Here is a 72,089-nt window from a genome sequence, read left to right as displayed (position 1 = left end):
GTGCTGGTGGCTGAACGTTCTCATGCAAGGCCCGTGTCTGTAGAGATGCAGAGCAATACTCTGCCCGTACATGGAAGTCCACAGAATTTTGCAGAGTGTTTCTTAAACTAAAAACTTTGAGAGCTATGCCCACCCCGAATTTAGGGCAAGGATGGCAAGGGACATGGAGGCAAAGTGAGGGGGAAATGACACTGACATATCAGCAAACAATGGGGTCAGTTAAGTTCTGCAAGATAGCATACACAACAAGTTGATTACTGTTGGTGTTTTGGACCCTTTCAGCCGTGCCTGACCCAAGGGGAGATGGGTACTGCTGCCAAGAGGAAACACTGGGGACATGGTGGGACTGTCATAAAAGCTTGTGTACTACAGGCTACTGTAAGTTCCAGCACAAATGTTGGGCAAGGTATTCAGTAAGGCATTCGCTTGTCCAGTGCAATGGGCCCAGAGAAAACACACAGGGTGAACAAGCAGGACAGTTGAAGCAACACCAAGGGGGCTATAATGGACAACAGGGTAATCCAGTAGCGGGAAACAAGGAATGACGGGGGCACATGCAAATGCATATACGCCAATTTAGGGCAAGCAGCTTGACCATTGGTTAATGGGATATCATGACAAACAGGATGCAAAGTTGTTGAGCAGCTGTTTCCAAGAAGGGTTTCGTTTGGGGCACCTGGGCAGAATTACAAGATGGGCAGACAATTTGAAATCTGTTGGGACACATAAATAAGTCATTAGGGAAAAGTTGGCAAAGGAAGTACAGGAGGTCAGAATTGCAGGCCTGTTTGGGCAATGCACTATGCCCAATTTGATTGCTTCACTGATCCGGTGGTGCCCAAAAAGAATATGAGCAATTTCGGCTAATACAGCACATGTCATAGCTAGAAGGGAACTTGGTTAATGACTTTATCCCAGGTAAGGTTACGTTGGTTTCATATTCCTCAGTGGTTGTGGCTATGGTATTGGTGGAACAAATCGGAAGGGGTGCTGTCATGGTGAAGGGTGACATTAAGTCAGCCTTTTGGCTGTTGTCAGTTCATCCGGAGGATTTTCAGTTGCTAGGCGTACAGTTTGAAGGTCAATGGTAAGTTGATAAGTCTTTACACATGGGATCTGCTATGTGCATGTTCCTGGGTGATATCAATAGGATACAAACAATCAGTCCAAAAGAATGTGATTGGGATATGCAGATATACTCAGACGCATCTGGGGGGATTGGTTTAGGGCTTTAATGGCAGGGCAGGTGGTGCATAGAAGAATGTCTGGCAGCGTGGGAGCTTGGGTGTAAGGAGCTTTGCTTTTCTAGAATTTGTCCCATTATTTGTGGCAGTGACTCTACGGGGGCAGGAGCTTGTACACAGAAATTTTTTATTCAGATTAGATAATTTATCAATTGGACATGTAGTGAGCAGACGGTTGATGAGAGATGCTGCTGACATTTTTTGTGATGTGTTGGTTGAAGCATGATGTTGCCTTCAGAGCAAAGCATGCTCCAGGGGTGCAGAGTGGCATTGCAGATCACTTTGTCTCGTTCACTATGGGAGCGGTTCAAGAGGATGGCCAGAGAGGTAGACAAAGGCAGGACAATGATACCAGCAAACATGTGGACCATAGGAGATGCTGCAATTGGTGGTAGGGTTGCTTGCCGTATCCACTAGAAAAGCGCTCTCTGGCCTAGAAAGAGTTTTGGTGGGAGAGAAAAGTGGTGGTCAGAGCAGTGGGACATGGAAGAAAGTGTAGTACACTACATCCTCATGCTGATTGGAAAAGGGATTTCTAGATTCATAATAGTGGGAAAGCTAGCAGGCATTGCCTTCATGGGCAAGCTTTTATGAGACGGTATGCCTTCAGCTTGGGAACTGGGAAGGAAAATGTTAAAGGGAATGATCTAGGGAAAGGAGTCACCAGCCTCGGCTGAGAAGGCCTTTATCACTGTGGTTTCTAGGGAAAATGATAGCAGTGCTCCCAGTGATATACAAGGAAAGGGGAGAATGGGATATTTTTTCGTCTTTCAAGTCATGGATGTTTTTCGGGCTGTTCGTGTTTCGGAACTGCTGATTAGAAAAGGTATTCAGGGGTTGGATTAGGTAGATGTGGAAGGCAAGGAGGGTGGGGTGGAATTGCACATTCCCCAATTACAAGACAGATCATAGGGCGCTTGGGAAGAGAGTGAGACTTCAGGTATTCCCCATCAAGGACATGGTTCCGGTACAGTGAGGAGAAAAGTGGTGGGTGTTTAGCAGGGCATCAAGGAGGGAAGTCTTTTGTCACAAGGAAGGGAGCCCAGGTGACTGCTTATTACCTTTTGTAGGTCAATCAAAGAACATTGGAAAGCACTTGGGAAACCTCAGAGGTTTTCGCAACACATTTTGTTAGAATTGGTGCAGCCACAGAGGCAGCTTGGAGGGGCTGGGACAGGGAAAGAATTATGGCATTGGGGTGTTGATTGTCAGACTGATTACCACAATATGTGCGCAGGGTACAAGAATGGGATTTATGAATGGCCGCAATTCAGTATCTCACATTTGTATTCTTTTCCGGTGTGGTAGCTGAGCGAGAAGCAATTCACTTGTCGATATGGATCATGGGACATTCATTTATTGAATGGGCTGAAAGGCATGAACTCCAGAAGGGTCGAGCCTGTAACCTTGGGCTAGATGAAAAGCTTTTTACATTGAAGTGGCATGGAAAAGGTGGTATGAGATGGCCCGAACCTTTACAATCCTTGAATCAGCTATTGAGGGGCACAGGTGTCCTGACATTCTTGTATTACATTCATGTGAAAACAATTTATTGGTGTGTAAAGGCCTTGTCCTGTTTAAAAGAAATGAAGCGGACATGCTGGAGATTAGGAGGCAGTGGCAAAGGACATTTGTCTTCTAGAAGGAATTTATTCTGCGAGCCACCATTGACTAGGCCCGGCGAAACAGGGTTGTGAGGCTTTTTTGGAAGGAGAAAAGGCTTGGCAAGGCAGAACATCCAGAGCTCAGATGTGATGCACTAGATTTTTTCACAGGGGATGGGGTCAATTTATCAAGGTACAGGATACAGCTATATTTGATATTTATTTATTTATTTATTTGCGTGCTTATATAGCGCTATGAATAGACTCCCGAAGGAGTATCTCCGCGCTTTTGACACCTGGGATAAGAGACTTAAGAGAAGCCACATGGAGGATGATTTATAATCGAGGCCTCATATGAACCAGCAGATAATTGTTTAGCATGAGCTGAACAGAAAGGTTTTCAGGCATTTTCTGAACTGAAGGTGATTCCTGCACTGTTTTAAGGAAAGCGGGAGGGAGTTCCATAAACTGGGGCCTACCACAGACAACGCCCTACCTCCTTGATACTGATAAAAAGGCACTAGATAAAGCTTTTGCAGGGAGCAGAGATAGGAGAGGTTGCTTAAGTTAGGGTCAGAAAACGTGAGGCGGGAGTAGGCCTTTTCTAAGTGGCGATGGGCAGTTTCAGTTGCCATGGTTACACATTAAGATGATGGTTGTGAACATAGGGGAAGCAGGAAAATGGGGGGTGGTAGTAAAGTAATAAAGTTAAACCTGTACGATGGAACGTTAAGAGTTAGGGTACTTAGATAGTTAGATGATACTAGATGTGGATAAAAGTGTTTTTATCGATGTAAATGTTGACAGTTCAAACCCAGGGTAGGAGTTACAGTTGCAAGATAAGGATATTAAGGGGACGGGAATTGTAGGGGTTAGGAGTAGGGAGAACTAGGTGAAGTACTGTATATGAGATATAGTTTTGTGAAGCTAAAGACTAGGGTGATTTTATGTGAAGTGCACCTGTCTTCAATAAAGCAGCCTTTTTCACACAGGAAACGAGCATGTTTCCCAAATTGAGGCGGCGCAATTCCATTTCACTTCATTCTTTGTTCTACTGAGAGGAGCAACTAATCGGAAAGCTGCTAAATCACCAAAGCAGTTACCACTGGTAATATTAAACCAGTTGGCCTACCAACTTGTTCATGACACATCATTCACTATTATGGTGCTATGACTTTATCAGTTAGAGCAGTAGTAGTGATACTGTTAACCACTGGTGAGGTAACACCACAAGAAGCTGAGCATGAGAACCTGACTGAGCCCTGCATAGTAATTGCAACCCAGTACAAAAAGAAGAAGTGGTCACAGTGGAAATACAGTAGTCACTAAGATCGACATCAGCGTCAATAAATGAATTTCAACAATTTAAATATATTTACATCCACATTTTGATTTACAAAGCATCAAAACGTTTGCTAAGGTGCTCCAAGAAAGAGAGAAATTAGTACTCAAGGATGTTTTTAGGTGAGGGTTATAGAAAAAGAAAAATGACAATGTGCAATATTTACATCGTAGATTGACAATGACTTGTCCAGCCACATTGTGGGCTATATATACATGAGAAATCACAGTATTACACAGACACAGTAAATGAATTGCTGTCATCTATAAGTGACTGTAACCCTGGTTCAGGTACAAACAGTGAGATCGTCGACGTTTCAACCCCAATAATTGGCAAAGAGAAGTTTGATCCTTAAGGTAGGGTCTTCATCAGAAAGTGAGGAGACATCTTTATTCTACCACACAAGAGTCTGGGTGGATCAACTCGCAGTGATGGGCCTATAAGCTCCTATATCAGGGAGGCGAGCGCTCGCATTTTATTTGCAGATGAATACATGTCAGCATATGATCTTGTGAATGAATTCTTGTTATGCGGGCGAGAGGTTTATTCTCAACTTAATCGGATGCAGCTTGTGCTCCAAGAAAAGGAATTAATCCCAAAAGATCTCCGCACACATTCGAATAATCCGAATCTCTAGATAGTTGATCCACCCAAACTTACAATGAAATGGCAACAACATTTTTACTGACATGCAGTTTTACTGATAAAAGTATATAGTGCACAAACGATAACAGGTGTAGGTATGTCCTAATAAAATCTTCGTTTCCATCACACTTCTGAATTACAATAAATGTGCTTCATTTGTGCTTTTCTAATTGCCGATATATTTTGAAATATTACTATATTTATTCTACAGCTATTTAAATGTTGTGTGCAACACGGTGTGTTAGAATAAAATTACATCCTACAGCCTTTCCTTTCACACTCTCCGTACCAAAGCAAAGATTTTCAGACCGTTAAATTTATAAAATCCTCTAACTTTGCAATCAGAGAAAGAAAAATAAATATCAATCTCAATGTTTAAAGAATAAGCATTTATTTGTCAAAAGTTATAGCCTGCCGTTTGTCCTCTTTCTTTGAACACAGACCACATGTGAATTAATGAAAATAAAATTTGAAGGCATCTTTATTGCTCATTTGCATTTTGAACACCGGCATGATTTATTTTGGGGATGGGCTACAGCACCCCCACACACCTGCTTCCAGAGCCTCTGGACACTTATATCATAAAAAAGTGTTTATTCAATTGTAACTCAAAGACAATACAAAAATGCCTGAGTGGGTGTAGACACCCTTTAAAATATAGAAACCAGAATAAAATGGCCGACAGATTCAGTGAAAGCCTTAGCACTGCAGTAGTCTTGTTCAACTTCAGCTATGTTTACAGTACAATTCAAAGACAAATACAAAAAAGTTAAACTAAAACAAATATATGACATGTCACAAATGTGGTTCAAAATTACCTATGAGCAATAGTCTGAGCTGCCTGCTATAAGAAAGAGGTGTAACAGGTTTAAAACATAGGTTACTTTCAAAGTGTATAGGGGTAATATGACACTGCTTCCAGTAAGTGTAAAGGTGACGGAGAAGGGGAACAATCATGGTGTCACTGTGGATTATCAATGTAATGCTGGGCCATTAACTTTTCACTTAAAAGCACCCTTGGGGTTAGTTAATATTAGTCACGTGACCATAGATATAATGGAATATTCAGGTTCTCCAATCACAGGCATCTCTACCACAAGTTTAGCTAAAAATTGAAGAGATGCAACTTTTAGTAAACCAATATTAATCCTTGAGCTTGTGGTTTTTTTAGACTGCAATGCTAGGGTTATTTGAGGATATTCTCAAGTTTAAAGGATGGTCTATTCAAGCAGAAATATACTGTGAAATTATTGGAAGAGACATTGTGGGATGGTATGTTTTAGGTAGGTTGGGAATTGTGCTAATGCCTGGTTATGTTTGTCCAATATCTCTTCGAGAAATGGCCATTTTGAGCCTTGAATTTAAAACAAAATATTACTAATGAAAAATGCAAGGCAAATTTTGAACCTCATGAGGGTTGTGTTATAGAATCAAACTTAACACATAAAGTTCATGCAATGCCAGTAAGCATTAAGGAAGATTTAAAAAATATTTGGATGCATTGTGTATTGTTGGTATAATAATTGAACCTGCTAAGAGTTCCAAAAGGGTTATTGTGGTGGTGTTGACCTCAAGTCTATGTATTATCTGGGCTCCCTAGCTAAAGATTCATATGATTTGATGATGTTTGTAACTTCATTTGGAGCATGTACATATTTGCACTTACCGTTTGGGCTAGCTACAATGGCCAGGGTCTTTTAAAAGTGTAATGGAAGTCTTGTTTCTCACGGCGTCTAAGAAGTGTAAGCGTTTCAGGGTGATATTCTTATATTGCAAAAGATCAAAAGGTGCACCGCATTCTGTTAGATAAAGTGTTACAAGTATTATTTTGTATAAAGCTATATTTTATCATTCATAAATATTCATAAAAGCAATTACAAAATTAAAAAAATACATATGCATGATGTTAGAAAGACACCAGGGGCCCCATTAGGATGGCGGGCAGATCGTCCCCGCTGGGCCGGCAGTAGTTACCGCCGGCCCCACGTTGGCAATCCCTCGCCATCCATGCAGAAATTACCTCCCACCATATTAAAATGGCTGGGGGGTCAGCGGTGGACGGAAAGGCCGTCTGCCGCTTTTCCGCCCAGTCGACATATCGACCGGGCGTAAAAGGGTTCTATATGGTGGCAGTGTCTAAAAGTGCACCGCCCGCCACAAAGTTAGGAATGCAGGATGCGCCCGCCACTGTGGCGGGTGCATCCTAATGGCAGCCACCGGACCCCCGCCCTTATGGCGGGCAGTCCCCTTGTACGACTGGATGCGCCATCCTAATGTGCCCTTAGGTGTTTAAGCAAATCATATTAAAACAATAATTGATACATTAAAGTGCAGAATCTAAAAGCCTACCTCAATTTAAACATAACTGATTTCCTATGTTGTAGAGCAAGCTTAACAAAAGAACACACAGTAAAACAGACTGCAGCAGAGCTGTTGAAGAGATAGTAAAGCAAGTCTGCAACTCACCTGCCCTGCTCTCCTTAAAACAAGAAATAAAAGATTTTTAGCAAATGACCCTAAAAATGTAGAAAAGAAGGTAAAATGTAATAAGGTTTGTATCGAGTTGCTCATCACGTAGACAAATCAAAACAGCTGCAGAATCCTACTGGCCCAGTAGGAAGCATACATTGCTTCAAATTACCCCCAATCTAAATCAGGTTAATATAATCCAATCCCATGTAGAGAGCAGCCAATCTAAAGACGACTCTGGAGCCATATTGGTTCTCATTATGGCATGCTCAGCGTTAGATAATTTGTTCAGCTCCACAGCCTCCCTTTCCTGTTGTGTTAGGCCCAAAATGTCAATGTAACCTCTTGTCTGTCTTTAAGGCATGGACTCCTGGTCAGTAGTTTCCCTACCTTAGCGCTGATCTGTTTAACATAGAACAGCCATTGAATGTGGAGTCTCAAATCACAAGTCAGACAATCCTTAATAATCTCCCTGATAAAAGTGGCCTACAGATTTAACTATATTCGGCACTATAGCAAGAAAGGGGGGCAAGTTAATATGATGCTTAATAAAGGAGAATGAAATCTCCTCATGAATTTTAAAGGCTGGGGATCTGGAATGCAAACCTAACATGCACCTTCATACTCTATTTTTCTTCAGTTAGAGGGACTGTACACTTTTACAACCCTAGACACCGCAAAAATTAGTTAGGATTGGTAAGCACTTCAATGTGTACAATTCTAGCAGGGGAGCAAGAGCTTTCCTTCATTGGATAAAGCCAAGTTAAAAAGAAATCCCACCACAGTTGGAACTCTTTGGATTCTCCTAGATAGGCACAGATCCCAAGTGCCCCGAGAATCAAAATGAACTCCAAGGTATGAAAATCTTGGGGGTTCTAGATATTGGGTTACCATGGATGGTTAAGCAGTGAGACTTAAGATTGCTTGGACCACAGGCCATGACAAAAGCATTAGGGCGTTATTATGAGATTGATGGTCCAAAGGATTGCCAAACCCCTGGTGGTTCTGCCGCACTGGTGGTCGGACCGCCCTATAACAAGTTGAACAGTTGGACCACCATGGGATCCTGTTCCCCGGTGGTCTTGACCTAATACTGGCGATGCTGCTGTGGCAACAACAAGCATATTGGGAGTTTCCTCACCACCACAGTTTTCATGGCGAGGAGTTCATCATAAAAAGTGTTGCAGTGAGGAAACAAAGGGGGCACTACAGGACCCCCTCATGCCAATGCACCCGGGGATACATACACAGGGGCACATGGTGTGGCCGTGTCTGCATGCACCCCCATATTCGGCAGGGCATTAACTCCACAGTCTATGACGTGCAATGATGTTACCATTGCGATGCCTTGATATGGATCACGTATGGGCCTTAGCACTGCACTGCCATGAGCCAGCCACCGCAGGACCGCCCAACATGGATTCCTGTTTTAATCAGACGGGCAGATGCATTATGGCTTTGGCAGTGTAGCAGCAGGGCGCTGGCATGGCGGGACACTGCCACACCACCAAAGACATAATACGGCCCTTAGTAAGGTTGGTCTCAAGATAGAGTTGGCCTATAAAGTTAGCAAAGGCATCCAACAACACTTGAAACCATTAGACGTTCTAGCCAACAACACTGTATTGAATATGTGCAGAAGAACTAGAACTGCTCTGTTATCAGCTTTGTGCTTATCCTTACTATTCCTATTCAAAACAGTTTCAACTCCATTATTATATAATAAAAAGAACACAGGGGCAGGAAAATGGCACTGTCCTACCCGTTAAACTGTCCACAATGCTTGGTACATTTCCACACATTCCTGTATCTGACAGCAGTTGTGAGATCAAAATTCAAGGCTCATTGAAATGCAATAATGCCTTTTTTCACCCCCAACTGTTCTAATGTTGTCGAGAGATTAGATGTAACAAAGCTGTCAAAAGTGCAGGTACGTGGAACTAAGCTTAGCAGTCATATACTTGCTAATCAAAAGATGTAAGTTTAAACAGTGTTCCATATTGCCTATCCCTGCCCTGAAACCATACTACATACCTGAGATTATATTGTCCTGCATCCACACAGTTATGTTATACAAGACCATTCTTCCAACAATGTTTTCCTGGAAGTCTGGGAGGGAGATTGGACAGTAATAAATAGGTCTCACAAGGTTCCCTTTTTGAACTTGGGAACAATAATTTCATGATGCTATGAGCGAGGGAAACCGGGCTTGCAGGCAGTAGTTATTACGTTTGTTAACAATGGTGCATACAGATTTAAATTTAATTTATAAAGGTCATATATGTATTACAGAGCACAGCCACTTGTATGTCTTTTGTCTGACTTAGTAGTCTGTATGGTTTTAATAAACCCAATTTCAGATACAGTATAGGTAAAAATTTGAAGCAAGCGAAGTGACAATGGCGATTTAACAAACAATTAGAAAGTCAGTAGGAGTCTTGATGTAGTTGACTCGAAGTGCATTTGGAAGAGCAGACCTCTGACACATGTTTTGTCATTTGATACGACTTTTTTAAGGCTCACGAATATTCCTACAACAGTGGCTCAAAGTTTTCTTCTGTGAGACCCTGTGGAGTTTTCTAGGGATCTTACATGCACTTCGATCATTCAAAAACTTCCATTAGAAAAACATTTTTATTCAATTGTAACTCAAAGAAAATATAAATATGCCTCATGATCCTCGTATGGTGCATCCAAAGCGAGATTTTCAGGATAAGTAAAAACCTGTATTCTGGTACAATTAGATTCAAAGTTCAGTAATAGTCAGATTGTCATGTTTTCGACACTAGGAATAGTGTTTCTAAACGCCAAGACGTCTGCTACAGTTTAGGGCATCATCTGGTATGATCTAGATGAATACGTAATCCTGTTCGAATTATAAGTAAATTCAAGACTCGTAATTATTGTTCCAAAGGTCCACTCAGCCATTAATGAAAGACCCAATCATCTTCATTATACTCCGCACGTCGCTTCTTCAAGAAGTGGAGTTTATAAAGGTCCATAAGAACCCCATCCACCAAAGGCGATTTATTACCAGGACTGCTATTCACAGCATCAGTGACTTCCTCCAAAAAGTACTGGATGTTAATCGAAAAAGTGGAAGGTAAATGACAGTACAGTGGATTTTACATTATACAAGTATTAGTAAGCATATGCATGACTGTGAGTATAAACAAGTGCAAAAGAATTAAACGAAGCAAGATGTAGGGCATTTAGATAATATCATCACTGTGCAAAGGATTGGCCCCACAATTGTCTTGTTAGATGACATTAGGAACGCAGACTGTCCATTTGACAAAAAAATGTCTGTTTAGTATTCGAACAGTTTTATGCCCTTGAGATGATTACTAAAAAAGTTAAGCATTTTGTTTGGTGACCCCAGCATGAACATGCATTTGAAGAAGTCCTTCCGTGCTCTTGGTCCGACCACTACTTCATCTCCTTTCACCTTCATCTACACACCGTGTGCCTTCCCCCCGTACTAAGAACAAGATGGCTCGTAATTGGAAAAGGGCCAATCTACCTGACTTCTACGCTTCATTGGCTTCCACTGCACCCTCGCCGCTGTCCTCATTAGAGAATCAGGCTGAGAAACTCGACGAATGGCTACGTCAGGCCAGCGACAAAGCTGCCCCCCTGAAAACAATCAAAGCTATGCGCCCCCATGACGCTCAACGTTGGTTCACGGACCAACTCAAAGCGGATAAACTCGCTCTGCGGCAAACGGAACGCCGCTGGCGACGCCACTACGATCCTCAGCTTAAACTAGTATACATCGAGACCTTAAAATCTTATAAACAATCTATCTTGGCAGCCAAGACGGCCTATTTTTCACAAAAAATTCTGAACTCGAATAACAAAACCAAAGACATCTTTTCAATTGTAAATGAGCTTTCCCTTCCAGACCGAGTCACCCCCCAACCTCAGCTGACACAAATCCTCTGTGATTCACTCAATTCTTATTTCATAGAAAAAATCACAACTATAAAACACAACATCCCTACCCCGGCATCTCCTACTCCTCCTCCTCTGCCCCCTCCAAATACTAGCATCTTGACTGAATTCCCACCTATATCTCTACAAGAGTTTTCCTCACTTCTTCATAAAGTCAGTTCGGGATCCCCCAATGACTGCTGCCCCCCGCAGGTTCTGAAAGGAGCCCTTCTTGCTTGCCCGGGCCCCCCGTTAGCATTACTCAACAACTCTCTTGCTACTGGGGTGGTCCCATCTTCCTTTAAGCAAGCTGCAGTTTTACCAATCCTAAAGAAACCCAATGCAGACCCTACAATACTCAGCAACTTCAGACCCATTTCCCTCCTCCCCTACCTAGGTAAGATCCTGGAAACTTACGTTACCCGCTGCTTGAGCTCTTTCATAGAGCAATCATCATTTTTAGATCCTCAACAAGCAGGATTCAGACCCCTCCATTCCACCGAGGCGGTCATAGTGGCAGTCATGGACACCCTTAGGAAAGGAGCCGATAAAAACATCTCTCAAGCCCTTGTCCTACTGGATCTTTCAGCGGCATTCAACACGGTCGATCACACCATCTTGATCGACCGTGTCCACAATGCCGGCATCCAGGGAGTGGCCCTTGACTGGCTCAGATCTTTCCTTCACCAGCGCTCACAGTCCGTCCACCTCTCCACCTTTTCTGCACCCTACACCTCCCTTCACTGCGGTGTCCCACAGGGTTCGGCACTATCCCCTCTCCTTTTTAATTTATATCTCCAACCACTTTTAGCCACCCTCCGTAACTCCCCGGTCACAATCTTTAATTATGCCGACGATCTTCAGTTAATTTTCCCCATAGACTCCCTCCCATCCTCCCGCACCAACTTCCAGTCCACCATGCTAACCATTGCTGAGTGGATGTACCACAGCCACTTAAAGCTGAACCCCACCAAGACCGAGCTCGTCCTGGTGGGTGGCCCCAATCACCCATGGAATGCCACCTTCTGGCCTACATCTCTGGGGACCGCACCCACTCCTGTGAGCTCAGTCAAAAGCCTGGGGGTGATCATCTCCGAAGATCTATCAATGAGACCTCACATCAACGCGGTCACCTCTGCCTGTTTCTTCCACCTCAGGCGCATCCGCAAGATCAGCAGGTTTCTTAACAAAGAAGCCCTGACCCAGGTTGTCATTGCGCTTATCACCTCCAGGCTTGATTACGCCAACATTTTGTACGCAGGAATCCCTGCATGTCACCTGCACCGACTTCAGTTGGTGCAGAATCAGGCTGCCCGCCTGATTTTCAGCCAGCCCAAACACCAGCACGTCACCCCCCTCCTCCGTAGTCTGCATTGGCTCCCTGTTTCCAAACGCTGCACTTTCATACTGGCATGCACCACCTTTAAGGCCCTCTCGGACGCAGCTCCCAGGTTCATCTCTTCGGCCTTGTCCCGTCACATTCCTGCCAGAACCCTCCGCTCAGCATCTCTAAATCTCCTCGAGGTCCCCAGATTCAAGAGAAAAAAGCACGGTGGCCTGAGTTTCTCTGTCCTGGCTCCCGCCACCTGGAACTCCCTACCCCTCTCTCTCCGTCTCTGCCCAAAGTATGACAGTTTCCGTAAACTTCTAAAAACTCTGCTTTTTCAAGCGGCATATGACTAAATCCCCACCCTGGATCAATGCAATATATATCAATGAGCGCCAAGAAACCGATGGTGAAAGTGCGCGGTATAAATAATTTTAATAGAATAATAGAAGTAAAATGGTTTATTGTAAATGCACCAGCAGTTAAACCTTTCGGCAATACTTGTAAATATATAGTCAAAGTTGATGCTAGGTAAGCTGGTTTTGTGCAGTTTTGTGCCAAATCATTAATACCAAAGAACACTCTGTGCTATTTACATCTTTAACTTTGAAGGAACCAGTGGTAAGGAAGAAAGAGAAGCCCCTGCTTATGTTTGGGCTATTGAGAGATTGAAAATAAATCTATGGGTTAACAAATCATAAATTTTTAATATTCACGATGGATGGATGAAAAGCAGGAAGGGCGTCATCCAGATTATTGTGGCTGGTTTTGAGATTGCAAGAATTTAGATTTCAAATTAGAAACATTTCAGGAAAGGCACATTGTTGTGCAGAATGCAACTCAAGTATGATGATGAATGTATGGTGATGAATGAACAAAAAGGTGTGGTAGCAGCATTAGATACTGTTAGCAATTGTGGAGGGACAGAGTCTGAAAAAGAATGAATTGATGTAAGCAAATCAGATGAGCAATCAGAATAGTAAAAACCCTACCTTGTTTATGGATGGCCATGGAATTTAGAGGTTAATATGACTATATTGAGTCTAGTGAAGGAAATGCTAATGTAATATGATTTGTTTACACCTCCTTGTGCTCTCAGAGAGATATTAATCAGTTGTGGGCATTGACAACATCCTGGAGCAAATGCCACAAAGCAGTTGCTTAACCAACATTATTGGTGGCTATCCACGTATTCAGCTGTTGACGCATATGTGGATCATTGTGAGGAATGTGTGCTTTTGGATAAGCATTGCAAGTGTCTAAGGAACCCCTGGGGACAATGAGTACTCTGGGAAAACATTGGTAGAAGGTTTTCATAGATTCTGCAGGACCTTTTAATATTCTTGCACCTAACATGAGATTTTTAATTGTCTTAATCAATAATGTTTCCAATGGGTGCACTGTTCATTTCTGACCCACACTACCACTGCGATTATTTGAATCATCAAGCATGTTGTTTGTATTGGGGGTATCCCGAAAGTACTTCTTTCAGACAATGACAAACGATTTGTCCCAGGCAAATGGTGGTATTTGTAAATTTGTACTGTATAAAACAGAGAAAGTGCCCTTATATTGCCCCTCAGATAATAGTCATGTAATGCGCACTAACAAATATATTACTGAAGAGATGAAAACTACTTTAGCATGGAAGATAGATGTAACAAGATATTTGCAGGAAAATAAATGGAGGTATACTAATTCTCCACATCCTGTGACTGTGTTTTCCCTTTTTCATATGCACAGAGAGATAGGAAAGGTCAAACGTTATTGACTCATTCATGGTCATTGAATATAAGTAGTTCAAACTACAATCCAAATTTCTATATTATTCAAGATAGGATATCTTTAAAATAACGTCAAACAGATCATATTCTAATGTGCTGAATAGTACCAGAAAACAAATTAACTATGGGAGATTAGGCTTTCATTAGGAATGGTTCAAGATTGGGTAATCATTTGGGAGCCAGGAATGGTTCAGAAAGGGCCATATATCTTCACATGCAAGAGAAAAAGGTTTCACATAGTGGTGCACTTCTCAAGGACAGAGAATACTGTAATAAAAGCCCTGTGGTGGTGCTTAAACATAGCCAGTAGAAGATGCTTATTATGAGAGAAAATACTGTTACAGTTTCATTTTGTTTGACATAATTACATTAGTTATGATTGTGTGAGAGAACAGAGTGGGTCTTTCTGAGCCACACCTGCAAGAGCTGCAAACAGTGATGAGAGCGGGCAATATAGTGATGATAGAGTTAGCAGTTATTGTCCTGGTCTGAATTTTTTGCTGAAACAGTTTTGAATTATGTCAACATTTATTAAAATCTAGGTACAGAAAAGCATGATTTTAATCAATATAGAGAAATGCAAAATAGTAAAAGATCAGTCAAATTGCCAATGAGTTATAAAGATTACATGTTATGGAGATGTTCTCAATTATAACCTGTTTTCCTCTATTATTGCATTATAATGCATGGCTTCCATAGGAACTAAAGCAAAAGATTTTTCCCCTGGGTTGAAGAAAAAATATTTAATTATGAGTCTTATGTATTTACCATTTCAGTCTTACAGTCTATTCATCTAATTTATCCACACTAGTAAGACCATATATTCTGAAACACTGCGAAAGCAACCACATAAAGCCTAAAATGTTTAATTGTAAATTGGTTTAATCTACAAGATGCTGGTTCCACGGCTTCATGCACCAGCTTCCCCCTGTCTTTGTCTTTGGGTACAGAAGTCCAGATCTTCCCCCAACTGGTCCTCAGGAAATGTATGGGGGCCAGCATTACTGTCCCTTGGAGCAACCCATTTGTCCTGGGGTCAACTGGAACTGAGTTCTTTTTCCTTGTGGGCATCAGGGGCTTGCACCTTTAAGTTGTCCACGGTTGCAACAGATACAGGATCCAAGCATGGCTTTCATAGCAACCAAAGTAAAATAGTGTTTCCTCTGGGTTAAAGAAATATATTTAATTATGATCCTTATCGATTCACCACTTCGCACTTACAGTCTATTCATTTACTTTATCTATACTAGCAGGGCAATATATTCTGAAAGCACTGTGAACGCAACCACATAAAACCTAAAAAATCATAATTAACAAGTGATTTAATCTACAAGGAGCTGGTTCCACTGGGTCCTTGTGCCATCTTTACTCCTGGTGTTTGTCTGTGGGCGCAGAAGTCCATATCTTCCCTCAACTGATCCTCCGGGAATGTTAAGGGGCCAGCCTCACTGGCCCTTTGAGCGACCCACTTGTACTGGGGTCAACTGGAGCAAAGTCTTTGGTCCTTTTGGGCATCAGGGGCATCCTCCTTCCAGTTGTCCATGACTGTCGTAGTTATAGGATCCATTCATGGTTTCAATAGGAACCAAAGTAAAAGAGCGTTTCCCCTGGACATAAGAAAATATTTGTAATTATGATCCTTATCCATTCACCCCTTCACTCAAACATTCTATTTATCAAATGTATTCAAACTAGAGGGCAATATATTTTGAACACTGTGAACGCAGCCACATGAAACCTAAATTATCCTATATAACCAGTGGTTTAATCTACAAGGATCTGGTTCCACTGGTCTCAGTCTCTATGCACAGAAGTCCATATATTTATATCTTTCCACAACTGGTCCTAAGGGAATGTAAGGGGGCCAGCCTCACTGGCTCTTGGAGAGACCAACCTGTCCTGGGGTCCAATGGGGCAGAGTCCTTGTCTTCCTTCCAGTTGTCCATGACTGTCGCAGTTACAGGGTCCAGCAGCAAAAAACACAAAAAACACCAACTGCCATCTCTCTCCCCTTTGTGCAAGAGTTTTTGAAAGGGGTATGGAGGGCTCTACGAGCCAGGAACCTGTGGCCAATCCTAGGGTGCCACATCACCTCTCCACCCCCTGTCCCAACCATCCTGTGCAGCATGCTGGGATAGTTCAAGATGTTTGCCTCCAGGAGTCACTGGTCACATCTGATCTTGGGGTCTTAGCTACACCCCTCGCTGAATTCACGGCCAGGGCCTTTTCCACCAATACATCAAAAACAAGCTCCCTCCTGTGTCAACTCCAGTTCCTGCTCAGTGACATAACTAAACTTGAGGCGGCCTCCCTGTAAAGTACATGGAGGGGGTCCCCCATGCATTGGACCCAGTCAGGAGATCTCAGGCCAGGTGCCTGCCACCCATGGGCATGTGCAGCATAGTGCCTCCTGGAACCCAGGATCCCCGGCACAGTGAGGGCTGCATGGGTTTTTGTTATGCCAATGTTCCTCCTATGTTCAGTGGGCCTGGGCTGTCCCCAGCCTAGTACAGTTTGACGGGTAATTAACAGATTTATATTTTGTTCTCAACCCCTTCCTGCTGAGGAGCTGCGGGAAACACTGCTAATTACTCCTTTTGTTTTGGTAGGCCTTTGTTCCTGCTGCTGGAGAGAAATGTAATGAATTGGTCTAGCAGGGTGACAAAAGGCCTGGGCTTTGGTCCTGAGTTGAGACAGAGAAATATGACAATTCTGAATGACCCATAAAATGTGCATGTATGTTCTTGGGACATTGGAATATGAGCTGGGTGTGCCTTTTCCACCCTAGTTTCATACCCCACAGTACTTTGTGAGCCTAATGGAGAAGAAACTGCACTCTAAGAAAGATTTCCAAGGTTCTTTATTATATAGTGTCTCTGCAGAAAAAACAGTAAATCATAATGACTTTACCTATACGTGCCAACTAATATATCTATTTCAGGGCAATATCCGACCCTGCAGAGTCCTTCTGCACCCGGCGACCTGTGTACCGTTACCGGGCTGCATACAACAGTAGTTTCACACATGCAGCCAGCACATGTGTGCCCACGTATGTGCACATGTGTACATGAGTAATCAATCAAATGCCCCTTACCCAAGTTGTATCTCACCAGTCTTATGATAAAAGGTGGATACTGGCATTGAACATGTGCAGTCCATTTGCCATGTGATCACCTTGTGTTTCACACATGTAGTGAGACTCACCCACAGTAAAAAGTCCAAAACTGGCTGACCAAAAAAGCAAACAATGTGGGTGCATTAAGCGGGTGGAACCCATTTTGCAACATGTACACTTTTGACTAAGTGTACTACTTTTCAGTATTCACAAACTGCCCTTTTTGTAATAAGTTACACATTTGTATCCGGCACTACACATGGCCAACTACCGGTGCAGCAACACCTTCCCAGAAACAAAATGGACGTTCGGACTTACTTCTAAAAGTGCAGATTGCAAAAACCAGTAAACGTTCTCAAATAACATTTTGGAATGAGTTCTGTACTACTGCAAAACTTACTACATAGTGCAGTTTGTGAATCCGGCCCTACAAATTTATATGTTACCTCATTCGAGGACATTGTATTTGTTTATTCTTTATTCCTATTTGTTTTGTTGTTTGTGGAAAAGGGAGATGTAGTGTCTAGGTAGTACATTAATTATGGGAACATGTATTTTGTTGTAAGGATGTTGTTTGACATTCCTGTTCATTAGAACGCTGGTGCTCATTTGCGCTCCAGAGGATCAACTGTATACATCCCGAAGTCAGTGTTCTCCCTTGTGGGTTTTATCTTAACCCCTTCACTGCTGGCCCGTTTCCGCCCCTGTGCTGTAAACAAATGAACAGGGGCGGGCCATGACTAACCCCAGCCGTCATCAGCACACGAGCACCGTAGTGCATGACGGCTGGCGTTCGTCATCAGCATGCAAGGGGTTAAAATCGTGTTAACAAACACTTTCTACTTATCATGCACACCACACTACAGTGACATCATAGACAACAGGCACTTTACTCGTGTTGTCTATTTAATGTCACTCAAGGCTCCTCTGTGAAAAATATCCCTTTAATTCACTGTTACCTATCTATAATTCTATATAATATTATTTTAGAATTGTTTTCACAAAATCTCACTGACCCTTCAACTCCTATGTTTATTAATATATCACACACCCTCCAAAAAGTGATCCCACATCTCCGTCGGTCGGAGCACGCCCCGCCCTGCAGCGGTGCAGGAAGCACCCAATGATGAAGCATGCCACCATGGGGGCCTTTTGGTGGGTGAGGGTTATTTAAAGAAAAAGGAATTCCTTCCCCTCAGGGAATAACGTTATATATGGGATGTTATCAGTTGGTACTCTCTAGTGGATTTATCTTGACTTTTCTATATACATATGTTACTGTCTATAAAGAGTCTTGTATTCAAACACAAACAATATTTTGAGTCAATGGATTAGAATGTGTAGATGACTACATGCAGAAAGAAGGAATGAGAAGGCAATTTAGACGCACATTCTGCTTTTTTAATAATGTCCTGTTCTGTTCAAATAAATGCTACTGAGGGAGTGGCGTTAATTAGCTGACTTACTAATACTGTGGAGTGCATTGATAATCCACACATCATCCTTCATGAAAGTAGCACTGACACAGATGACGTAGGGTCATGACCTTGAAAGTCTGCAGCTGATGATGCCTTTGTCTGGTTTATTGCATGTGAGGTAGTGATATCCTCTACTTAGAACACGGCTCATGCACAAATCAAGAAAAATGAATATAATTATTGTAATTAAAAATAATCACAAGAATTCTCTGATGGACTATTTTAAACATTAATATCTAGCTCATGCTGATGGGCTGTGCCACTGCCTGCTTGCATTAAATTACCATGTGATTCATTCAAATCGTCATGTAATATGCCATCAATAGGGTGTGATCTTGCCCAATGGGCACATATCGCGCTGCCCGCACTGCATATAAATACCAAACTCTCTGCAATGTTTTCAGATTCTTGACTGACTGTCCATTCAGGTAAGAGATGAGCTTTAAGAAAAGGAACTCTGTGATGTAGGTGCATGTTTAAAGCATGCTGCGCGTTTTAATGCCTTGATACAATTGCATCTATACAAGTATATACATAGTGTCGATAATACTTGTCAACATGTTTTGGGTATGCTAATCTGTAAAAATGTAATTTTGGAGTTCATTTGCTTTCATGTTGTAATGCTGTATGTAAACTAAAAGAAAATGTATGCCCCTTGAGAAACTAGTCAATGCTATTTGTTTTATTTAAAGAAATGTTGTTGAGACAGAAGGTAAAAGGAGAATGCAACTGCTGTCACAACACTCTGCTGTGAGCTTAACCATTTCAGGTCCTCGTTAGGTTGTAATTATTTTTCTTGCCATTTTTTCACTTATATAGATTTGAAAACAGACCCGGTCACCTTGCTGCCGCAGTAGTTCAATATGGCAATATTGTTGTTTGTTTAATATTTTCACCCCCTTCGCTTCTAGTGGAGTGCGTCTTGTTGCATCTTGTCAACTATCAATCTGAGGGCTTGTAATCTCCTCTGACATGCTCCACCACTGCAGACCGTTGCGAAAAATAAAGTCTTGGGGCCATATGTATCAAGCAAAATTTCATTCGCAAACTCCGAAATTCGCAGAATTTCGGCGTTTGCGAATGCAATTTTGCCAAATGGTATGCATTAAGGCAAAATAAGGAATCACAAAATTTGCTATTCCTTATTTTGATATTGCATTTAAGGAATCGCAAATTTTGCACTTCCTTAAATGCAATGTAAGAAGCACCAAAAAAGTGCAATTGGGCCTTAAGGAAACGCAAATTACCACCAACTTCAAGTTGGTAGTAATTTGCGATTTCTTTGAAAAATGCACTTGTTTTCGTTTTTTAAAGTGCCATATGAAGCACATACATGCCCTTACGGCATGTATGTGCGCCATATGTGCACCAATGCTTATTTCAGGGGTGCAACTGCGTGTCCTTTTGACACCACTGTACCCTTAAAATTGCATTCTCAATTTGCGATTCGCTAATTGCTAATCACAAATTGAGAATGTCTTCCCATTCATTCCTATGGGCCTCTAGGCCCATCGGAATGAATAGGGAGGTATTCCTTAATTGCGAATCGCAATTTGCGATTCGCATTTAAGGAATATGTAGGATTCGCAAAATTTATTGCAAATCCTACATACATAGCATTGTGCGATTCTCAAATAGCGATTCGCAAAAAATCGTTATTTGAGAATCACAAAATCATTTCTTGATACCTATGGCCCTGGTCCCATAGTTTTTGAAATTATTTTTCCTTGATCTCGACCTCATTTGCCAACTTCTCCATACTCAGAGGAGAGCTCATATCCTTTGTAGCATGAAGGACATTATCTTCTTATCTTTGGCGCCATGTAGTGAGTAGATGGTTTTAGTGAGGGCTCCTCCTAATTTCACAGATGCACACCTGTTGTATGGATCCTAGTAAAAGTAGTTAGGTGTTTGTAGTCAAATAAAGCAAGATAAGATGTGAGATACAGTGATGGCCCAGGTTAACAGAATTTGATTAAGATGATTTTCTGGAATATGAATTCTTGTTTCCTGATTTATGAGCAGATAATTCAGCCACCAAACTAAATTTCCTCTGCACATTTTACACAAATGGCAATAAGTATGATTAGGTAACTCATTTTAAATTATTACTAATTAATAGATTGGCACAGTGCAAAGATCAAGTTTCTTTCCTTATTTTTAATTTCCTTAATGAATTTTTGTTCCTTCACAGACCTTTGTTTCTTTTTTGGGGACACAGGACTACAACCTCTAAAGCCATGGACCAATGTAAGTGACTGCTGCTCTTAATTTTAGCTTTTGATCACAATCTCACGCTGTAAGTTCTTTGAGGCCTTTAATAGTTAATTGTCAATTTAAATCAACCTCATTAGCTCTAATTAGGTACTCACAATAATAAAGCAATGCAAAATAGATACATAAAAAAATATGAGAAAGTTTTAAAAATATTCCGAAGCTAATTTAACAAACATATTATCAGAATCCAGCAATATTCTAACTATATTTAATTAATCTGCAATACACTCATTGAAACAGGGTACTAGTGCAGGGTTAGGAGGAAGTGTGCTTACGCAGTATCAACATGAATGTTAATTTACACTGTCGAGCCTTCAGCCTATGCTCACTTCAGTGGGATGGCGGAACAATCAAAGACTTTAACATGGGCCATGCAGATCGAAGGATAAGTCATCATTGATCTGCAAACTACAGTGCGCAAAAGGCCGGTGTGTGTCCAGTCCAACTGCACAGTATGCCACCTGCTTAAGAATTTTTACATATAGGAAAGGAGCAACACTTTATTAGAACCATTTTTCTTAGACAATAAAGAAATCAAGTTGTCAATGTATAAAATAAAAAACTGAGATGCAAAGGTGCATTCTTGCCAATGCCCCAATCACATTGCATCTGTGAACTCATTGTATTATGTGATTCTGGCTTCGTAATGTGCTGTATTTGACCCACAAATCTAATCAATTTCCACCATTTTCATATCACAAATGTCATTGTCAAAGTTGCTGAAGTAGTCCACAAATTGAAAGGAAAGTAGATTTTGCCCTACTGGTGAGACTCTTTCTAGCCAGTAGGTTTAGTACTGGTGCCCCATGAAATATGGACATACCCCAAATGAAAGAGTATTTGATTCAATGACAAAGCCTCAGCCTCTGAGCCCCCTTTCTCTAAATGCCTAAGGAGTATTCTTTCTGGGAACTCAACAGGGCTAAGTTATAGTAATTGCAGGTACCTCTTTAATAAACTATTCATAACTGTATAATGTCTAATTGTAGCACACTACTTGGAAAGACCAGAGACATCTCACAAAGGACAACTCCTTTGTGATGTCAGAGCACTCTTAGATAATCTATACAACCAGCAGTATACAAACAGGCGAATAATGTCCCAATGCAATGGCTTCTTCATCAGCTTCCCTTACACACAGACAGTCTGTTTCATGAAGCATATACTTCACAGTGAAACAAGTACAGCACAGGATGGAAATAGATGCAAATTAGAAATCTCCTTTCACCTAGTTTGAGCATTAGCATTTTACCTTTTATAAAAGTGCAAAAACTAGCAATTTATTTCAAAGACATATTTCCACTAATCAACCACTTGTTGATATGTTTAATTGAATTAAGAGTGTTTTATCTTTTACATGAGAGTGGACAGTAAATATATTGTCACAAATTGAGCATCCCGAAAAAGTTGGTATTTAGAAAATACTTCACAATGTGTGTAAAATCCATCGAAAATATGGAAGGAGATGTTTGCTTTGTTGCCCAAAAATAAACTCAAACTTCTTAAAAGACATGGTAGCATACCAGCTTATCAAAAGTTGGTTAATTTAATAAAATGTCAAATATTTCTGGCACTACAATGGAATAAGATACGTAGAAATTCACATTTCACATCAGCTCTTAATGTAGCTCGGTCTCAAAGATGTATTTATTTATTCAAGAATGTTTCTATAGTGCAACCACCACCCTGCTAGAGTCTCTTGCAATGGTCTTTTTAAATTCAATACAGCTATCGAATAATGAAAAAATTTAAAATAGCAGTGCAGTGCACCTGTGTCAGAATTAAAGCATCAACCCACATGATACATTACATAAAATTAAATTAACATAAATATTCTTGTTGACATCCTTGGTAGATAGCCCACAAATATGATAGATCAGCCTTTATGTAGGAAGATATTGGTCTAAACAAATGTTTCTCCTAGACTTAAGCCATCAATTAGTCATGGTTTATATTTTAACATGTGTTAAAATCTGATGCACATTTAATGAAATGCTCTTACAACTATTAGTTTACCTATTGTAATGCTTCAAACCCTGACCCCCAACTGCTCACATCCTGTTGCTGAGTGTCTTATTAAAGAACGGGGGAAGGTGTAATCTCTATTCAAAGTGACACACTTTAGAGGTTTCAATAAGATGTGAGTAGATGTTTGATGCTTATGTCCTTCTTTATTGTGCCTGTTACCTGTCCACCTTTTCCCACCTACTCCTTCAGTCTTAAAATAAACAAAAATCATCTTAAACGTTCTAACAGGAAATAGACATGTAAATTACGTGACAACAAATCTACTTCATTGGAAAGTCACATTTGTTGAGAGAAAAGCAAATAAGTGTTGGGAAAATGCACTCCTGATTCACAATGTTTTGGTTGCCACATTTTTGCATATGGAGATGTCACTTATAAATGAGTGCAAACAAAACAGGTGATGGACAGAATGTGGATCAATGTCACACATTCAACCCAGTCCAAAGATCTGGGCCCAAATCCATCGTTTTTTTGCACTCCACACCACCCTGGGTTAGACAATGGCGATATGCAAATCAGCTCTGACCCTGTGCCCCATGGGAACAGTCCAGTCCGAACTACAAAAGCCATGTCCTTCCCAGAACGGAATCAAGCATCCGAGGACCGGACCGGTTTCGAGGTAACACCTCTCATCAGCCCGGCTAGCTTGACTCCAGTGGTGTGGAGTGCCTGGGACCCACGTCTGAGCATCCCCAGCGCACTTATGGCGGCAATTGCAAACAAAACAGGTGATGGACAGAATGTGGATCAATGTCACACATTCAACCCAGTCCAAAGATCTGGGCCCAAATCCATCGTTTTTTTGCACTCCACACCACCCTGGGTTAGACAATGGCGATATGCAAATCAGCTCTGACCCTGTGCCCCATGGGAACAGTCCAGTCCGAACTACAAAAGCCATGTCCTTCCCAGAACGGAATCAAGCATCCGAGGACCGGACCGGTTTCGAGGTAACACCTCTCATCAGCCCGGCTAGCTTGACTCCAGTGGTGTGGAGTGCCTGGGACCCACGTCTGAGCATCCCCAGCGCACTTATGGCGGCAATTGCAAACAAAACAGGTGATGGACAGAATGTGGATCAATGTCACACATTCAACCCAGTCCAAAGATCTGGGCCCAAATCCATCGTTTTTTTGCACTCCACACCACCCTGGGTTAGACAATGGCGATATGCAAATCAGCTCTGACCCTGTGCCCCATGGGAACAGTCCAGTCCGAACTACAAAAGCCATGTCCTTCCCAGAACGGAATCAAGCATCCGAGGACCGGACCGGTTTCGAGGTAACACCTCTCATCAGCCCGGCTAGCTTGACTCCAGTGGTGTGGAGTGCCTGGGACCCACGTCTGAGCATCCCCAGCGCACTTATGGCGGCAATTGCAAACAAAACAGGTGATGGACAGAATGTGGATCAATGTCACACATTCAACCCAGTCCAAAGATCTGGGCCCAAATCCATCGTTTTTTTGCACTCCACACCACCCTGGGTTAGACAATGGCGATATGCAAATCAGCTCTGACCCTGTGCCCCATGGGAACAGTCCAGTCCGAACTACAAAAGCCATGTCCTTCCCAGAACGGAATCAAGCATCCGAGGACCGGACCGGTTTCGAGGTAACACCTCTCATCAGCCCGGCTAGCTTGACTCCAGTGGTGTGGAGTGCCTGGGACCCACGTCTGAGCATCCCCAGCGCACTTATGGCGGCAATTGCAAACAAAACAGGTGATGGACAGAATGTGGATCAATGTCACACATTCAACCCAGTCCAAAGATCTGGGCCCAAATCCATCGTTTTTTTGCACTCCACACCACCCTGGGTTAGACAATGGCGATATGCAAATCAGCTCTGACCCTGTGCCCCATGGGAACAGTCCAGTCCGAACTACAAAAGCCATGTCCTTCCCAGAACGGAATCAAGCATCCGAGGACCGGACCGGTTTCGAGGTAACACCTCTCATCAGCCCGGCTAGCTTGACTCCAGTGGTGTGGAGTGCCTGGGACCCACGTCTGAGCACCCCCAGCGCACTTATGGCGGCAATTGCAAACAAAACAGGTGATGGACAGAATGTGGATCAATGTCACACATTCAACCCAGTCCAAAGATCTGGGCCCAAATCCATCGTTTTTTTGCACTCCACACCACCCTGGGTTAGACAATGGCGATATGCAAATCAGCTCTGACCCTGTGCCCCATGGGAACAGTCCAGTCCGAACTACAAAAGCCATGTCCTTCCCAGAACGGAATCAAGCATCCGAGGACCGGACCGGTTTCGAGGTAACACCTCTCATCAGCCCGGCTAGCTTGACTCCAGTGGTGTGGAGTGCCTGGGACCCACGTCTGAGCATCCCCAGCGCACTTATGGCGGCAATTGCAAACAAAACAGGTGATGGACAGAATGTGGATCAATGTCACACATTCAACCCAGTCCAAAGATCTGGGCCCAAATCCATCGTTTTTTTGCACTCCACACCACCCTGGGTTAGACAATGGCGATATGCAAATCAGCTCTGACCCTGTGCCCCATGGGAACAGTCCAGTCCGAACTACAAAAGCCATGTCCTTCCCAGAACGGAATCAAGCATCCGAGGACCGGACCGGTTTCGAGGTAACACCTCTCATCAGCCCGGCTAGCTTGACTCCAGTGGTGTGGAGTGCCTGGGACCCACGTCTGAGCATCCCCAGCGCACTTATGGCGGCAATTGCAAACAAAACAGGTGATGGACAGAATGTGGATCAATGTCACACATTCAACCCAGTCCAAAGATCTGGGCCCAAATCCATCGTTTTTTTGCACTCCACACCACCCTGGGTTAGACAATGGCGATATGCAAATCAGCTCTGACCCTGTGCCCCATGGGAACAGTCCAGTCCGAACTACAAAAGCCATGTCCTTCCCAGAACGGAATCAAGCATCCGAGGACCGGACCGGTTTCGAGGTAACACCTCTCATCAGCCCGGCTAGCTTGACTCCAGTGGTGTGGAGTGCCTGGGACCCACGTCTGAGCATCCCCAGCACACTTATGGCGGCAATTGCAAACAAAACAGGTGATGGACAGAATGTGGATCAATGTCACACATTCAACCCAGTCCAAAGATCTGGGCCCAAATCCATCGTTTTTTTGCACTCCACACCACCCTGGGTTAGACAATGGCGATATGCAAATCAGCTCTGACCCTGTGCCCCATGGGAACAGTCCAGTCCGAACTACAAAAGCCATGTCCTTCCCAGAACGGAATCAAGCATCCGAGGACCGGACCGGTTTCGAGGTAACACCTCTCATCAGCCCGGCTAGCTTGACTCCAGTGGTGTGGAGTGCCTGGGACCCACGTCTGAGCATCCCCAGCGCACTTATGGCGGCAATTGCAAACAAAACAGGTGATGGACAGAATGTGGATCAATGTCACACATTCAACCCAGTCCAAAGATCTGGGCCCAAATCCATCGTTTTTTTGCACTCCACACCACCCTGGGTTAGACAATGGCGATATGCAAATCAGCTCTGACCCTGTGCCCCATGGGAACAGTCCAGTCCGAACTACAAAAGCCATGTCCTTCCCAGAACGGAATCAAGCATCCGAGGACCGGACCGGTTTCGAGGTAACACCTCTCATCAGCCCGGCTAGCTTGACTCCAGTGGTGTGGAGTGCCTGGGACCCACGTCTGAGCATCCCCAGCGCACTTATGGCGGCAATTGCAAACAAAACAGGTGATGGACAGAATGTGGATCAATGTCACACATTCAACCCAGTCCAAAGATCTGGGCCCAAATCCATCGTTTTTTTGCACTCCACACCACCCTGGGTTAGACAATGGCGATATGCAAATCAGCTCTGACCCTGTGCCCCATGGGAACAGTCCAGTCCGAACTACAAAAGCCATGTCCTTCCCAGAACGGAATCAAGCATCCGAGGACCGGACCGGTTTCGAGGTAACACCTCTCATCAGCCCGGCTAGCTTGACTCCAGTGGTGTGGAGTGCCTGGGACCCACGTCTGAGCATCCCCAGCGCACTTATGGCGGCAATTGCAAACAAAACAGGTGATGGACAGAATGTGGATCAATGTCACACATTCAACCCAGTCCAAAGATCTGGGCCCAAATCCATCGTTTTTTTGCACTCCACACCACCCTGGGTTAGACAATGGCGATATGCAAATCAGCTCTGACCCTGTGCCCCATGGGAACAGTCCAGTCCGAACTACAAAAGCCCTAAGTGCGCTGGGGATGCCCAGACGTGGGTCCCAGGCACTCCACACCACTGGAGTCAAGCTAGCCGGGCTGATGAGAGGTGTTACCTCGAAACCGGTCCGGTCCTCGGATGCTTGATTCCGTTCTGGGAAGGACATGGCTTTTGTAGTTCGGACTGGACTGTTCCCATGGGGCACAGGGTCAGAGCTGATTTGCATATCGCCATTGTCTAACCCAGGGTGGTGTGGAGTGCAAAAAAACGATGGATTTGGGCCCAGATCTTTGGACTGGGGTGAGTGTGTGACATTGATCCACATTCGGTCCATCATCTGTTGTGTTTGCATATTCCGCCCTAAGTGCGCTGGGGATGCCCAGACGTGGGTCCCAGGCACTCCACACCACTGGAGTCAAGCTAGCCGGGCTGATGAGAGGTGTTACCTCGAAACCGGTCCGGTCCTCGGATGCTTGATTCCGTTCTGGGAAGGACATGGCTTTTGTAGTTCGGACTGGACTGTTCCCATGGGGCACAGGGTCAGAGCTGATTTGCATATCGCCATTGTCTAACCCAGGGTGGTGTGGAGTGCAAAAAAACGATGGATTTGGGCCCAGATCTTTGGACTGGGGTGAGTGTGTGACATTGATCCACATTCGGTCCATCATCTGTTGTGTTTGCATATTCCGCCCTAAGTGCGCTGGGGATGCCCAGACGTGGGTCCCAGGCACTCCACACCACTGGAGTCAAGCTAGCCGGGCTGATGAGAGGTGTTACCTCGAAACCGGTCCGGTCCTCGGATGCTTGATTCCGTTCTGGGAAGGACATGGCTTTTGTAGTTCGGACTGGACTGTTCCCATGGGGCACAGGGTCAGAGCTGATTTGCATATCGCCATTGTCTAACCCAGGGTGGTGTGGAGTGCAAAAAAACGATGGATTTGGGCCCAGATCTTTGGACTGGGGTGAGTGTGTGACATTGATCCACATTCGGTCCATCATCTGTTGTGTTTGCATATTCCGCCCTAAGTGCGCTGGGGATGCCCAGACGTGGGTCCCAGGCACTCCACACCACTGGAGTCAAGCTAGCCGGGCTGATGAGAGGTGTTACCTCGAAACCGGTCCGGTCCTCGGATGCTTGATTCCGTTCTGGGAAGGACATGGCTTTTGTAGTTCGGACTGGACTGTTCCCATGGGGCACAGGGTCAGAGCTGATTTGCATATCGCCATTGTCTAACCCAGGGTGGTGTGGAGTGCAAAAAAACGATGGATTTGGGCCCAGATCTTTGGACTGGGGTGAGTGTGTGACATTGATCCACATTCGGTCCATCATCTGTTGTGTTTGCATATTCCGCCCTAAGTGCGCTGGGGATGCCCAGACGTGGGTCCCAGGCACTCCACACCACTGGAGTCAAGCTAGCCGGGCTGATGAGAGGTGTTACCTCGAAACCGGTCCGGTCCTCGGATGCTTGATTCCGTTCTGGGAAGGACATGGCTTTTGTAGTTCGGACTGGACTGTTCCCATGGGGCACAGGGTCAGAGCTGATTTGCATATCGCCATTGTCTAACCCAGGGTGGTGTGGAGTGCAAAAAAACGATGGATTTGGGCCCAGATCTTTGGACTGGGGTGAGTGTGTGACATTGATCCACATTCGGTCCATCATCTGTTGTGTTTGCATATTCCGCCCTAAGTGCGCTGGGGATGCCCAGACGTGGGTCCCAGGCACTCCACACCACTGGAGTCAAGCTAGCCGGGCTGATGAGAGGTGTTACCTCGAAACCGGTCCGGTCCTCGGATGCTTGATTCCGTTCTGGGAAGGACATGGCTTTTGTAGTTCGGACTGGACTGTTCCCATGGGGCACAGGGTCAGAGCTGATTTGCATATCGCCATTGTCTAACCCAGGGTGGTGTGGAGTGCAAAAAAACGATGGATTTGGGCCCAGATCTTTGGACTGGGGTGAGTGTGTGACATTGATCCACATTCGGTCCATCATCTGTTGTGTTTGCATATTCCGCCCTAAGTGCGCTGGGGATGCCCAGACGTGGGTCCCAGGCACTCCACACCACTGGAGTCAAGCTAGCCGGGCTGATGAGAGGTGTTACCTCGAAACCGGTCCGGTCCTCGGATGCTTGATTCCGTTCTGGGAAGGACATGGCTTTTGTAGTTCGGACTGGACTGTTCCCATGGGGCACAGGGTCAGAGCTGATTTGCATATCGCCATTGTCTAACCCAGGGTGGTGTGGAGTGCAAAAAAACGATGGATTTGGGCCCAGATCTTTGGACTGGGGTGAGTGTGTGACATTGATCCACATTCGGTCCATCATCTGTTGTGTTTGCATATTCCGCCCTAAGTGCGCTGGGGATGCCCAGACGTGGGTCCCAGGCACTCCACACCACTGGAGTCAAGCTAGCCGGGCTGATGAGAGGTGTTACCTCGAAACCGGTCCGGTCCTCGGATGCTTGATTCCGTTCTGGGAAGGACATGGCTTTTGTAGTTCGGACTGGACTGTTCCCATGGGGCACAGGGTCAGAGCTGATTTGCATATCGCCATTGTCTAACCCAGGGTGGTGTGGAGTGCAAAAAAACGATGGATTTGGGCCCAGATCTTTGGACTGGGGTGAGTGTGTGACATTGATCCACATTCGGTCCATCATCTGTTGTGTTTACTTATAAATGAGTATCATCTGCCACTTCTGAAAATGTTTCTGCGGTCTTTGTTGTCTTTGTTGTCTAGGTGTGTGTGTGTGCCTAGCGGAAAGTCAGGCCAGATTGGGATAAAAATGAGGCCAACAACCGCAAAGTCATAGCTTTGTTCTAATTCAAAAACATTTGCAATAACTATACCCCACTTTCCATATGTCTATATGTATAACTAAGTGTGCAAACATACAGAGCATCTAGAACCTCCACGTTTCATGGCAGTGTAGGCCAAAGGATGTATTTATATGAAAAACATTTTACTGGTGTCCAAAAAACTGTTTGACAAACTTTATGTATCCCTAATCCCAAATTAAATTTAGTGTCTTTGATTAAAAAAAATCTTTATTTTAAAATAAATAGCTCAATAGAAACAGTATCATCATCCAGCAGTTGTACCACTGTCTATTGGAAGTGGAAAAGCATCATTTTGTATACATGTTTCAAATATATAATTTTTGTTAAAAACCCCACGTCAGTTCAAATATTAATTCAATCTGACATTGTCTTTTTAATTTACAGCACAAAAGCAGAAGCAGGTAAGACATTGTATAGTATACTTTCTAAGATGGGGTAAATTTGGTGGTAGAATTATTCATGAAAATTCATAAAGATTCAAAGGATGCCTTTTTAACCTTCTTCATACAATGTGTAATATAATGCAAAAGGAGATTAGATTTTGACATCACTTCCAACTGCAGACTTACACCAAAATATTGATTTGAATGTCTCCACCCTCTGAGATCAGAGAGTGTACGTTCCTACTAATAACTTTCCATATATATTTAGAGGTCTCTGCCACTGGGGCAGAGATCTCTTTGATAAAAGGTAGGGGAAAATTATTGAAGGTTATTTCTTAAAAATGATTTTAAAATCTTTCAATGCAAACTACAAAGATAAAATAATTAAAAATAATAATTTATAACTTGATAACATATAATGTTACAGCATATTAGCTCGAACAAATCCATTTTCATCATATAATTTAAATACATTAATATATATTCATTTTGTAACTATTTGTTTTCACCAAAATAAAAACTCCTACCCTAACCAGCATTTTATTTTTTGTTAAATATTTAAGATATTAAATAAAAATAAATTTAATAAGGCAACGAAAAAATAATGGAACATTACATAATCCATTTTGCATATTTTTAGTACTAAATTATTTGTTTAATTAAGAAATGTAAATAATTTAATTAGTTTAACATTATTTCCCAGGGGTCGCTATTTTTAATCCTCTGCCTCCTTTGGTTTCTATGGAGTTTGTTACAGCACCAGTGATTGGTGATTTGAGGTAACTAGAAATAACGAAAGGTTGGGTTGAAATACATATAGACCAACCTGTGTTCTGGTCTTTTTTGGTAAGTACGTTTAGAAGTGAAGTTTGTGAATGGTAATGGTCTTAATCTTCTGTGGGTTTGTGTTTGTATTAGCATGTATCTGTCTAAATTATCTTTTTTTCTAAAACCCTCCTGTTTAGGAGCAGATATTTCCCATCTTCCAACCACTTCCCATGTTCAGAGATTTCTGCTTCATTGGCAGGGACCACCGCATAGAAAAGATCAGAGAGCCACAGGTGCAGGTCTTCACCTGTAAATAATTAATAGGATTTTGTAGTGTGTGAGTAGTACCACTGTAGTACTATCAAACATACTGCAAAACGTAGTTTGTGAGCAGGCGTCAGTATCATTAATGACTTGGAAGATGGTGGTCACCATAAATGGGACTCCAGAAGATCAGTGACCACAGCAGATTTTTACAATGTCCCCCAAAACCCCTTTCTTTGAGTTGAAAAATTATCAACACAGATTTTGGAGGGACTTCTGCGAACCTTTCAACTATTAGGCCTTTGTTTTTTATTTATGTTATTTATTTTGCTTTGTAGACATGTCCCTTCCATTCTTCAGGTTCAGACTTCATATATCTATAGTGATGACAATTTCAGTTAGTGCTCTCTTCACTGCTAAATAGTTAATTCATTCCATAATATGCAACCTTCAAATAACCGCCTTGTGAAGCAGAAATATCAAATCATCCTTTGCAATTGCATCACTAGATATATCCATTAATCCCTTATTATCTGCTAGGATAGGAGTCCTCAGAAACATTTTCTGTAAAGGTTTTTCCAAAATGTTTGCTGCAGTGCTTGTTAGTAAACATAATTATGCAGAAAACATGCATGGCTTGATACTGCCAAGGCTATCAGTGCCAAATCCACCAAATCTTTCTACAAATGTGTTAAAATATAAATGTCAATTCTTTTTTATTCAATTTGCCAATTACCAATTGTATTGTTCAGATGGAGCAAAAACCCATAAAACGAGTACAAAATTCATCTATTCAGTTTAGAATAGCTGTAACCTAACACAAGCACCAGTTGCCTTTCCCCTCTTTTACAATTGGGAATTTGTTAATTCTGCTGACTCTCTGTGGCAATGACACCGTATCTTTAAGCATCAATTAGAGATTGGTGTCACTTGGCCTGGGGAAGATGACATATAAAGAAGTTGACATCCAAGTACCCAATGCCCTTTAAAACTCTCACAGAGCTATCCACAATGTCATGCAAATTCAGATTGAGTTGCGTGACTGAGGTTGTGAATAAATGAATTTCAAATGTATTGTGTTGAAGAAAATATTTCATTTAGAATAATAAAAACATAGAGATAAAATTCAAGATGACCTTAACAATAATAAATGTTTTAATAAATAACTAATGACCAGCAACCCAGTCAATTAACATAAAAATATACAAATAAGTAGTAAGCAAATGATTCTACAAATAGATTATTCTATGATATCATGCTTTTAATTGTAGATGAAATAAGTGAAGTCCGAACATTTGGACAATTTCCCAATAAATTGATTGTCTTTTGAGCACTGTTTATTCTATGTCCCCTCAAACTGCCAATCGGTATCAGTTTTGATATATTAATCTACATTTATATATGATTGCAAATGTTGAGATCTTCCTGTCTGCTATTACTCATGAGGGTTTTCCATCAAGACCCTCCACTCTGACTGAGGAATCTTTGTGAGATCTGTTAGTGGAGGAAGGTTATTGTCTGCAATGATCTTTTCCGCAGCCACAATGCCTAATCTGGTTTTAGAACTGATAGCTTATCTGAGTTGCAATACCATTTGTTTTTTAGTGGGTTATTGTCAGTGGCAAAAACATTCACAGACAAAATTTAGAATAGCCCGTGCATGATTTTGGTCTTCCCCACATTCACTTTTAGGCTATCATCTAGGCTGTCATTTTGTAGATGTAATAGTTTAGATTAGAGACCTGCAGGAGTTTAAAAAAAAGATGACAGTATCATCTGCATATGTCAAATAGGTGATAGATATATGTCTAAGTTACTGAGAAAGACCATTTGTATTATCATGATATTGGTTTATATCTCATATACATAAGGAAAAAAGTAGGAGGGGGCTAAAAAGCATCATGTTTTAACCAATTGTACGTTATCATTTTCAGAGAGGGTGACCTCCCATTGAGCTGCCTTCTAAGCCAGGTTCCCTCATTTAGGGATATCAAAAAGTGTAATAATGAGTGATCAATTTCCCATTTTATAATTTATTCTCTAAATTCCAGTGGTTAAGCCCTTTTTTATAACCTATGTAATATGGTTGCACACAACATGATTTTCTTTTTAATGTACTATCCACCAATTAAGAATTAGCATCAATATTGTGTGGTGCACAGCATCTAGGCCAGAATCCGGATTTATTGAGAGGCGGTAAGTTCAGAATTTCAGCCATGACATGCAGATTGTTAATTAGAAATTTACCAAAAAGCTTTCCCTCCACATTGAGGAGGGCAATGAGATGATAGTTGTTGAGTTCACCAGCTCACCCTTCTTTGTACAGCAGACATATTAATGCCCCTTTGCATGAGTGAGGAATGTGGCTGAATCCAGAATTGTTAAGATTACATTTTGGAGCAATGTTCTCAAAAGATCTGTATCTGATTTTAAGACCGAAAGCCATTATGGCTTGCCACTGTAGACGCTCAAGCATTTCTAATCAAATAAGGGGTTTTCCACTTCTCATATGGTATGTAATGATCAGTTGCATTTTTGTAGGTGTTCCAACTATTGACCAAAATAGCTTCCCCTTCACACTATAGATGCGTCTAGGTTGTTTCTTATGAGTTTATTTGTATTTGTCTTATTTTCCTTTTACAGCATTTTTTTTTCTCCTTAATGTTATTGCCCGAACGCGGCCTTGCAGGGTTTTAAAGAGAGCTCTAAATTGTCTTCAGTATTCCCTTATGAATCTTGGGAGTTAGAATAGATGTGAATCTATCTTTAACTGTTAAGGCAATAGGCAAAGATCTGGAGTTAACATTAAACACACAATTTCTAAAATAGAAATATATTAAATTTTTCTCAAAAACACAAGCTTAGCCAGCACTTGCCTTGCAACTTGTGAATGTTACGCCTTTTTTCAAGGCAAGAACCATGGGTTTAGGGCAATAGAAAATCATTTTAAGGATCTCATTATAAGGTTTGATATGCGGCACAGAGATTTCTGATCAAGCTGTGTATCAAACCTGGTACCTACCCTTTAAAAATATCAAATTAATAGTTACCTGTACAATCATAAACTGTGGTCAACCCCTTTCTAATTAGGAGACATAATTCTCCAAGAAGCTAATAAGATCCCAAACATATCAATCAATCAATCAATCAATCAATCAGATTCAAAGAGTGCAGCTGTATCATCTGTGTGAGTCTTTAGGAGGTGGGGTAATGAATTGCCTGTTTTTCCATTGTTTGAAACTCTAAGTCTTGAGGTCATTCCTGACCTTACTCAGCTGAGGAATCTGTCTACCTCCACCCTCCTCCCAGTACAATTATTTTATAGAAGCCTAGATTACCATCCATACAAAAAGGGAGGAAAGGGGTTTTATAGAACACTTTGGTAAATAACTGGAATCCATCAAAGATCTCTTCTTGAGAAATAGAGTAGATATTTATTGAAGCACAGATAACAAACATGCAGCTCCTCATCTGGCCAGGCTCCAACTGTCTACAGCTGGAACGCTAGATCAACCAGGGTATGCAAGGAACATTGACAGTATTTTAGAAGTGACACAGAACTAATGAAGTAGGAAAACAGACTAAATATGAACAACATACAATGGTATTTACAACAAACACCTACAGTACTACCTCTCTGTAACCATAAGTAAAAATGGTGAAACTGCTGGGTGCTCAAGTAGGCTCACCACTGGAATTCTACAACAACAGACTCCATCTGTTGGATAATGTAGGGCATTTGATGGCTCCCGCCTTCAGATTCTTTAGTCAAATACATATGTAGTATAGTACAGTATCCTGAGAATCTGATTATTCTGTCTGACAGGTTTAATTTTCATTGCCACTCACACCACAAAACAAAGGGGTCAATAGGCTGAATGTAGCAAGATGGGAGAGTGCACACCCCTGGAAGGCAGTGAATTGTTTACTACTAACATGAGGTTCAGGAGTTGTCCTTCCGCCACGGTTAACCTCATCGGGGTCTTTAACTGTGTATAAGTGGGGATTAAGAGAAAATATAGCAAAACAAATGTCCTTCATTTAAAACAAATTTAAAGCAAGAAATTAGTCTGGACTACAAAATAACTGCTCATAATAGGAGCTCTGGATAAGCCTATTGAGCAAAAGAAATTACTGGTGAAGAAACACCTCTAAGATGAAGCAATCAGAAATTGACATTTTGACTGAAAGGCACACTTAGTATTATTACCATATTTCCCTACTTCAGAGCAATAAAGTTGCTGCGGCTAAATTCCCTATGTACAAGGCAGTGAAAACTTAGGTCACCACCCTTTGCTTATTTTGAAAGGGATTTCCTTTATTGCTCATTCCGACCAACCAGTATTTCCATTACTCCATCAGCCATCAGTGCAGCTACTCCAGCAGCCAGTATTGATCACGCCCCATCAGTGAGTTTTGGCTAGCCAATATCAATCAGTAGTTCCTTATCCATCATAGCCAATAATGTTCTTCCCTGAATAGCCAGTGCTTTAGAGCCATTGATCCTTAGCCTGTGATGGCCATACTCAAAGATCTCGAAGAAACAGCTGTCATTGCTGATGCAAACATTGCTAGTCTTGCTCATACGTCATCTACCAGTGAGCTAATACTACATCTGCCAGTAGTATATTATTCCAGATAGTATTGATCATCCCTCCATCAGCCAGTACTACTCATCTACCTGCCAGCAACATTCCCAGAACTCCAGCCAGCATCCTCCAGTATTGCTCATTCACCATCTGCAAGTATTCGCAATGCTTTGGCCAGAATTGCCTATCCCTCATCAGCCAGTATTACTTTTCTACTATCCATCAGTATTGACAATTCTTAACCGAGTATTGTTCATCCCCCATCAGCCAGTATTGTTCATCCACTATCCGCGAGTATCGCCAATACTCCAACCAGTATTACTGTAATGGTTATTCCCCAATCACCAATAATGTTCTTCCAAATTCAGCCAGTATTGCTCACCCTACATCAATGATCCTCAGGAAACTAAAATGACCTAACAAAAGACTAGTGCAGATCCTGCAGAAGCCATCGTAGCTGATATAAGCATATTGAAGTACTTTATAAATTCCCAAAAATGTAACACAAAATAACAGAAATTAAAACTCTCTCCATGGGTATATATAATGTCTAATTTACTAAGCTATTTGAATATGTAAGTGCACTTTAAACATAAAATCAGCAATGTTATGTGTACAACCATGTTTGTAATTCACAAACTGGATTTATAGGCATAAAAAGATTGAGGCACACATAATTTTCCAAGTGAGTAAATCTTCTCCTAAGAATTAGATGTGGAAATACACAGGCACATGCATCAAGAAAAGCTTTTGTGAGTCCTTAATTGCGATTATCAAGGAAACGCAATTAAGGACTCTCAAAAGCCTATGCTTGTAGGAATCGCTATTAAAATAGCGATTCCTAAAGATTCCTTAATTGCGAGTCATTAAGGAATGGCTTCCCATTCATTCCTATGGGCCTACAGGCCCACATGAATGAATGGGAAATTGTATGTGCAATTTGGGAGTACTCCCAAATTGCGCCTGCAATTTCAAGGGTGCAAAGGTGTCAAAATGACACCCTGTTGCACCCCGGAAATTGTGATGTACACCCATGTTGCGCACACACATGCCCTAAGGGCATGTGTGTGAGAAACCTGAAACCTTGAAAAATGCACTTTAATGCATTTTTTAAAGTTTTTGCAAAATACAGACCAGAGTAATTTCTCTGTATTTTGCGGCCCGCAAATATCGAATTTGCTATTTCTAGGTGCTTCTAGCATGGCATTTAAGGAATCGCAAATTGCGATTCCTTAAATGCAATTGCAATTTAAGTAATCGCAATAAATTGTAATTTCTTACATTGCAAGTGCCTAACACGGTAGCTGGGGGATGGGGGGGGTTGATGGATGACAATGAAGAAATCATTTTTAAAATAGGGAATAAAGAACGTACTTAACTGCTGCCCACACTCTTCTGCTCTGTGTCCTCTCTGTAGCACTCATGCTTGAAAGAAGCGTCAGAATTGGCTGGAGCTGCGTGAATTTGCACTACCATTGGGAATGGTAGTCTGTGCCAACCCGGCATCGCAGCTAGTTCCGAGACTGCTCAGTGCGCTTTGCCGGTTTGGCCTGCCTGAGATGGCCAGTCAAACCATCATGTGCATTGCCCACCATTCCCTCTCGTTACTGCCCTTGCGATGGCCCCAACACCAAGACTCACCCGCCCTTAGAATCAGAAAAATAAACTGTTTTATTTTCGTTTAATTTTTCAAGTTTTGAGACAGGCAGGGGGGGGCAAGCTAATCCGTCATAGCAGAGAAGCTGCAATTGGGAACAAGAAGAGGGGAATCTGGCAGAAAATTGCTGGGGTATAGGGCTTCTGACAGGAGAATCATATTTTCCCAAAAGACAAAAACAAATGTGTGCAACTGTACACTGTCCATATGAAATGGATACAGACCTGATTTCTCATGTTCGTAAACAAAAAATCACATATATCTTCTATCATTATTTACATGAATCTGTCTGTCAAGACAAGAAGTTGCATGTGTATTCCTAATAATCTTAGTAAATTCCCAAACGATCACGAGTTTCCACCAATAATAATAAGATGCTCAACTGAGTAAACTTCAATTTTTTTTTAACAACTCTCGCACCTTTAGTAGTTTTATGTAGAATTAATAATATTCTTCCAATGGAGATACATGTACAGGAAACTCTATCATGCTTAGTTTCTAGTTAAATTAAAATTAACAAATAGCAGGGAGAAGAGGCTACCTGTTACAGCTCATTTCTAATATTTAATAAATGTTGTTAAAGTAAATAGTAAGATATGACATGCCCCTTCTGCACACATGTTAGCAAACCAGGAGCAGAGTTGAGGACACAGCATTCATAGATGCTCTGCTGATATCTATGTTGTCATATGTGACTTTGGAACTCATTGACAATGTCATCAGTTGTGTCATCAATGGCAACATTGTTGGTGTTACAAAACGTGGGAAATAGTTGCTCTACTAAAATAGATGTAACCTCTTTATGGGAGTAGGAAATTTAAAAAAAACTTGAAAACAAAAAAGCTAAACTTTTCATGTAATTTAAGTGATATCATATGCTTCATGTAGATCTGTGAAAATTGTATTTTCTTACATGCTGTTCCCTTCTCAAATCAGGCCCAGTGCTGCATTAAGGCAAATTGGGTCAGTTGCCTTACTGTGCCACTACAAGATGTCACATGAGAATACGAGTTTATACAAAGAGGCATCAAATATTGCCTATTTGATATAAGAAAGGGAGCCCGAAAATATGAAAATACCATTTTGACTAAGTATCTAAGAATCCTTGCACTGGAACTGCTGAAATGTACAGAAATTGTAGTGGCTCAAATTAGACAGATATATCCTTGTTCTTCATTGGTTCAGTGTTGTGCATGGTATTGCTTCACTGATCACCAGGGAAGTGTGTTGATTGTGTGTCTCTTGTGCATGTGTAATGTAGATTCTTCTGTTTGATAAATAACTGTGCTTAACATGAAACAGATTTTGATTAATTTTAGTGAACCAAAAACCGACCATTTCTCCATCTTGTTCTTGTTATTTTCTCACTAGGGAAAAGAAAGTGAAGGAACATGCGGAGTTCAAAAAGACCAATATGGACAAAAGCAAGACCAAGCACAAGACAAACCACAGGACAAAGGCTATGGTCAGCAGCAAGGACAAGGAATCAGTCCTGGCAAGGGAAAAGACCAAGAAGCAGGCCAAGGCCATGGCCAGGAGTACGGGAAACAAGGAGCTCAAGGGACATGTTTCGGAGTAGCACAGGGAAAAGGTGAAGCAAAGGACCAGGGAAAAGACCAGGGATATGGTCAGGGAAAAGACCAGCCAAAAGACCAGGGATATGGTCAGGGAAAAGACCAGCCAAAAGACCAGGGATATGGTCACGGAAAAGATTTTGTAAAAGACATGGGGAAAGACCAAGGGAAAGACACAGGAAAAGGTCAGGGAAAAGATCAGGGAAAAGACCAGGAATATGGTCAGGGGAAAGCTGAAGAAAAAGAAGTAGGAGGCGGCAAAGCACAAGACCAGTGGCAAAGCTATGGAGAAAAACAAGGAAAGGGCCAAGCAGAGGACAAGCAAAAAGGTCAAGAATATGGAAAACAAGGACAGGGTCATGAAGAGAGCCAAGGACAGGGATATGATGGAAAGTGCCAGGGTAAAGACAAAGGACAAAAGCAGTGAAAGTAACAAAGAAAGCTTGTATTAAGGGAACACAACATGGACTACTGCAAATAAAAGCCTTAGTCTATTAAGGCTTGTTGTACAGAATCTGCATTCAACAAACATCTCTTCAATTAAAGAGCCTAAAACTATGCAATCAAGAATTAGGATTTGATATTTTTAAAATGTATACAGTTGCAGTGAATACTTTAAAATAAATGTATGAATCAATTATCACTTTGTCAGTGCATTCTGTGCAAAAAATAAATTTTCATTGAATTGTAAAATCACCCTTTCTACAATTATGTAGAACACTAGAGAAACAAATTGCATTGGATGGACTTAACTCCCTTTCAATAGTAGAGAGAACTGAGACTCATCAAAATCACATCCACACTGATGATTTTTTATCCATACACTGGTTGTGTTTGATCTATTGGGAAAGCAATGCTTCGAACAGAGAACTTGGAAATTAGTAAAATATCAATAGCTTACTCTATGAGGCCGCATTAAGCAAAGAGCCACCCTGCATGTTCCCTTTGGGTCAGTTCGAAATTTTGGAGCAGGATACATATTTCCACACTTCATAATATATGTCATACACTTAAAGTACTTTCTTGACCCTTGATTGTTGTGTTGAAGTTCTCCTGTTTCAGAAGGATAAAAATAAATAAATAAATGACAATCTCATATTGGCCTGAAAAGATAAAATCTGCAATAAGTCATTAGTTTATTGACTTTGTTTTGGCACTTCTGACCGAAGGTTTTTGCATCTGTTCAGGACTCTTAGCAACACTACCCACATTGTCTAGAAGCCTGGAATTAAATGGGAACACGCACAATTCCCAGGAGTAAGGGATGAAAGGGGCGTGCTGTTCTCAAACATGCTAGTGAAAACCTGTGCCTTCATCTTTTCAAGAAGGGATTTATTCCAGACTCTATCTCTACTACTCAGTGGAGCATCATGTGGAAAGGCCAACAGAAGCTGAAATGCCTTTAAAGTAGACTCAACTAAACAGGTTAGTGGTAGTTGGACCTGGATGGCAGAAGAGTTTCTCATGGAAGCCTGAAACCATGCAAGATATTTATTTGAAAAGACTTCTGAGAGACTCGTCGTAACACTGTAAATGCTCCTGAACTAGGAACTATGTCACACTGTAGTAAACGGGGGAATATAGACCAAAGGAACTTGTTAGTATTTGCACTGAGATAACCTAACAATAATATACTATTCCTTCTTATAAAAGACCATGCCATCAGGCCTACTGGCGCTTCAGAACTAGTCAGTTAGAAGCAGGAGAAAGACATTGACACCTGGCAGATAGAAGCAAACCTGCCTGTTGGAGGAACACTGGAAGGACTAGTCCTCCTCTGCTTGAGTTACTCTTATCCTGGCATTTGACTCCAAAATAGAGAATCAGAGTCTTAACCTGGCTCACAGAGAGGTTGGGACCAAGCCTGTGTGGGGCAGCGACCTCCTTGCTGGAAGTACTTGATTTTAGAGTCCCTGAAGTCCATGAAATCCAAGAAGTTCAAGATCAGAAGAGGCAGCTGCCAGTTCAGATCATCACAGTTAACTAGAGCACATGTAGGACATAGTGCATCAGCTTTGGGGAGCCTTTTTCAACTTGTTCAAGTGGACTTGGACAGCCACAGTCACTATTGAAACATCTGCAGGAAATATCTTTTGCGCAAGACGCCATGAAGATTTAAAAACTACTACTACTGCAAGAGAGCAGCTTACACATCTGAAAGCCTGCAGGACTATCAGCTTGAAGAGATAGTCTGCAGCACATAGGTTACCTCCTTTCATCTAATTTAGAATGCTTTCTTTGAACACCTTTGGTGTTAGGGCCCATGCTGCTTGTGAAATGATGACTTTGTTTGCTACCTTTTACTACCCATCTTTTATTCACAATTTTGTAAAAAAATTTAGACTGCAGAAAACAGCTGTGCCACATCATGCTGTTGAACTGTGCTGGCCATTCTGTACTTCCTCCTTTCAAAGCAGTGGTATTTCAATTATGCACATTTCTTTGAGGGAGTTGAGAAGAGTGACTCAAGTAGGTGACAGTGGATCTGAAAGTCACTGAAAACACGACACAGTAATTCACAAAATACAGTCAACTGAAGAGGTCTGCAATTAATGTTGGAAATGTTGAGTAAATAAAATCAGGCACAATAGAAGCCAGTGGGTCAGGTGTCTGGGAAGCAAGTTGGTGTGGTACTGTAGGCTCACTGCACACTAGTTCATTATTCCAGACACATAATTAAAGTTATCATGGTGCAGATGTTTCAGAGATGCTTCAGGACTGGTCTTAGTCCACAGGGTTGCAGGTTTATATGCTTCTGGACAGCCTTTCACATGAAATTGTCTACAATTTACCATTCAGGTCTCAATCAGCTGGGCCTGCACCTAGTCTGCAAAATCTGTGAATGCTCATCTATAATATGGGGTATCGAGCATCTCCCAAGCAGGCCATAGCCAAGGATTTAGGATTCTTTCCATCCATATTGGGAGAGCAATCTTCTGTCATTGCATACACTGGTGATAATGACAGAGGTTGACATATGGTTTGCATTTATATAAGATGCTTTTGATTTCATCAGACAAAAGGTTAAGTCAAAAGTGAAGTATTGTGAGGTTGGTTATACATTTGGATAATTAATATTCATATCTTTGTTCAGCTGGAAAACTGGTTTTGACGGTGAGCTCCTGTTCACAAATGGCAGATAAATGGTCAATGAAGTCAGTCAGTCAGTCATAAACACTGCATTCAGTTCAAAGAAGCCATAAAAGTTAGCATCAAATCCAGTACCGTACATACCATAGTTAAAAGAGAAACATACAAAAGATACAGTTGAAAAGAAAAAAAATAACCTCTGATCTCAGTATTTACTGCGAATCCAGGGAGCAGTTAAAATATAAATTGATATAGCTTGTGTAACCCCCTCGCTTCCCAAGCTATGTAGATAGGCAAGGGCCAAGTCGTTAAACCTAATTCCTGATGCTAGTCATACTGGGTAGAAAAATTGCCTCCTCTGTGCAGCATATAGAGTGGGGAATAATATAACGTGCCTTGTGCTCTGAAATTAAAGACCATCACACAGGCAGAGAGATAGTGACGGAAAATGGTTTCAATCAGTGCCCTGCGCAGGGAAGGCCACCAGAAAATGTACAGTTTTAAGCTGTAATCTAGGCAGCAAGAAGTTGTGGTGATTTGCGAATACTGTGCTGGATGCAATTTGGCACATGACTGTTTTTGCCAGTCCCATACTGCCCCACCTTCTCTATTCGCCAATTTACTCTACACACAGATCAGACAGTAAGGGCATCTGGGCTAGTAATAAATCTGGAACACCTAAAGCTGTCAGAGCATTTCTGATGTGCTTAAGCCAGACATATATGGCCTTATCCAAGCTATGCAGTTAGCCAAAAGTGATCTACAGAAGTGGGCTTCTGAGTTATTCCAGACTATAAGCCAGAGTAACAAAGGATCTTCTATTTACCCAAGCCCAACTTCTTCCCAGCAAAACAATGTTGAAGTAGCTTGCGGAACTGCCAATAACCTTATTAATCTCAGCAATTTGGAGGCAGTTACTGTTGGCATAGCCCTAGACACCAGCACCAAAAGTAGCATAAGGTAAACACTCCTAAAAATACAAAGCAGCTTTTTCACAAGTTTATGCCCCAGTTTTTTTGTATCTAAAAACAGCATCAACAGGATAAGTCCATATAAGCAAGGTGAACACATCCTTTTTTGCCTCTGTATATTTTTGGACGAAAAGTGATAAATTCTGTGTCTGCTCTATTGTTCCTACGCCTCTATGGAACCCAAATTAAACATCGAAAAGGACCCACGTTTCCACTGCCCATTTTTCTAGTTTTGCTGAAATTATTCTGCCTAGGATCGTCACTGAACTATCTAAAAAAGAGATAAGATGATAGCAGTGGGGCTATCCCTTATCCCTCCTTTTGAAAATAGGGACGAAGATTGCCTCAATGAAGTCCTATACTGAAGGACCTATCTGCTTCCTGTTTCAGAGAAAAGAGAATGTAAAAAACTATGGCTTGGTGCCAGACACATTTATGCATTATGCAAAAACACTTGTAGTCAAATCTTTGCTTCACCTTGAGACATGGTGGAGATTCTTGCTTGACAGGTCTCGTCCCATTTCCTCTTCCCTGAACCACCTTCGGTACCTCCTGGAGCTTGTGAAGTAGATTTCTAACCATCTCAAAATGTAGGAGTTGTTATGTTTATTTTTGATTTGATTTTGAAGGTTTTATATAGTGCGGACATGACCCTGGCGGGTATCAGCGTGCTTTACAGGGGGAAACATAGAACAAAAGTATGATGTATGCCGTTAATATGTCCTATGTCCTGCTATAGATAGTTACAGAGTTGTATGCGCAAAGACATAAAATACAGAGGCATGTAAAACAAAGTAGGACAACATATGTAATGTGGGTCAGATTCGTTGTTCATGTAAGTTTACTCATGAGTAGAAACTTTACATCTTTCTTGAAAGAGGCAGTAGAGGAATTCAGTATGGTTTCTGGTGGCAGTGCATTCCAGATCCTTGGGGTGATTCCAGAGAAGGCCCGGTTGTATGTTTTCTTTTTGGCAAATCTTTGTGGTTTCAGAAGAAGAGTGCTTGTACTTCTGGAGGATCTGTCACCTCATGAGAGCTCAAGTTTCTGGAACAGATATGTTGGGGTCTTGTGGTGAGGGGCTTTGGGAGTCATGCGAGCGAATTTTAGTTAAACTCTTGCTTCAAATGGTAGGCAATTTAGAGCTCTAAGTTAAGGGAAAATGTGGCAGTTTCTTTTAGTTCCCATGATGAGCCTGGCAGCTGAATTGATATTTAGTCTGAAGTTGACCATGGCTTCCAACACAATATCTTGCAGATTAGGTAAATTAAGGTGGCACAGTTTAAGTATTATTCATTTCTTAATCTCCTGCAAACGCTCTCTAGAAATAATTTGCCCTCTTTATTTTGCCACACTGCAGCAAATACACTATGTCTGCTCTTCTAGGTTAAACCTGTGACTACAGCAATATAAATACCATCTCCAAAACATGTATCTGTGTATACCAGTACTATGTGAATACCAAGATGTCATTCTGAAAACAACTCTACTCATTGTAGAATAAATGGTGAATAACTCTTTAAAAACAATGCTGTAAAAAAGAAGCTAGAATACAGAAAGGTAAGCTCATTGAGAGAATGTTTAGAAAAACTTAATTGTAGGCAAATTGAAAGTCGAATGTGGTGAAGATGGTTGCCCTACCAAAAATATTCATCATGTGTGGCTAAGCATCCTAAAATGGCAGCCACAAACTCCTAGAGCTCTGCTTCCAGCTCAAATAATCCTAAATAATGCTGCATGGAAGGAGATTACAGAGCAATAGGTTGAACTGTGGTGTGACTCGCACTCACAGTGGGAGGGTTGCAGGACCAGTAAGGATGCCCTGGGTGGCAAGAGCCTCACCGGTGTGCAGAACCGGGCCGTGGTGAGCCTGCTGGACTGAGCCTGGGCAGCTAAGGGCAGTGCTTCTTGCCTTGTGAAAGAAACCCAGTGAAAGGAACTCCAGGTGGGCTCTTGGTATCTGGTGAAAAGAACCCTCAGTGTGCCTGGAACAGAGCAGTGTTCAGGACTGAAGGTTTCCAAGAAAGGTGAGTGAGGAGCTCCCGTGGCCGGAACTGTACGGGACTGTGAGGCTTATCTGTTGGACTGGCCCTGGGTGGCCATGGTGGTGCCATGCAGTACTGAGTTTGGTGCTCTTTGTGGGAAAGCCTGGATGGGTCCTCTGTGTTGTATTGAGAATCGGTCAGCCCTGGCAGCTGTGCAAATTAGCTCAGACGAAAAGGGCATGGTGGAATGGAGACCTTCAAGCAGGCTGTATGTACTAAATAAAGGAGCAACAAGTCACAGCCGAAGTGTGATATTATTAGAGATTAAACACTGGAGCTAGGTTTAAGGGAGGCATAGACCAGATAGACTAATTTACTTAGTTCACCTTCACGTTTTGTCATACTATAAACTTAATACACCTCCCTGGTGAAAATTTGCTCATGTCACCCTAGATATAACCTGCTGAGAGAGTACATCCAAAGGGCTGGCAGATTTCATGCAGAGATATGATTTTTCCATACATTCAGCCTTTAGCAATTTGACCTATTTTTCAAGACAAGTGCTAAACTCAGGGCCTGCGTCACAGCCTTGGCCATAAAGCTTAATGCTATAGTTAAAGACAAGGAGTTTCCTAATTTGGGGCACAAATAAGGATACGGCGGAGGGGACTGACTGTCCCATTGGAAGACAGTCCAGACATGACACAATCAACAGAGTGGTTTTGCAGGCCATAAAATCATCTAAGACATGTGTCTCCAACGCTTAGCTTGTGAGCTACCAGTAGCTCTACAGCTACCTATGAGTAGCTCTCCTGTGTTCGGCCCAGCCTACTAATATTGAAGCATTTAGTTGGTTGAATCATTATATGTATACCAAAATTTAAAAGCTAAATCTCAAGATGAAAATGTGCTTATTTTCAGAATTACAGTCATTTCAGATTCTCTAATTTTTTTTACCCTAGTGCTGGAAACCCTACCTCATACACTGATTTGATAACTGCTGACAATATTTGATATGGTGGTCACTATTACATCACTAATATTAGTAGCTCAGGATTATTTCCATTTAAAAGTAAGTAGCTTTTATTACAGAAAGGGTCGGAGACAGCTGATCTAAGACATGTTGGAATCCAAAATCAGAGAGTTCCGATCAGATGTTTCATTTATACGACAAGGTTTGGGACAAACACCCCACTTAATGAAGGGAAACAAAAGGAAACTCAACTTTCCGGTTGTGAGGCTTCTCTGGAGCTTAGAACTGAGGATGAGGAAGACCGTGGAAGAAGAAATAATGTTTGATTTTTGGGGTTCCTGCAATCTGACTGGTTGGGAGATCTCCGTATCTTTCTTGAGAAACGTTTAAGAGAGTGGGTTTCTGAAGGAAAGCTGTAACAGTGCTTTATCAATGAAAGTACACACTAAGCCCTAATCCCTAAACCTCTGCCTAAAGTCCAGTAATTGTTTGTATTCTGTACTACCGAGATAGGGACACATTGTTAGCAGCGCCCAATATGCCAGAGTCCATACACTATGATTCACACCAAATTTTCTGACTTTACCAGGCATGTACAGCAGCTATGTGAACCCTTTGCAGAACCTCAGAATGATTGACATTTGCTATAGGTTGATATACCACCTGACCAAAAAGCCTGGATGTGCTTGAGAGCTACAAGATAATTGGGAGAGACCATCCAGTCCTAGCCCCAGGGAGCGCCTTAGGGCAGACGAGGCAGGAACATATCAACAGAGAGAGGTCTGTCTAGATTACTGCCTCCTCCAGGTTCTTACTCTGAAGGAGCCTCTGCACAGGAAGACCCAAAAAGACCCCGAAATCTGGCGAGCAAGGTTGATGTGGTAGAACTCTGCACACCACGGGCGATGGAGGAGGCTGTTGTCAATGATAAGATGTAAAATCACAAACATGATGGAGACAGCTTCATTGATCGGGTAGATACAATAAGATTACTCTTGTTACAGATAGCAAATATAGATCCCATTGGGAAGGCAATCATAAGCCCTAAACACAATCTTTGGCATGCAATGGGCTTGGAGTGGATTGATCTTCATAATTGTCCCTCTTCTTTAGTGTACTTACGTGTTTTTGTCTTTTTTGAGTTTTTCTCTGGATGTTCTCAGTAGTCCTCAGAAGACACTTATTGTTTAAACTGTTCACAAGGGTTTGGAGGGAGGGTATGGATTACAGTGGGTTCTTTGGGGGGGAAATACCTAACCATCCTTCTCTCACTACTTATGAATGCTGTTAAGCTGTTCACTTGTGGTTCGGTTTTTCAGGGCCAAAACGAGCACTTACATTTCTATATATTCCTGAGTCCGTACTATTTGGTAAATTGGCTCATGCAGGAGAATTAATAGGGCCTGATAAGCTGCCTTTTGGGGAATGTAAATGGATCTTTAACCATTTTAAAAGAGGTAGAGTGCGGGGAAATGCCAAACGGTATGAAGCAGACATGCTCCTGTAAAGAAGACCTATCTGTGAAGCGATTATTGACAGTGTTTCAATATGGGCCGGGATGCCCACCACCCCTTCTACCGCCAATCCCAATGGGAGGAGACAGACACAGTTTGAACTTTTGGAAGGGGGGGGGGCCTCACGACCCCCCCGGCCGTATTTATTAAAATATGAAACAAAATTTAAAACTTTAAATTAAAAAGCGGTTCATGTATCATGTACAAATTCAACTTCCATTACATTTGATGTAGACAGGTATTTAGGCTAACCTTAACAAATCTCTAATACAAAGATTTCCTAACCGAGTCTAACATCATGACAAATGCACTATATACGAATTTGTACATCCTAACGTTAGGGGCCAACGGCAAGGTCTTAACCGGTGTCAGATCCCTATCACCAAATTCCCGCCCTCACGTGTGAGTGGCGCATGCGCAGAGGACTTTACCCTCGTAGCCAACTGTAACTTCCCTTGTCATGGGGGCCCCCTTTCACTCGACGCCATCTTAAGGTCGTCTGAGTTCCCATGCGGGGTATCCGTAAGAAGGACAGCGTGGACTCCCCCCCTTTCCCCGCACTCTCTTCCGCCGGAGCAGATATCCGGCCCCCGGGAAATTCTGGGACGGGCATATAGCCGTCTCCCCCTGGGAGGGGCCTATGGCCGTCTCCCCCTGGGCAACCCATCCGTAATGGGTGCCGCCCCCCGTGGGAGGGGCCAATGGCCGCCCCCCCCGGGCACTCCCATCCATAATGGGTGGCGCCCCCCCCAGGGACCTTGAAATCACTGCTCACCGATCATGACCTTACCGCCCGACCGAAGACTAAATAAATACGACAATTAGTTACCTACTAGGGGAAAGAAACCTATGCTTACTCTTGTAGTACAGCTCGATATATCCACTGACTTCAACATTGCTATAAAGGAAAAAAAGGTCCTATAGCACAGAACAATCTTTATTGCATACATTCCTTTACATTTCTACAAAGGAAAAAAGGCCTATAAGCAAGTACACTCAGTTACATGTATACTCTTGTCATCAATTTAGGATGAAAGCAACGATTCCAACCAAACATGTTTTATTCCAATTAAATATCAACATAGGACTTTGTTCACTCCAAATATTTAGCAACAGGGGCTGGTGGGTGGGTCAAAAAACTGCAGCTTGTTCCCTTGAGGGCTCACAAGCGACGAGTGGTGCAGCCTTCAGAGCGCAGGAACAAGAGGACGCTTCCCTGGATTCCCCCGCCTTTTATCAAGCAGCGGGAAGGCGGGGGCCGCGCTCCCATCCCGCCCATAAGTACACGGACTTCCGGGCGGGTGTTTAGGACAACCCTTTTAGACGGCGGGGGCGTGCTCCGACCACGTGGCTATGGGCATACCGGCTGGGACACGCCCCCCGCCCGCAACGGTTTCCTGGGGGATCGGGGCACCCATCTATACGTTCGGGGTGACCGAGTGGTCTCCCCTTTCCATATGGGCCGGGATGCCCGCCACCCCTTCCACCGCCAATCCCAATGGGAGGAGACAGACACAGTTTGAACTTTTGGAAGGCGGGGGGCCTCACGATCCCCCCGGCCGTATTTATTAAAATATGAAACAAAATTTAAAACTTTAAATTAAAAAGCGTTTCATGAATCATGTACAAATTCAACTTCCATTACATTTGATGTAGACAGGGATTCAGGCTAACCTTAACAAATCTCTAATACAAAGATTTCCTAACCGAGTCTAACATCATGACAAATGCATTATATACGAATTTGTACATCCTAACGTTAGGGGCCAACGGCAAGGTCTTAACCAGTGTAAGATCCCTATCACCAAATTCCCGCCCTCACGTGTGAGTGGCGCATGCGCAGAGGACTTTACCCTCGTGGCCAACTGTAACTTCCCTTGTCGTGGGGCCCCCTTTCACACAACGCCATCTTAAGGTCGTCTGAGTTCCCGTGCGGGGTATCCGTAAGAAGGACAGGGTGGATTCCGCCCCTTTCCCCGCACTTTTTTCCGCCGGAGCGGATATCCGGCCACCGGGAAATTCTGGGGAGGGGCATATAGCCGTCTCCCCCTGGGAGGGGCCTATGGCCGTGTCCCCCTGGGCGACCCATCCGTAATGGGTGCCGCCCCCCCGTGGGAGAGGCCAATGGCCGCCTCCCCCGGGCGCACCCATCCATAATGGGTGGCGCCCCCCCCAGGGACCTTGAAATCACTGCTAACCGATCATGACCTTACCGCCCGACCGAAGACTAAATAAATACGACAATTAGTTACCTACTAGGGGAAAGAAACCTATGCTTACTCTTGTAGTACAGCTCGATATATCCACTGACTTCAACATTGCTACAAAGGAAAAAAGGTCCTATAGCACAGAACAATCTTTATTGCATACATTCCTTAACATTTCTACAAAGGAAAAAAGGCCTATAAGCAAGTACTCAGTTACATGCATACTCTTGTCATCAATTTAGGATGAAAGCAATGATTCCAACCAAACATATTTTATTCCAATTAAAAATCAACATAGGACTTTGTTCACTCCAAATATTTTGCAACAGGGGCTGGTGGGTGGGTCAAAAAACTGCAGCTTGTTCCCTTGAGGGCTCACGAGCGACGAGCGGTGCAGCCTTCAGATCGCAGGAACAAGAGGACGCTTCCCTGGATTCCTGCACCTTTTATCCAGCAGCGGGAAGGCGGGGGCCGCGCCCCCATCCCGCCCATAGGTACACGGACTTCTGGGCGGGTGTTTAGGACAACCCTTTTAGGAGGCGGGGCGTGCTCCGACCACGCTGCTATGGGCATACCGGCCGGGACACGCCCCCTGCCCGCAACGGTTTCCCGGGGGATCGGGGCACCCATCCATACGTTCGGGGTGACCGAGTGGTCTCCCCTTTCCATATGGGCCGGGATGCCCGCCACCCCTTCCACCGGCAATCCCAATGGGAGGAGACAGATACAGTTTGAACTTTTGGAAGGCGGGGGGGCCTCACGACTCCCCGGCTGTATTTATTAAAATATGAAACAAAATTTAAAACTTTAAATTAAAAAGCGTTTCATGTATCATGTACAAATTCAACTTCCATTACTTTTGATGTAGACAGGTATTCAGGCTAACCTTAACAAATCTCTAATACAAAGATTTCCTAACCGAGTCTAACATCATGACAAATGCATTATATTTGAATTTGTACATCCTACCGTTAGGGGCCAACGGCAAGGTCTTAACCGGTGTCAGATCCCTATCACCAAATTCCCGCCCTCACGTGTGAGTGGCGCATGCGCAGAGGACTTTACCCTCGTAGCCAACTGTAACTTCCCTTGTCGTGGGGGCCCCCTTTCACTCAACGCCATCTTAAGGTCGTCTGAGTTCCCATGCGGGGTATCCATAAGAAGGACAGCGTGGACTCCCCCCCTTCCCCGCACTCTCTTCCGCCGGAGCGGATATCCGGCCCCTGGGAAATTCTGGGGAGGGCCATATAGCCGTCTCCCCCTGGGAGGGGCCTATGGCCGTCTCCCCCTGGGTGACCGATCCGTAATGGGTGCCGCCCCCCCGTGGGAGGGGCCAATGGCCACCTCCCCCTGGGCGCTCCCATCCATAATGGGTGGCGCCCCCCCTAGGGACCTTGAAATCACTGCTCACCTATCATGACCTTAACGCCACAGGGTAGATAGTTCGATCGACTATCTGGCCCCCCCACACCTCCTATAGGTCATGTCTCCTCAACCCCACTAGCCAAGCTATCATGTCTCCTATCAATAAGTCATTCCCTGCCCTGGACAGGTGTACCCCATCCTCAGAATAACAGTGATCCCCTCATATGCACCCATGCGATATGCTTTGAAGATGAGCAGAGCGAAACAATTTCTCCATTTTATTGTTGACCCTCTTTACCGAATGGTTCAACGCCGTCGTGGACAAATCACCCCACCATACCCTCCTCGGAATCATGTGAGACCAGTCTATTGTACATCCCGGGAGCCTTTTTGCTAACCAGCTAACTGCAGAAAGTATGTACTCAACTAAAGCTCGTCTGCCCAGTCTTACCAAGTCATGGCCCCCAATGTGCACTATGACTACAGATGGCGGTGACATGTGCCACCCTAGTAATTCTTCCACAAAACTTTGCAGTTGGTCAATACACAGGCCGCCCTTCCCATAGAAGGACACCCTGAACCCATATTCCTCAGATGTGTAGATCGCATCACCTGTCTTGAATATGTCCCCGGCACGCCTCACGTATGAGTGGCCCACGACCCAGACCACACGTCTTCTATTAATTTTTCCTGAAGTGGTGGTTATCTGATGCTGGGCCGGTCCCAATTTCCGCCCTGCGTCACAGGCTCGTGAAACTGTAATCCAAACAAAAGACAACAAGCGTGAGTGCACTTCCTCAGTAACCTACAACATGTGCAGTTGCACGTACCTCTTGAAACAGTTCGAAGAGCAGCGGCCTAACGGCTTAACATTGTCTGCCTGCAGACTTTGAGCAGTAGCTTCTCTAGCAGCCCCTATCCTCAATGAATGGGTCCCAAAATCACGCGGGTTCAAGTCCGTAGCTGCAATCGTGATTGCCAGCACCCTCTGAAACTGAAACCTTGTCAATGGGGTGCCGTCCTTATGTCGTAGCAAGGCCCCCCCCCCACGTTGTCAACCTTTGCTTTAGGTAGGCCTCAACATGCCTTACTGGACAACCGGGACTACCTGGAGCGCGCTGCAACACAACGCTATTCCCCTGGGCCTCCTGGTCCGTCTTTGACCTGGCTATCGAGATCAGCAAAGAATCCCCCCTCACTTGGATGTGATCCCTGCGCAGACCTCCTTCCGTATCTCTTTTGTTGGCAGCCACTAGTTCGCTCAACCGCAGGGCCCCATGGAACGCCAATGCGAACGCTGCCCGGAATAGTATAACCTCGCTAGGTGAGGAGTGTGTCTCTTCTAGTTTAGCCAGCAAGGAGATCAACTTGTCAAACCCTATTGGGTGCCTGTTATCCTTTCTGCACCCTTCTAGGCGCCGCCAGCCGCGCAGAGCCTTCCTGACTAGAAAGGAGTCAGTCGGGTCCCTGATCCTATGGAGCTGAGCCATAAATGATATGGCGGCCTTATACCGACTTGCGGTTGCCGCTGACCGGCCTTCCTCATGAAGTGCCACTAAAAATCGGACAAAGGAGTCCCCCTGACCCATCTATGCTACCCCGCCGGGCCCAAAAAGGCGCAGTACGAGCGCAACGCCCCTTCATAAGCTTTCCTTGTCCTGGGCGCTAAACTGGCTGCCATGAGGTTTTGTAGTCCGGGGCGCCAATTTGCCATAGTGCTTCGGGAAATGGCGCTGCCACTAGCTCCGCTGAGAGTAAACAATCCCTGAAAGCCTGCATTTTGAAACAAGAGAGCGCATCAGCTGCATTATTCAGTACACCCGGCACATGTTTTGCCCTGAATTGTTCGTTTAATGTCAAGCATTTCAACACAATTTCTTTCAATAATCGCAATATCCATTTGCAGCGTGCTGCCTGCTGATTAATGCACTCAACCACAGTCATGTTATCAGACCAAAATACCACCGAGCGGTCTCTGAATTCCTCTGGCCATGCCGACAGAGCCACCCAGATGGGGAAGACCTCTAGGAAGCCAATGTTATTCGTCAAGCCGCTTGCTTCCCACCATGCTGGCCATCTTTGGGCCGACCAATGGTTTCCAAGGATCGGCCAAACCCCACGCTGCCCGCCGAGTCGGTCCATAAGCCTAGTTCCGCCGACGAGGCCAGGGGTTTGCTTCAGACTACTCGGCCGTTGAAGTCCGACAGGAATGCCAGCCAGATGAGTATGTCCTGGCGAACCTCCGCCGACAGTCTCGTGCGATGGTGCCCTTCCTTGAGGCCTACCATGGACTGGGCAATGGATCGTGAGAAAGGGCGAGCCATCGTATCACTCTTAATGCAAAGTTAAGCTGACCCACTGTTTGCTGTAATTGGTGCAATGTCACTTTCTCGTTCCGGAGACACTGCAACAAGGAAGCCCTGAATTTGGCAATCTTCTCCACCGGCAAGCGGAAGCAACCCTCCACGGAGTCTAGTTCTATGCCCAAAAACTCCAGGGAGATAGTCGGCCCCACTGTCTTACCTGGTGCCAATGGCACCCCGAAACCCCGCATGAGCACGCAGAAGTCCTGCAATGCCCGTGCACAGTCCTGAGTGCCCACTGGGCCGAGAAAGAGGAAATCATCTAGATAATGCATCACATGTTGGTGCCCTGTGGCCTTTGAGAACACCCACTCCATAAACGAGCTAGACATTTCAAAATAGGCACACGAAATTGAACAACCCATTGGCATGCACATATCCATGTAGTATTTTCCCTGAAACGTAAAACCCATCTTGGGGATTCACCGGAAGCAACCTAAATGCAGATTCAAAATCCGACTTTGCTAACAATGCACCGGGGCCTAAGCGATTCAACAATACCACTGCGTCATCGAAAGATGCATACTTTACACTGCAAATGTCAGGGTCGATCGCCTCATTGACGGAAGCCCCCTTCGGTGCTGACAAATTATGGATGAGCCTGTACTCCCCCGGGTCCTTTTTAGGCACCACCCCTAATGAGGAACATACAAAATCAGCTGTTGGTGGGTCACCAAAAGATCCTGCAACCCGCCCCAAGCTAACCTCCCTGGCAATCTTTTTGGCGGCAACCGCCGGGTTTTGCTGAACGGACAGTTGGTTCTTACATGAGGGGGCCGCCCGAAAACCGCCCGCCGGGATCCTGAAGCCATGTGAGAAGCCATCTCGCAGGATCCCAGCGGACGCATGATCAGGGTATGTGTTCAGCCATGGGGTCAAAGCCAGGATATCTACGGGCGAAGGTGTGGACTTCCGGGGCACCGCATCAATCCTGCTTGGTACCCCCTTTACCTCCGGTACCATTGGTTCTGGATCAGCAGCTAGTTTCAGGGTGTGAGGTGTTACCACAACTGGAGCACGCATGCCTGAACTTACACGTTCCTTGCGGCATGCTACACGTCCCCTTATTGAAGCCCCAACACACTCCTCGCTTACTTCCGTTCCCGCCCGATCTAGGCTGAGACTCCCCCCGTAGCTTGGCCGAAAGGGCTGCGACTGTTTCTGTGGAAATGCCCTGGAGCCATTTGTGCTCGACCCTGAACCACTCACTGATCCCGGCAAGAGCTGTGCATGCCAAGATACTGTATCTAAACAATCCCAAGTCAGTGTTTCATTAAACTCTTTTGCTTTTCTAAATGCCATGTCATACCCCTTCCATTCTTCTCCTCCATATTTCTCATGGAAGCTCGTGATCCTGCTCTGGTAACAAGCCAGGTCACTCAACACTTCTGGTGTACGTTCAGCGATAATCGCTACAAAAATAGAAAAGGCCCAGATCCAGTTCATCATCGACTCCTCGACCCTGAATTCTGCCATTTTTGCCCGCCATACACTGGGGTGCCATAAATCCTTCTGAGTCTTGGCATATTCTAACTCTCGGTGATCAGTTAACAATGAAAACATGTTAATATATTTATTGGCCCACACCATCTCCTTAGTAGCCATGGGAATATATTGCGCCAAGCTTTCCCACCTTGAGGGTACTGCGCCCTCACTCATCAGTGGGAGTGATCTCTTACCGGTCTCCGCCGCACCTCTAGCCGCGTCCGTTGACTTATTCTGGTTTTCGACAACGACCACCTTCGGCACCTGTGGAGAAATAGAAGGCACGTTCGCAGCCCCAGCACCGCTTGTCTGCCTTAACTGCTCAATAATCAGTCTAGCTTCTTCGGCCGGGTCTTCTACAGCCGCGGATCCCCTTGCTCCCTTCTTCAACCAGGGTAAAACAACCGCCAACTGAAGCGCTAATTCAGGAGGCATTTGGTTGTCATCCAGCAGTGTGATAACCACAGGGATTGGCAATACCCCATCCGGTGTGGGTACCGGGCTGGACGCTGGTGCTACTGGGACCGGTGGCACTTCCATCGCGACTGGGGCCTCGCTAGGACCCGCTTTCCCCTTCTTCCTTTTCCCATTATCCACCCCTGGGGTAATGTTTGGCAAAGCAGGCCCTACGATCCTCTTAGGTCGCCCGAGGGCCCCCCTTGGGCCTCAACTTGTTTCCTGAGGGCCGCTAAGCCGCGACCCAGCTGGTCTACTTTACCGAACTTCTTGTCCATCGCCGACACTTGGTTCACCAATGTGCGCAGCATACGTTCCATCTCGAAGCTCTTTCCAGTCTTCTTACCAGGCATGTCCGTGTTCAAAGTTAGCTCAGCCTGTCCTCCCGAAGTGACTTGGATTCCAGCTACGCCTTGACGACTGAAACAGAAAAAACAACGATTACACGTTCCAAAAAACTGCAGCTTGTGCCCTTGAGGGCTCACGAACGACGAGTGGTGCAGCCTTTAGAGCGCAGGAAGAAGAGGACGCTTCCCTGGATTCCCGCGCCTTTTATCCAGCAGTGGGAAGGCGGGGGCCGCGCCCCCATCCCGCTCATAGGTACACGGACTTCCGGGCGGGTGTTTAGGACAACCCTTTTAGGCGGCGGGGGCGTGCTCCGACCACGCCGCTATGGGCATACCGGCCGGGACACGCCCCCCGCCCGCAACGGTTTCCCGGGGAATCAGGGCGCCCATCCATACATTCGGGGTGACCGAGTGGTCTCCCCTTTCCATAAATATGGGTGTAATGCTATCACACACTTGGGATTTGGAAAGGGATCCCATGGGTTTGCTATGAGGATACACAAGCAACTCCCCCTGTTGATATCACAGAACTGGAGGGATACAGGAGGATGATACAAAATTATGTCTGACACCATGACCAACCATTATGATTTGTTTGATTTGCACCCCTCCCCTTTCTCATAATACATGTATGTCCCAAATCTTTTACATTGCCATAGAAGCCCTGCAAGGCCTAATGATCAAAGGAGGCAATTTCAATGGTTTAGTAGATTATACCGGCGAACAATTGGGCCCGTCACTGGTGACAACCCTACAATCTCCTCTACATGGAAGGATTTTATCCATTCCATGAGTCTGACTGACATTTGGAGTTTTTGCAATAGGAGACTACACCTTCTTTGGAACTCATAGATAATTTTCCTGCTTACACTACTTTCTCACACCCACATTTAAAGTTCATGGTATCAATATTGCTGCATGCGGTAGGTTTGCCAGATCACACCTAAAAGAACTCCTCTTTCATGGTATCTCCCAAACACATCGACACATGTTGAAGCTCACTCCCTGGCACCACCAGAAGCAAAATATATATGAGGTGCTGGTGGACGGTTTTTCCTGATACTTTGACACTAACCAAGGTTCAGTATATTTTCTTTCAGGTGTTATGGGGGTTAATAAAATAATAAGGCAGTCATGAAGGGCAGATAATGAGCTTAAAATACCATCAGAAAGAAGAGGTTGGAAGAAATCCATTGAATGGAGGGAGTTGTGATGGCACTAATTTGGAATACCGATCTTGCATGTTTGATACTATGCTCCACAAGCTCAATCTAGTGAAAACACAGATTAAACCAACAAGTAAAGACTAGTAAAGACAAAGTATCATTCCTCAGAATTCCACGGAGTCACCAAGAAACTCTATTAAATTCCGTGGAGTTCTGCATGCAGGCGGAGTATTGCTCGCCCACCCTATTCTGAATGTGTTCCTCACTGCTTGCCCAGGCTGTTTCTATTTTAGGGTTAGTTTCACTACATTTGGTCCCCCCAACTCTCTGCTTAACAACCTTTGCGTGTTTTCTGCCTCAGGTATCAAACATTCCTGAGTACTGCATGAACAAATTTCTAGAAGAGCTGAAGCGCATGGACGCCAATGTGAAAAGAAAGCTCCAGGAGCCAGCTCTCGGTTATCCACTCTGCAGCGTTTAATGAGAGTGACAACTCTTTACCCAAACAAATGTCCTCTTTTTGCAATGATTTACTCTGCTTGGGACAAATATTTTCTGCTTATACTATATGGTTTGTGTGTATAGTTTTAGTGAAGAAAATGAACGTGGTCCATACCTGACTAACTAATAATTATGTCAGTGAGTTTGGACTACACATTTCCAAACTTAGTCAGGCTGGGCCAGGGGGCACAAAGGGATCATGGGTAGGCACTTGACCTATAGCTCTCTCACCTGTATGCCGCCACTGTTCTACAGCAAGTTCTTAGAGTCTCCACCTCAGCTGCCACTCTCCACCTCCAGTGTCGCCATTTTCTCTTTTTTAACAGGCTTCACTTTATTGGAGCTGCTGGAGACACGAGAGCCTGTCACACAGGCCACTCCCTAACCATTGATCCAGAATTTGCACTACATATCAGTCATACCATCCATTGTGGTCGTGTTCAGCGCCATGACATGGCTGCCACGTGAGGGGTTTAGCGGTCAGCTACACTGGGCCACGGTGGGGAGCACGGGCTGCGGGTTCAGCAAAAGAAACACACTAAATTTGGAGCTTGCAGCCAAGCGAGGAGGGAAAGTAAAGCAAAACATCACAAGGCGGAAGTTCTGCCCCTCTTCTCTTCCAGTATTGGCTTGGCTCAATGGGTGCTGGGCACTGATTGGGAAAATAACTTGTCAGTTCCGGGGTCAGAATGCTGGGACTTCGGCTCGGCAGCAGCACTCCTGGCAGAGTCTGGGGACTACAAAACAGTCACACAAAGTGGCAAACTCAGCTCCGCTGATGATTGCAGAGTTTTTGCCAAACTCTGCGCTTTAAGCAGAGTGCGGAGTGGGCAAAACTCCAAGAACTCTGCCAGTGGAGCAGAGTTGATCACCCACCCTTAGTAAAAACACATCTTGCAAAACATAGATGATTGTTCCGAGCAGACTATATGAATAGGGGGATAAGACAGGCAATGTTTCCCTTTGTTTGGCACATAGAGATATCAATCCTAGCCATATCATCTACCACCTAAAGGGGGATGGAGGGAATCTTTTTTCACTCTGTGAAGATATAACAAATGAGTTTGTCAGGTATTATGGATCACTTTATGGGAGGCGTCCTGCAGGGAGACAAAGGGCTTTCAAATCTGCCAGTTGTCAATGGGCATATCGAGACTCTGATGTTCAGATGATTGACAAACCCACAAACGTATAGGAGACAGTAAAGGGGATTACACCTTCGTTGTTAAGTAAGTCACCTGACCCCAAAGGCTTCCCAGTCAAAAGTTTTCAATGTCAGACTCCACAGTACCAATAACCTATATTAGTAATGTTTGAAGAAATAGTGATCCTGGGAAGGTTCCCTTCAAATCTTTGCCTAGCTCACATTGTTAATACTTGAAAATTGAGGGTCATCAGAGAAATAATATTCTTATTATCTAATTTATTGTATAGATAAAGAGGCCAAACTCCTGGCTAAAATACTTGCTACACTCCTGGAAATGATTATAGATACTTTAATCCATCCGTGTTGTTGAACCTGGCCCTTTCTACAGGGTTATCTCAAAACAATTTGCCTTCCTCTGCCTATTTTTCTGATCTTCTTTTTGTTGGGGTTAGAACTCTGAGCACTTTCCCACTGCTGGCCAGTGCTAATGTGCACAGGCTCTCTACCCAAAAAAGGCTATGATTGATTTACACCTGTTTGCCATATTTGATTTACTTGTAAGTCCCTTGTAAAGTGGTATACCCTATACCCAAGAACTGTAAAATGAATGCTACTAGTGGGCCTGCAGCACTGCTTGTGCCACCCACAGAAGTAGTCTTTCAAACCTATCTCAGGCCTGCTACTGCAGAGCCTGCATGCGCAGTTTACTGCCACCTTGACTTGCATTTAAAACTGCTTCCCAAGCCTTGAACTCCCTTTTTACACATAGATCACCCCTACTGCAGGCCCACAGGGTGCTGTGTAAGTAAAAGGTAGGACATGTGCCTTTAAGAGTGGCATGTCCTGGTAGTGACAAATAGCCTATTTCATTTTTTACTGCTGTGAGGCTGTGAGGCTGAAATCGCCTAAGAAGGTGGTGTGGACTAGTTGGATGAACAAGGTGATGAGGGGATCTGAGAATTCAGCAATGGAGTCATTGTACTGTTTGAGAAGCTTGTAGATAAGATGGAATTTTGAAGTCTGAGTTGCAGAGAGAGGGAAATGGCATGTCAGCAACATCATGGATTTGATTGCTACTTGCTTGCCTAGTGTGCAGGACCAGGCAGACCTATGGATGACAGTGCGGCCTCCTCCCTTCTTATTTGGAAACTGTAATCTGTGGGAAGCAGGATGTCTAAGATGTGAGACCTTGTGGAGAGAACCACTTTTCTACGAAAAAGAAGGCACTAACCTTGTGACAGGTGATGAGATCTGTGAGATCTGATGCATAGAGTACCCAAAACAGGAATTAATGAGCATGAGTTGGAATATGTGTCTTGTATATTGATGGTGTATGTTAGTTAGTATATTTGTATGAGGTTGGGTCTATGTATGTTGTGAATGCTATGTGAGTGTTTGGGTAGTCCACATGGGTGTGACCATGGAGATTGGGCTGTATGGGGTTCCTGGGTGAGGCACTTGAATGCAATATTACCTAATAGATTTAATTGAAACAGGGGTTTTAGCCCAACTCCCTTAAATGCCCTAAAATCCCAATCCGGGAATGCCCTTGTCTGTGTTCGCCTTTTACTGTGGAGCCTGGGCAATAGGATGCCTTCAAGAGTTGATTGAAGTAGGGAGAAGGAATGATGTGTTGTCACGTCCTAGCAGATGGAGGATGGTAAATCCAGTGATGTCATTTTCTGTTTAAATGGATGATGAGAAATGCAGTAATGTCACTTCCTGTGCAGATGGAAGATGGTACATGAAGACCTCTTGTTTGGCTTTTTCTTTCATAGACAGTTTTGTCATGAAACCACTGATATCATATCCTGTTCATATGGATGATGGGAAATCGAGTGATGTCACTGGTTTGCAGAGGGTTAATGGTGTACACACTCTAGTTAGCTAAATAGGAGGGTTAATGCACAAGATTGTGGCTGTCTGTGGTTTTATAAGACTCTGTGAGTCTTCCTAAAAAGAAGTCCAAGGCTGACAAACAAATCTGTGCGAGACAATCATTCCAGGTTAAAGCCTCATGGGTTTATCCAAAAATATGATCATTGAATAAAGCAAAAATTAATCAATCAGGGATTAGCATGAACAACATATTCAAAGTGTCATATCCCGTCCTACCTGTGCTGCTTGTTCTCCATTATTGTCACTGTTTTCTAGTTGGCCAGGTGTCATGTACTCTGCTATTCATTTTTCACAGTTTTCTAGTTAGGCAGGTGTTGGGCTGTTATTTGGAAATGACATGTACTTTAGTTTGAGGCACTGTTCTAAGATCTGCTGAACTAAGTGGAAAAGCTTGTAACTTCTTTTTGAATAAAGATCTCATGCTGATTTGTGAAAAGCCTCTTTTTCCGCTGATCTCAAGATTACCTGATATGCTTACTTGCTGTTTACTTGTTCAATTAATAATTAAAGGCCTCAATTTCCTGTAAAATACCCAGTAATCTCCTGGAAAGCTTCAGGGCCCAATGTGTTTGTTGAGTGAACCTTCTATTACAGCCTTTTAATTCACAGGAAATGCTCAGTAATCTTTTATGAGGTAGAGCTGTGCCCCTTATGAGTGCCGCCCTTAGGTTATGAACCCTGCCTCCTGTGACAAGAATACCCTGGATATCATTGCTTGGATCCAGGGACCAGTGACTCCTCTTGGAACTCCAACCCTTCAAGAGAGCTTCCAATAATCTTGAACCTTGAAACCCAGTTGATCAGACTGCTCCGCCATGCTCCCATTGCCTTGACCATGACCATCTTTTCACCATTTAACGCTCTAGCTATTCTGGCTCATTACACAGACTTCAGGTTAGTGAAATAATGGAGCTCTTTTAGTTTTGTTATCCCCTTTTCTTCAAGGGGACCCTCAAAATAAGATCAACAGAAAACACGGGGGTCTAAAGGCCAATAATATGGCGGGCTAACCTTAACTCCTCATAAGTGAGTTGGTACTCAAGTCACAAAAAAGCCCAGGAGACAGAACTAACAAAAGGAAGAGAACGAAAGAGTGATATGTGGTAAGATCCAAGCCCATGTGAACTGGATTGCCATCAATATGTTATCATGATCAATCTTATCATTTGGTCATACATCTAGCGGGATGGTATGTCTCTTGATCATAGAGACAAACTACCATTCCAACGGTAATGGGCTGGATCACACCCACAGTCACATTAGACAGAAAATGAGCAACTAGATAGTTGATCACAAGGAAATCAAGTGCAGTGCAAAACACAACAAAAATGTGGTGAATTAAAATATGATGATGAGGCCGAACATGGAGAACATTTTATTAGAATACAGACTCATCCCCTAATTAAAAGCAGAACAGTGCAAGGGGCAGTTTAAACAAATAACTGCAGAAAAAAGGCCTACATGTTCCAGCAAATCGGGAAACTAATCCCTAGGCTTTCTTCAGGGCCTCTGCTCTCAAACTTTCCTACTGCATAAACAAAGTGTTGCTAACACCCAGTGAAAATATGGAGTGTGACTAGAAAGATGAAGATTACATGCAACAAGTCATGAAAAAGAGTACCGGTTGGAATGAATACAACCTGCTATATACTAATCCTCTGCATCATGGAATGCAGATGACATCTAAAAGGAATTCAATTAAATAAAATTAACAAATGAACTATAAACGTTCTCTTCCTTGCTAAGTTCCTATAATTAAATACTTATTACAAAATATTCCATTTGCTCACCCAGCTCGACCGAGGACTGGACCTCACCTCACCTGGACCATGCTCAGGAAATTGAGGCCCGCTGTGGGAAGGAAAAGCAAAAAGGAGACTATAGAGTTGAGAAATAGAGAACTGCCCATCGTCAGTCCCTTTGCTTACTCAATTCTCTGAGCCCCTTTTAATGTCCCATCCTGCTCAGATAGATATCAATTCAAGACAGCCAACTGGTGTGTCCCCACGAAATCCCACCACCAAAAAGCAAGGCTCGCAGTTAAAAATGGGAACTGAAGCTGTAATTAATTCGAAAAGCATAAACCCTAATGGTGTCGGGCAAGGGTAGTCTGTTTTGGCATGTATAATAAAATATGTCTTATCTAACCCGTGGCACTAATAGAGTCAGTCAGCTGTGCTCTCTTACTTGCGCATTCTAAGTTGGTTGATAACATGTAGTGACCTGATATCTAAAATCATTTTACCGAGCTCAAAAACAAATTGCAATATGGCTCTAAACTTAACCCCTAGTTCGCAGCTGCAAAGTGCTCTCTCACCGCCAACTGTAAATTATTGCCACCAGAGCTACCACAGCTTACCTGTCCGTCGTTGCCTCAGGTTAATCCCGATTCTAGGGGGAGGCAACGGACGGCTCAGGATTGGCGTTTAAATAAGACGCTGTTGGGACTGTACAGCTGCCGCGTCCACATCAATGCGATACTGTATATGTAGTGCACCCTCTATTAACAAAATATACATTCATATTCAATATCATTGTTCCCCAAGCGGGAATTGAATTTGTAGTCATTACCGTCTCTCCACAGTTAAAAAGTTAAAAACGCCAGGTCCGTAGAGTCAAAATTGCTGAGCTCTCGCGTGACGGCCCAGGACTACAAGATGACGTCATAGACCTGACGTTTGTAGTTCCTGCAAACAAACTTTATCGACATAACAAACACATTCTATGCCCTCAAAGCGCCAGCTATCCAAGTTGTAAAAAGGTTTAGTAGAGGGAAAGGTCAAGTCATTGCCTTTTCTCTAACGTTAGAAAACCACGAATCGGTAAAAACAAAGTACATCCTGATCCCCGCCCAGCTCACGAATGACGGGGCAGAACTACTAAGTGATGTAATAGACCTGGCATTTGTAGTTCCTACAATCAAACTTTATCGTGATATCAAGCACATTCTATCACACCACAGCGCCAACTCTCCGTTATAAAAAGGTTTAACCGGGGTAAAGGTCAAGGGTACAATTGTATAAATACCTGGAGATGTCCTGATTGAATCTATATACAGGGGATGCTGATGCATTCTGGTAGATTCTTATCATTACATAGGCAGTCTCTCTTAGACAGCAAACAGCATGTAAACATTCAAAATGAATCATAATACCGATCGAACACCAAATTAGTGTGCATAGTTACAGGTAGCAAGCAACTATCAGGGATGAACATTTTGTGCTCAGCCCCTTCCACATAGATAGATGCTGATCTGTCAAGGTGGATACTCATGACTCAATGTTTATCATGTATGTCTTGTACCTAAACTATGATAGATCATGATGAAAGTTGTTCAATTGCCATATCTCTCAATGTATAGTGTATGATGTATGCATAATCAGTCATAGCGATAGTCTGTAAATCAACTATTTGCATAGTCCAGTAAAGATACTGAGTTCACTAAACAGTAAATACCTATAAATTGGTGGACAGATGGACTCAGACCATGATTACAGATGGACCAAGGTATATCATCATTGAGCCCAAGTGTGTCGCTACGAAGCTTGAATATCCATTTCTGCTCTTTGAACATATCTTATCGAGCTAGGGCAAGTCAGAAGGTAAATAAGATTATCACTATTGCAGTTTGTAAAATGATTTTGTTCCCATGGTCGATCTGTGCCTATGTCTAATGTAGTGGAGTGTTTGGTCTGTGGACAAACGGAGCTGCTCCCACAGGGATGGTGTCCAGCCACTGCTGGTAGATTCCAAAGGGTACCTATCATTCTTTTAGGCGAATCCTTAGGGCGTGTATGTACCAGCCGGTCACGTATGCTACTCGCTCTTTTGAAAGCAAAGAGTGGTGGAGCAATTTTTTCTTTGCTGTGATTTAGGATCTGCCAATGTCGGCAGACTATCTTCTGGATATTATTCCCTGAATATACTGAAAGTACTCACGAAAGTCAACCGGTCCATCAGAGGTTTTGGTACTGGAGGCTCAAGTAAGGCTTCACGGTTATTATTCTTGGCCTGCTTGAGCGACCGCTTGATCAATGTGTGCGGGTAATGTCTTGCCAAGAGTTGTTGAGACAGACCCTTCGCATGGTTCTGGAAAGTCCTTTCAGTTGAGCAATTCCTCCGCAAACGGAGAAATTGCCCGTAGGGCAAGTTGTCACGGAGAGCCTTCGGGTGTTGGCTCTCGTACTATAATAGTGAGTTTCTAGCCATGGGCTTACGATAAAGTTCACTCTGCAGACTTTTAGGGGTGGCATAGATAGATAAATCAAGGAACGACAGCCTTTCTTTATTGATTTCTACAGTAAATTTTAAATATTGATTCCTTGCATTGAGCCATTGATGGAACTCCAAAATCGATTCATGATCTCCTCTCCACACTACCAACATGGCCATCACTGTAACGTTTCCACCATCGAATTGACACTAAAAATGGATTGGTAGGTGTAAGCACACGTTGTTGTTCGAATGCGTGTACGTAAAGATTCGCCAAACTCGGCGCAAAAACGCTGCCCTTACTTGTCCACGATATTTGAAGATCGATGGTCTCTTCAAAACGGAAGAAGTTGTCTTTCATAGCCAGTTTAGCAAGGGACATAATGAAAGTGTTGTCTAAAGAAAAAAGACTAGTTGCGTGAAGCAACACAATGTTGAGGAAAGATAAGGATTTCGGGATTACTTGAGCAGAGACTAAAGAATACCAGCTCATGATTCAAATCCGGGGTAAGTGCTTAAGGGCCTTCTCACTGACTTGAATATCTTATACTAATTCTTGTTTGGTATATTTAAATAGGGACTCACACATAGGGCTGATTGTAAGGTATTTATGTATAGTTGTCTGAAATTAATGTGCTCTTGTTGCAGAGTACCGGCCTCGACTTAAGCAGAGTACCTGGTTTGACTTAAGGAGTATTCTTGCCACTAGAACATTAGTGGTCTTACTAAGAAGGATTAACAGCCTTTCGCCATTCTTTTAATGTGAGGTCAAGGAACATCAAAACCATCTCTCTCGCTCCAACCCACCACTCCTTCCATGGTTAGTCACTGGTATCAGTCGTCTCTTCCCTCATTAAGGATTAACCTCAAGGGAACTGGTAGAAGATCTTCGCTTTCACAGAAATCCTGGTAATTCAAGTGAGTGGTCCTTGGTGAGACACAAAATATAATTTGCAAAAGGTTAACATAAGGCATGGCTCTGAAGGAAACCCAAGTAAAGACATAATACTAATCAGTAATATAGACTGCTCAGTTGGAAAGGCACAAAGAATATAGGTATAACTCAATAAACAGACAAGAGCAGAATCGTCCCTCTATGGAACCCCAGAAAGAACTGTCTCTTTTCCAAAATAAAACAGCTTTTATAAGGTCTTAGGTACAGATGTCACAAACATTTTATGGTATAATGTGAAATAGAACAGTTAGACTAGCAGTTTTGCGAATACTTAAAATAATCTAGAGTCGCCTACTTTGTAATGCATTTAATTGTCCAGGTTATAGCGTAACTAATTAAGGAAAGAAATTTCCTTTGTTTGTAACACAGCAGGTATATTGGCTTGTTCAGCTAATGAATGACATACTGAGAACATCAATAGACAACCTTGAAAAGTTACAAAATAAAGTAACATCCTGTACATTGTTACTTCAATAAAAAACAAATATTACATTGCAGACTCCATAGTTGAGGGTACATTTTAAATTATTCATTTAATTTGAATTAAGATGAGTATGGCCTAGTCACGCTAACTGAAGCACGTTAAAGTTAAGCATTATTTTCTAATTAATTAATGGGAATTGAAGTCCTGTTGCTTTGCTTCATCTTTTGAATATGGTTTTGGTGGGAAAACAGTGATGTCCCTTACTGTGCAGATGGATCATGGGAGATTGAGTGTTGTCACTTTCTGTGCAAATTGGTGATGGAAAATGCAGTGATGACACTTACAGTAGAGATGCATGATGAGAAATGAGGTATTCTTGCTTTGCTTCTTCTTTTCAATACAGTTTTGGTGGGAAACCAGTGATGTCACTTCCTTTCTAAATGGATTACGAGTAGTCTAGTGATGTAACTTCCTGTGCATATGGTTGATGTGAAATTCAGTCCTCTTACTTCGATTATTATAAAGATGATTTTTAGCAGGAAACCAATGATGTCACTTCTTTTACAGATGGATGATGGAAAATCCAGTGATGTCACTTCTTGTTCAGATGGATGATGGGCAATGAATTGATGTCACTTCCTGTGCAGATAGACGATGGAAGAACAATCTTTAGCGTATGATTACCTAAAATCATTTACAAATGTAGTACATATTACAATCATAATTAAAAAAAAATTAAAAAACTTTTGGCTGGTTAAAAAATCTGAAAGGATTATAAGAACAGCTGATGGCTTTTACATCGTGAATCAGTGCAATGTTAGATAAGACATAATGCAGAGTGATTAATGGGCAAACTATACAGTAATGATAGTAGAGTTATAGTGTGCAACGTCAGGCTTCGTAGATCGGTGCAATGTTATCAGTACATTTACAGGTAAGACTTAATGCAGAGTGATTAATGGGCGAGCTATACAGTAATGATGGTAGAGTTGCAGATAGATGATGGGAAATGCAGTGATGTCATTTCCTGTGCTGATGGATGATGGAAAAAATGTAATCCATAAGACAATGCAAGGTTCTATAGTGATGATGGGCCACATGTGCTTTCAAAATCTCCTGGTCACTTCTGAAACAAGGAACCAAATGTTAGTTTCCTTTATTTTACACGGACAGCATACATCATGAAATCCTATCCTGAAAGTCACTGTCATAAATCGTCACATCACACAAAACATCACCTTCATTTTCCTCTTTTGATTCCTGACCGAGGGATGTGTTAACACTTTAAGCAGTTGTAACTGGTGCAACGCCTTCTCAAATGAAAGAATGTTTTTATATATATTAATTAACAGTTGCCATTGGCTAGACAAAAGGAAAGTCATGGTCCTCCTTCCACAGCTTTTGTTTACCCTTGTGTAATAGCAGTCGTATTATGTTACTTATGTTATTTCATCTTTCTCACATGCTACTAACCACCATTTCCAATGCATCATAGCACATCTTTGGGGATTTAATGAATTTATTAGTCCACACTACACCAAAAGTCAGCCCTGCTGTCTCACAGGCAACTTTCTTCTCTCTTACAAGAGTCCTGGGACTTTTTCCCTGCAATCTTTGTGGCACCTGCGGAGTCTCAGAGCATAACACCAATTTCGATCTATGTCTGACCGCATCATGGATACAATACCAACACACCAATTGTAATAGCGAGGGGGTGATCTATCTAATCACATGCCTCCTATACTTTGGTACATGGTGATGACCACATGAAAAAATAAAACATGTTTAATGGAACATAGGAGCAACATAAGTTGCTGATGCTCTGTGACAAAAATTATAACAAATTTAATACAGTCGGGCCTTCACACAAAAAATGATGTAATGTGGACAATCATTGAAAATTCAAGATCTCTGTCCATCATTCCATCATTCATGAACTCAGTTGCTTTCTCTACTAAAAGACACCTATTAGGGACCCCACCGAAGACATTTTTCCTGGCTGTCTCCATCAAAAATTTGAGATCATCTTCCTGTATTGCTCAGACTGTTATCAGAATAATCAACAACTTATGTGTATTGACATCACCTAAGCCATACTTCTATGGTCCAGCCATACACTACACTGAGACAATATACTCTTTGACCTCTAGTACACACTCAAATCTATTTTTCACTTGCTACCTGTATGGTATGACCTTGCAAAACTATGTTTCCCATGGTCATACTGTACTTTCAGAAGGCAGAGTCCCCATTCTCTTTCTCTCCCATTACCCAATTTCCAGTCAAGCTTCTTGTTAACACCTTTTGTGTTTAATATCCCTTATAAAAAGCAATCTCATTTCTAACATATCACCCTGCTCTTTTTATTCTCCTTTTTCTGCAATTTTGTACTCAGATATGATACCAGGGGCTACATTACCCATGATCACTTTGTCTTTCAATACTGTGCAAACGCCTTCAGAACCACGACCGCCAGTCTTTTCTGAGCTTTGCCAGGTGACACACTGCATCTCCTTCACTCTGTTTCAATTCATTCATTTTTGTTTACAGCTGTCATGAAACAGGCAGCCTGCCTCCTTACAACCAAGATGCAACTTTAATAACCAGGATTCAGGAATCCCTTCCTTTCCTCTCTCCTCACCCCCAACCCTGCTGTTCACTTGGCTATCTCTTAAAATCAGCAATAACTTTTAAATGACCCAGGTTCATAAATACACACCCTTGATTGAGGAACATACACTTATTCCATGTTAATCTGTGTGTAGCATATTCAATGGATGTTGTTTCAGAAACTGGGCTAATGATCTGTGTGCTATTTTATTTGGTTTTGTTCTACTAAATTGGACATTGTTGGCATTTTAAATCCTCATTATAGGAATTGAGTCGAGGCTAAGACCCAAATGGAAGTGAGTAAATCTCACCCCTTATTCTCTGATTGCTACAAGTTACAAGGACCAATTTTATTAATGTGTGCAGTTCAAACTATTCACATTCACTCTGTGGCACTGTGTGTACGTAACTATTGTAATCACATGGGCATAGTTTCAGTGGTGTAACAAAATTGAGGGGGCCCACCTGAAAGGTGCACGAATGGGGCACCCTCTGACAATACTCAGGAGCTCTGCTGACAGGGCATGTGCCTGAAGGGGCCCCCCTGGAGCTCGGAGACCCCCACACTGCGGGGGCTGCGGGGGCCTTTGTTACTCCCCTGCATAGTTTGGTCAGTAGGATTAGGGTGGGGTTTAAACTTCAAATTTCCCAACAATCACGCTGGCATATAATGTCGAAATATATTATATGACAAGCAGGACACGTGAGAGGGGCTATGGGGAAACAACCTTTACAACGCAGTCACCACATCGCACTACATTTACAACGCAGCCTTTGCATCGCAACATCCTTTACAACGCATGTCACTACAACACAACCATTACATTGAATGTCACTACAACGCATGACAATACAACACATGACACTACAACGCAGGCAATACTTCGCAAGTCATTACAACTTATACCATTACAATGCATAGTACCCCTACACTAAACAACACTTACCCTAATGTTGCACCCCTTGGAGTTAGAATAGTAATTTTTACCCCTACACTATCCAACACTTACCCTACTGTTGCACCCCCTGGAGTTAGAATAGTCATTTTTACACCTACACTATCCAACAGTTACCTTAAATGCAATGTAATGGTATGCGTTGCAATGATATGCGTTGTAAAGGTATAATGCGATGTAATGGAATGCGTTGTAAATGTAGTTTCAAAAAATTTGTTGTAATGGCATGTAATGTAAATGTATGCGTTGTAAGGGATGTTGCGGTGTAAAAACTGCATTGTAAAGGCATGTGTTGTAAATGTATGCATTGTAACGTCATACATTCGGGGCTTAGGGGGAAGAGGAAAGGGAGAGGATTCCAGATTGGTAGAAGTACTACATGAGAGAAACTGAATATTTTGTAAAAAAATTAACATTTTTAGGACTGTCAAAATAGAGATGAGAGTGAGTGTGTTTCTTTGTCAGAGTGTGCATGCAAAAATCCCTGGTGAAATCCTACAAACAGCACACCATACCTGACTGAAACACCTGTACCTAACTATTCATCAAAAAGTACTTTTATTAAGGGATTGTAACGCTCCAAACAAAACCCCTAAAGCTACACCACTGCCTACTCAGTGAGTCGCTTTTATATTCCATGTGATGATCCAGGCACTTTTGTGATGTCAGAAAACTTATTTTAATGAGTACAAGATCACAAAGGCCCATATCCGAACAGCCTCCAATGGTCAGACCAGCTTCAGCATGACTGACCTCAACATTCTCATTCCTAGGCAATCCTCAGTAATTCCATAACACCACATCACCTACCCTCACACAATATAACCAATAAGACAATAATACAAACAAGGGAAAAGTACAAATCAATATTATGTTCATGTTCAGAGGTCCCTAAAATAATATTAATCAAAATGATGTAGTAATCTGAAGCAATGTTTATATTCAGTTTTTCAAGATGGAGGCTTGAGCTCTTGATAATTTTTATATCCTCTGCAACTGATGGCTCTATCTTATTGTGCCAAATTCCCATAATGGATATCAGCATCCTGACCAAACCAGGCCACTGAAACTCCACTTTGGTGAACTGTTTTAAAGAACTAATAATGTTTCCACAAAAGTTCATAGATGTTTGTGGAAAAATTATACTGAACCCGAGGAAAAATCAAGGATCCCAAATGTTAAAAAGGCAAAAACAATATTATAATTTCTAAGGTACTAGGAACTGTAAGAATAAAGTGCTTCATTTAAAAAAAAGGGGGAACGAAGAAAAAACCAGGTTCTGGTAGGGTTTTACCTTTTTTCTGATCCTACTGCAATCTGAAAAGTAAAAACTAGAAGACAATGGAAAGGAAGGAACAGAACTAGAGCGCCCTGGATGACAAATGGGCAAAATAAGACAAGGCAAATATAAAAAATGAAAAAAGGGAGGGAAGTATGGTAGTAGGGATCTGGCAGGGACAAACAAAAACAGGGTAACAGGAGGGCATTGCAGGTGCAGCAGGGTGGATTGATGGATAGGAGATGAGGAAGAGCAAATGAAGGTTACATGTATGCATGGAGGGAACCCACTTGTGAATAGACAAACACCCCCCTCTCACTTATGGAGATACGGGGTGGGAGTTCGGTAGAGAGGTAGGTTGAGGGATTAGGAGGACCATGTAATAGTCAGAGCACAGGTGGAATAAAAAAGGTAAAGGATGGTTCAGGAAAGACTGGAAACCTAGTATATGCTATTCAAGGTGAAAATGTTGTGAAACCAGATGTAATAAGAGCCAGTTTAATCAAGTATGATTTCCATACACATCACAAACAATCAACCATCATATGTGGGTGCTTTGTTATTGTGGGAGGCAAGTTTGCCAGCTGTTCATTGCATCAGTGTTGTCCCTTCCCTTGTGGGTTTTATCTTTGAAGCTTATTTTATAGTTCGGATTGTTGGATTTGTTCTGGCACATCACACTAAACTG

At 43.1% G+C, this 72,089-nt stretch overlaps 1 protein-coding gene across 1 annotated transcript; it reads left to right on the top strand.

Moving 5' to 3' along the window:
- The first annotated feature begins 22,314 nt into the window (after positions 1-22,314).
- Positions 22,315-40,136, top strand: LOC147668680 (uncharacterized). Its single transcript, XM_086948524.1, has 3 exons — positions 22,315-22,399; positions 30,646-30,662; positions 39,294-40,136. The coding sequence occupies exons 1-3, from the start codon at positions 22,315-22,317 to the stop codon at positions 39,921-39,923; spliced, it is 732 nt and encodes a 243-aa protein (XP_086804650.1). The 3' UTR covers positions 39,924-40,136.
- The last annotated feature ends 31,953 nt before the right edge of the window (positions 40,137-72,089 follow it).

Source organism: Lissotriton vulgaris, unplaced genomic scaffold, assembly GCF_964263255.1.
Source record: "Lissotriton vulgaris unplaced genomic scaffold, aLisVul1.2 SCAFFOLD_1827, whole genome shotgun sequence".
NCBI classification, from domain to species: domain Eukaryota; kingdom Metazoa; phylum Chordata; class Amphibia; order Caudata; family Salamandridae; genus Lissotriton; species Lissotriton vulgaris.
Note: the sequence above shows the minus strand (reverse complement) of the source record. Positions and strands in the feature narration are given on the sequence as shown.

Bases quoted from the DNA above. Each gene is read 5' to 3' on its own strand.
- LOC147668680 (XM_086948524.1), top strand. From the start codon at position 22,315: ATGTCCCAATGCAATGGCTTCTTCATCAGCTTCCCTTACACACAGACA.